Genomic DNA, 72,089 nt, shown 5'->3' with positions numbered 1-72,089 from the left:
AGTAAGTTTCTCCGATTTACGCTGGTTAAGATAATTGATATGATATCGAGCACTTTATATGTCATAATTTACCAGAAAAACAATGTTGCTTGATACAGGTATCAGGTCTTTTTACAGTTTCACACAAATATTACTTATTACAAATATTTCTTTACATGGAATCATTTAAAAAGAACAATAATTTCTTTGGGTAAATTCTTTTTAAGGTAATCCTAACTTTTCTTTAAGTCTTGTAAAAACCATTGACCTAGAATGTTTTCAGCAGGTCTATTATATAAGAAAAATTTACATTATATGGCAGTGCCAACATCCGAATATCAGCATTGATAATGTTTTTTTAACTCTGTTCGACAGAAAATTTACTTCTGAGAAACAAATTAGGTCGGCATTTCCTTCTATTGCACAAAAACTTGGTTTATTTAGAAAGTCTTAAGATTTTCGGTGATTAATCTGTTCTGAAGAAGTGTTTCAATACTTTCATTCTAACTTGTTTCGAGAATTGTTTTCCTGTCTGGCCCTCAGCTGTTAACTCTCATCTTAATGTGTTGGACAGGAAATTACGGTCTATTAAATTTCTTATTCATGATATTTATATTAATCACAGGCACCTTCGTTCAAATCGTTCATCACGCTTGTTGCATAAGATTTTTCATAATTCTGGTCATCCTTTACATTCAGATCTACCTGGACAGTTCCATCCTCTTCGTAATACTACGCATGCGTTCAATTCTAATACTCAGGCCTTCTCCATCATGAGGCTCAATACTATACAGTATTCTATAAATTTTATTCCAGCTGTGGCCAAGTTGTGGAATGATCTTCCTAATCGGGTAGTAGAATCAGTAAAACTTCAAGAGTTCAAATTTGCACCAAATGTTTTTATGTTGAGTCGGCTGACATAAGTCTTTTGTTTTATATATATGAAATATCTGTTTCGATGTTGTTACTGTTCTTAGAATATTTCATTTCAATTGTTTATTACTTCTCAGATCGTTTATTTACTTCCTTATTTACTTTCCACGCTGGGCTATTTTTCCCTGTTGAAGCCCTTGGGCTTATAGCATCTTGCTTTTCCATCTAGGGTTGTAGCTAAGCTAGTAATAATAATAATAATAATAATAATAATAATAATAATAATAATAATAATAATAATAATAATAATAATAATAATAATAATAATAATGAAAATAATAATAATAACTAGACTGCAACTGGCTAAAGCCAGTGGCTGAGGATTCCCCTGCAAAATAGGTGTGGAAATGCTTTCGTCAATCAGTAAAAGATATTGTGTAATGGTTTAAGGGCCTAATGACCCCTTTCAGTTATGTTAACCAACTATTCTAAAGCACTTTATCTGTATAATAGCAGGTATATGGAGGTAAAACATAGGCAAAAATGACAAATATAGAGAAATTGACCTTTGAACTTGAAGAAAGGGGGCACTTACAAGGTTATGTGAAGGTCACGGGTTAAATTTGACCCCATATCCTGAAAGAGCATGTGTGAATGGGGGGGGGGGGGGACTTTAAAACATCACTTTTAGCCCACGTCAAATTTTTTCCATGAAATAGCCAAATGACCTTGAAAATGAGAGTCGAGGTCAAATTTTACATTTGATTTGTAGGTTTTATGCATATGTTTGGGGTAGTTTACTAAAGCATGCTATAACCAAAAACCAGCATTTCATGGAAAAATTGCCAAAGTCACGATTTCTGCAATGTCAAAAATAGTTAAAAATCAATATCAAAAAAAGTAATTAAGGAGTCGCTACAAAGGTTAAGCTAACCTTATATAAATATATAGGGCATCCTATGCCACTAAGATCAAGGCTCTGGGCCTTCAGGATTTTGAGATCTCGGAAACAAACCTGCTTTGAGCCGGCTTGGCCATTAGCGACCTTGACCTTGACCTACTTGCATTAAAGTAGGGCAATATTAGGGGATTTACCTCTGTATCATTGTCCATAAGGCCCTTAGCCATACGGCTTATACTTTAGGCCTAATGGCAATTTCAAATTTTACAAATTTTGCCTTTAAAAGCCCCTGTGACCTTGAAAAGTAGGTCAAGGTCACTTAAACTGGGTGTATGGTATATTCTTACCATAGGCTACATATGATAATTATTTCAGATTTCTTGCGAAAAAAAAACGTGCGGAAAGAATAATAATAATAACTAGACTGCGACTGGCTAAACCAAGTGGTGGAGGATTTCCCTGCAAAATAGGTGTGGAAATGCTTTTGTGAATCAGTAAAAGATATTGTGTAATGGTTTATTGGCCTATTGACCCCTTAACTAAATTTTGAGTTATGTTAACAAACTATTCTAAAGCAATTTATCTGTATAATAGCAGGTATATGGAGGTAAAACATAGGCAAAAATGACAAAGATAGAGAAATTGATCTTTGAGCTAGAAGACATTGGGCACATACAAGGTCATGTGAGGGTCACGGGTTAAATATGACACCATATTCTGAAAGAGCAGGTGCGAATGGGACGTGGGGGTAGTGGGGGGGGGGGGGGTGTTGACAACAAAACATCACTTTTAGCCCACGTCAAATTTTTTCCAGGAAATAGCCATATGACCTTGAAAATGAGGGTCAAGGTCAAGCTGAGGGTCAAGGTCAAATTTGACATTTGATTTGGAGGTTTTTTGCATATGTTTGGGGTAGTTTACTATAGCATGCTATGACCAAAAAACTTGTATTTCATGGAGAAATTGCCAAAGACATGATTTCTGTAATGTCAAAAATAGTAAAAAATATATATTAAAAAAAGTAATTAAGTAGTGGCTACAAAAGCTAACCTTAGATAAATATATAGAGCTTCATATGTCACTAAGATAAGGGCTCTGGGCCTTCCGCTTTTTGAGATCTCGGAAACAAACCTGTTTTGACCCGGTTTGGCCATTAGCGACCTTGACCTTGACCTACTTGCGTTAAATTAGGGCAATATCTGCGGATTTACCTCTGTATAATTGTCCATAAGGCCATTACCCATACAGCTTATACTTTAGGCCTTATGTCAATTTCAAATTTTACAAATTTTGTCTTTAAAAGCCCCTGTGACCTTGAAAAGTAGGTCAAGGTCACTTAAACTGGGTCTATGGCATATTCTTACCATAGGATACCTATGATAGTTATTTCAGATTTCTTGCGGAAAAAAAAATGTGCGGAAAGAATAATAATAATAATAATAATAATAATAATAATAATAATAATAATAATAATAATAATAATATCAAAAAGAATAGTATTCCCCTAAAAGGGAATCCTAATAATAATACTAAAAACAATAGTAATCCCCTATGGGGAATCATCATCATCATAATAATAATAATAATAATAATAATAATAATAATTGGGCAAGGTTAGTAGTCGTACTAAAAGCATAGTGTGACGGCCGAGAGAAGGTTATGACTCAAAGACAGGTTGAAAGCAACTGAGTCAATTTATTATAGAACACTCTCCTTTACATACAAAAGCTCAAAGCAACAAGAAATTTCATGTTTAAAAAGCAGACACTGTTACAGAGGAGAAAATCAGACATGTTTATTCTGGTTCTTTATAGTGCGAGAGAAGAGCGAAGATACAAGCATAACATATACACAAAATGAACTATGTACGATCGTGTGACACACGGTTGGTACATGGCTTCCCCACTAAAAATTACATACTGTACATGTTAAATAGGGTGCCCTGATCTAGAGAGGCGAACTGTAGCCGGGTCATATGGCAGGAGATATGCAGGTTTTAGACGATCAATGGAGACCCAGTCTTCTTTGCCACGAATGTTTAGTAGGAATGCTTTCGGACTGCGTCAGATCACAAGGAAAGGGCCGTGTAAGGGGGCGTTAGCGGTGGCTTGCTAGTGTCGTTGCGCATGAAGACGTGCATTGCAGAGTGCAAGTCTGTTGTTATGTGATGCTTCGCTGGGGGCATGTAAGTCAGGCGCCATGGAGTAAATTTTCCCTGGAGATCGTCAGAGGAGGTTGTAAAAGAAAAACATTCAGCAGGGACGGCCAACGGGTCGCCATACACCATTTCAGCTGCCAAGACGTCAAGGGCGTCTTTAGGAGTGGTCCTTAGTCTCAGGAGGACCCAGGGAAGCTGACTAAACCAGTTGGAATCCTTGCAGCGGGACATCAAAACTGCTTTGAGGGTACGATGAAAACGTTCAACCATTCCATTGGCAGCGGGTATGTAGGCCGTTGTCTGATGCAGGGTGATGCCCAGGAGATTCGCTAATGATGTCCATAATTGAGAGGGGAAAGTGGTACCCCTGTCAGAAGTAATATGCTCAGGGATACCAAATCTTGCAATCCATCCTGAGATTAAGGCAGATGTACATGAGACGGATGCTACAGTTTCCATGGGAATGGCTTCAGGCCAACGACTGGAGCGGTCAGTGACGATAAGCAGGTAACGACGTCCTTGTGATGTGTTTAGGGGGCCTTCAACATCAACGTGAATGTGTGCAAAATGACGCTGAGGTTGAGGAAAGGTGCCCACTCCTGAATCCGTGTGTCGATGTGCTTTGGAAGTTTGGCAAGAAGTACAGGCGTAGACCCAATCCTTAGCACACTTAGAAATGATGTGTAAATGAACTTCGCCTTCAGCAGCTGTGCAGTAGAACGGCACGAGAGATGTGAAAGGCCATGAATGATATCGAACACCTGTCATCGCATGGTAGCAGGAATCCAATCGCGGTTTACCAGTACTGACGTCACAGAGGAGGGTGGTGTTGGAGTCTTCGAGGGGTAAGTCTTCCCAACGGAGGGACGTGCAGGATGTCATACATGCTTGATACTCTGGATCCTGTCGTTGGGCTTAAGCCAGGGCGTTGTAATCTAATCCCAGTTCAACGGCAGCCAACGTGTTTCTTGACAGGGAATCGGCAACGGGATTCATTTTCCCAGGGACGTATTGAAGGGTGTAATTGTATTCAGCCACGGCGGAGAGATGTTGGCGTTGATGGGAGGACCAGGTGTCAGACTGTCAAGTGAAGGCGTGCACCAGAGACATGTGGTTTGTGTGAATGACGAAGGGGGTACCTTCTAAGAAATGGCGAAAGTGACGGACAGCCAAGTGCACCACCAGCAATTCGCAATCGAAGATAGAATAACCCGATTCTGCCTTGGACAGTTTTCTGCTGAAGAAGGCTAATGGTTGGGGCGAGCCGGTTCGAGTACTGCACCAATAGCGACGTCGCTGGCATCGGTGGAGAGAAGGAGAGGGGCATGTGGGATAGGAAAAGTGAGAGCCGCAGCAGTTGATAGGGCCTTCTTTGCATTGCAGAAGGCCACTTCTTGAAGGGGACCCCACTCCAGGTCCTTTGGCTTGCCCTTGAGGGAGGCGTAGATGGGAGCAAGAGTGGCGGCAATGGCAGGCAGAAAACGATGATAGTAGTTGATCATGCCCAAGAATTCCTGCATAGCTTTGACGGTCGAGGGGGCGGGAAAGTCCTGAACGGCTTCTACCTTCTCAGAGAGTGTATGGACTCCTTCAGGAGTGATACGGTGCCCTAAGAACGATACTTCGTTGGCGCCAAAGGTACACTTATCGTACCGGACTACAAGGCCGTTTTGTTGCAGGTGGTCGGGCACGATACGCAGGTGACGGAGGTGTTCCTCTTTTGAGCAGAACACAAGTATGTCGTCCACATAACATACACAGAAAGGGAGGTCCCCTAAGATGCCATTCATGAGACGTTGAAACGTGGCCCCAGCATTACTAAGGCCAAAACAGGAGTAATTTAAGGTTTATGTACCAAACGGAGTGGTGATGGCAGTCTTGGGATGTCTTCTGGGTTCATAGGCACCTGATAATACCCCTTCAGGAGGTCGAGTATAGAGAAAACCTTTGCTTTGTACAGGTAGGAGGTCACGTCGGCAATGTTTGGGAGGGGGTAGTGATCTGGTTCTGTTTTCATGTTCAGGCGCCTGTAATCCCCGCACTGACGGAGGAACCATCTTTCTTCAGAACGATATGTAAGGGTGATGACCATGGGCTGGAGGCCTTTTAGCAAAGGCTCATTTCTTCCATTTCTGCGAACGTCTGTTTGGCGGCTGCCAATAGTTCCGGTGCCAGACGTCTGAATTTTACAAAGACTGGGGGTCTCGTCGTCTTGATATGGTAAGTAGAAAGAAATGAAGTCGGTAATTGGTCACTTCCTGAGTAATCCACACAGTCAAGCGCATAAATAACATTATTTTTGACCCCACATAGTAATTTATTGGCAACCTAAATGCGACTACTCAAGTCCAGTCTGTGTGTAGATTCCGTCTAGGAGCTTGACAAAGATTGTTTGGGGCCCTTTACCTCAAAATTTTTGGTGCTTATCAAGGAATAACGAAATTTCCTTTCAGACTACTCTGCAAGTTAGAAAGTGTCTTGTACGTAACCCCCAACAACTACTGTATAGTTGTAATCGACAGTATTTCACCTGAACCAATGAGTAACAAATAGTTTAAAAGTTTCATGGAATAGCCATTACTTATCAGACCTTTTAATAAAAATAGGCTGGCGTCCTCGCTTTTCATTGAACAGTAATAAATTCCCCTACACAACATTCCTGTTGATAGTCATTTTCAATACCCCATACTTTTTATTAACAAACAGGATATCCTGTGTTTAATTCTCAGTGAGCATTTTGCCGGTGCTGATGGAAGGGCCATACCTAAAGTCTTGAAGAGTATATGGCTTGTGCAGGTAATTTTTCTATGATTATTTTTTTACCTTTTTATTAATAAAATTTACAACAGGATCAATATAATGGCTTCATATACCTTCATATATACAATATACATGATAACAAATTGCAACCGTTACAAGTGACAAAGTATGTAAGCCTTATATCCTGTAGAGTAACTTATATGTTTCTATTCTTTATTTTACAATAGCATTACGTATATATTTTTTGGTAAAGAGCTTGTCTAATTTATTTACCTAGCCCTAACACAATATAAACTTCGTCTTTAACATTTTATTTCCTATAAAGGCAATCAGGTTAGGGTCGTCTGCCAAAAGACCCAAAGATCGACCCAGCCATAATCCTGCTTCAAAATCTGGTAGTAACACCATTGCTGTTTTCGTCTTTCTTCGATGGTGTCTTGAACTCACATTTAAGAATCTTTAGTAAAATCTCAGTTTCAATTTTACAATAGCCTTCTGGTATTGACGTTAACCGAATCAGAATGTTTTTTGACGAGGGACAAAAATAGAATATGGGCATGTTATTTTCAATATAGCCACAAAAGAGACATTTATCTTCACTCGAGATTTTCATCATGTGCAGCCTATCTTTAGTATTATGTATTTCATGAACATATTTATAAACTGCACCGCTGCTCTTCTTATCAATGTACTTATTATTTGTATACTTCAAAATCTGCGTCCAATAGAAAAGTGGGTACAATAACTCTACCTTTAGTTTTTAGTCTTTGTAGTTCATAAGTAACCAGTATATTTCTTTAACAGACACCTTAGGATAATTCTTTGAACGTTATACTTTCCTCAAAACACAAATCTTCTCACTATATTATAATGTGATAAAAATAGTGCAATCTCTATCATTTCTATCAGCTTCCATCAAAACACTAGCTTTTAATTTACAATAAAAATACATAATTTCAAAGCCAGAACACTTACTCATAGAAATCTTGTAAAAAGTTCTGAACATAATTTCTTGCGATTTAAGTAGAATATTCATCATTCCTAGCCCTCCTTCTGCCCTTGGTAAGATTACGGTATTTCATTGCAATTGGTTCACAGCTCCCATTCCAGAGTATCTAAATAAACTCCTCTGAATTTGTTTTGCACAATCTTGTGGAACTGCATATTCATGTGACACATACAACGTTTTTGCACAAAAAAATAACAATTAATTATAAAGCTTTTCCCAAATATACTTATCACTTTACTTATCTTACTCTCTAAATAACTCCAATTTAGATTAACCCTATCTTGATAATTATTACTATGATAAACATCTAGTATTTTACAGGAATTATGAAGATAATGACATCCATTTATTGCTCATGCTGACTTGTTTCTCCACTTACCAATGCCTATAATTAAAGTTTTATTTCTGTTCAGATTTGCACCACTTGCCTTTTCATAATCTGAGATTTTATTAAAATACTCTAATATTCCTTCATCACCAGCAACTATGATAGCAGCATCATCAGCATATCCTAGAACAGAAACCTTTAAATTATTTGTCAAACTCAGTGACACGTCTAAATGCTTCCATTTTCACCATCACGTAAAAAAGGTTCATGGTAGATAATAAACAAAATCATGGACAATAGATATCCCTGCTTTACCGATTTTTTATAGGGAATGGATCAAAGATATTCCCTTTTATACATAATACACTTTCAGAGTCTTTATATAACATTTGTGTTAGCCAAATGAAACTAGAGTCAAAGCCAAAGTTGCTCAAATATAGCATATAAAAGGTCATGATCCACACGGTCAACAGCTTCAGATCAGTCTAAATTTATTAACGCAGATTGTTTATCATTATCATTTCCATAAATCATGATATCTCTCATGATGGAATTCATGTTGACCAATCATCTACACAACTTAACTGCTCGCGGGAAATAATCAAATGTAACACATTCTTCAATCTATTAGTTATTATTTTTGCCATTATCTTAAAATCCACGTTTAGCATTGTTATTGGCCTCCAGCGTTATTATTCCTTTGTTCATTTTAGAGATGGTCTTATATATGAAAATAAACTTTCCTATACTTACAAAGTCGTTTTTATATCGTTCCAAAATTCAATAGTGAGACCATCTATTCCCGGGCTTTTGCCGTTCTTCATCCCCCTCAATGCTTTCCATACTTCAGACTCTGTCTCTTCTGGGGTTAAAATATCATTCTCATTCCCATCAGTAATTTTATCTACTAGATTCAAAAGAAGGTCTTGATAAGACTTATGACATTTCTCCTTTTTGAAAAGCTTTTGAAAATATTCCTTTATAATTGAAGCAATAGCTTTGGGTTTACTATTTTGCTACCATCATCCCTCTTTATCTTATTTACATACAATTTAGAGTTTTTCTCCCTCCCTAATAGGTACGCTGAAACTTGTTCTCCCTTGAATTTATCATCCACATTTGCTCTAATTTTGACTCCTTCACATACCTCATCTTGAATACTATTTATTCTTATTTTCAAAGAGTTCAATAATGAAAACTTGTCCTTATTTATTACACCTTTTCCTATTTCTTCTTTCAACTGGCAGTTCAGTAAATTCAATAAGCCATATTTTGCATGGTTAATTTGCTTTGAACACGTGATAAAGAAAGATTTCATCTGAGTTTTCGCATATTCCCACCAACTCAAAATATTTCCAACTCTATCTTTGCTTCTCTTAATATTATTCCAAGTCAAAAGAAAACTGTCTCTTAAACTATCTATATCTAGAATATTACTATTAAGTTTCCAGTACCCTTTCCCTGACAATGCTACATTTACTAATTTCAAAGCTAATACTATAATACAATGGTCAGTCTACGTAACAGGATTATTTTGAATATTTGCCACATGGTTATGTAAATCATTTAAACAAAACCTATCCAGCCTTGAACACCTAATTCTCCCTAACATAAGTATACTACACCTGGTGATGACATGAATCCCAAGCATCTATAAGTTTCAAGGTGCTTTTCAAGTTTACTAATGACTAAGATAGAAGTTCACTATCGGAACTAGAACAATCTCTCATATACTGTAGGTAATTGAATTCCAATCTCCACCCATTATGATATTACTTTATTGTTCCTTAAGAAATATAAAATATCTGTGTTAGATAATCTCTCCTTTCCTTTCTCTTACTATTCCCCACAGGAGCATACACATTTAATAATTGAATAGTAATATTTGAATAACGACAATTAACACTCATATCATAACCATCAATATCGTTTTCGAAATTAAAAAATTCCTCCATTAGATGTTTTATTTAAAAAGATAGCTATTCCACCCTTAAGTATTTGGTATAATTAATCAAAACAGTATTTTTCAACATATTTCAGTTTCCCTTTCCCTTTTATATTGTGCTGTTGGACGAAAATTATCTCTAGATTATAAAGAAACAAAAAGTTTATTATTTTGATTTGCTTATTCAAAGTATTCAGTCTATTTACGTTAACTGTAGCTACTTTTAATGTGGATGAAATGAATTTTGTATATTTTGTAAAATAAATTTTTACAATACAAGGTCAAATTGGTTTAAGCTTCTTCGTACACTTTCCTGTTTCATTATCTGATGATAAATTCTGGTTTGTCCTTTCCATGCTTTGCCACGGGTCTTTCTTCAGCATTATCTTAACTTTATTACCAGAGTCTGTTTTTGTATGTCCTGTTTCCATTTCCATATCAGTACTGTAAAGATTTCTTTAGGGCGTTGGCATTTCATATGTTTCCTCAAAGTCCATTTTTCCCTCCTATTTTCCTTTTATTATACTCGCTGCTTCATTTTCTTCAACCTCTTTATGAATCTCAACCTTTGTGTTTGATCTACGCAGTTCACTGACACCTATTTATTGGGAAACCCTAATTCCTTCATCATCATCCTGCTCGTAATCAAGGCAGTACTCATAAAGATCCCTTTCGTCCTCATAATTTGGACCACTGTCGATTACTCCTTTGTCCAGTTTTCCCTTAACATTTTCTTTCCTTATGTAGTCCACAGATTCTTCTGATACAGGTTCATCCTTCGTTTCTTTACCTAGCTCACTTCTCGCATTCCTTTTTGTTGTGCCTTCCCCAAGATTTATTGAGTCACCTTTATCCTTTTCTTTCTCAGAATAATTTCATGAGTTATTCTTAATAATTTCTTATGTTGTACAATCTATGCCCTATTCTTCTGTTAGATTAGGTCCTTCATGCTAGTCCATTCCTTCGGTCACTATATCAGTAGTTTGATAACGTTGGTTATCTCCGCTTTCTTCAACTATTGCCATTTCTACATTGTCTCTGTGTAACTCATTTGCTTTTACACTGGTCTGGTTCTTTCCTTCTGTAGGTAAGTGAGGGAAGTCTCCCTCTTTAAACTTATACTTTACATCTTCGTATTTGCAGTCTTTAGCTATATGGTCTATTTCCCCATACCGAGAGCATGTCCATGGGTGCCATTATATAAAATAGTCAAGGTAAATCCTAAAACTGTAATTGATGATGAGACATTCTCTTTTAGTCTCATGCGGGCTGTCCTGACTCCCGTCAATAATCCTTTGAATGGTCCGTTAGCATATATGTTTTTCCTGATTCCTTCCACTGTTCCATATTTCGATTAAACCTCGATCAGCTTTTCATCTGAGAATCGGAAAAAAATATTCCTTATTGAAACATACGTAATGGAGTTACTAAGATTCACTATCTTTACATTTCCTAACTGGTCTGAACAACCATCTTTGCCTTCATAATTTTCCATGAGATCATTAAACAAACCCGTTTCATGTTATCAAATAACATTTTACTAACAATATCCAAAGTAGGGTAAGCAGTAAAATACTGCCGAAAGGAGTCCTTTCCCCTAAACGGTGTTGAGTATGACGTCATACTGTTACACTGAAACTAGTCACTGAAATAGTCCATAAATAGTAGCAATATCACCACCGTCTAGCTCAGACTCCCCACCTAGGCTCTGCTAGGGGGAAGGGGCCACAACTCAAAATAAGAGAAGTTCATGAAGATTTCAATGTTTATAATTGCACTGTCACTTAACCCATCTTCACTACGCCTACTTCATTATTATTATTATTATTATTATTATTATTATTATTATTATTATTATTAGCCAAGCTACAACCCTAGTTGGAAAAGCAAGATGCTATAAGCACAAGGGCTCCAATAGGGAAAAATAGCCCAGTGAGGAAAGGAAATAAGGAAATAAATAGATGATGAGAATAAATTAACAGTAAATCTTTTTAAAAACAGTAACAACGTCAAAACAAATATGTCCTATATAAACTATTAACGTCAAAAACAGATATGTCATATATAAAGTATAAAAGACTCATGTCAGCCTGGTCAACATAAACACATTTGCTCCAACTTTGAACTTTTGAAGTTCTACTACAAGTGCTCAAAGCTCCTCTTCTTGCTAAATTGCGCAAAATAACAGATAACTTTGGAGATAATATATCTGCTGTCTGTATAAAAAACAAAGGGAAAATGCTATTTTAGTCTACACCACCATAAGCATCAAGGTCCACCAACAGAGCTTTAATATCACGAGATCGAAAAGCTAAACTAGTTAGTTTAGCCTCAGGAAAACAGGAATGAGGAAGTTCAAGTTTTTCATTACTATGTTTACTGTCAAAAACATTAGCCAACAGGGTTGCCTTTTTCTTTTGACAGTGAGTGACTGAGCCATCTGGTTTAAGTAAAGGAGGAACTGTTGCATCGACACCAAAGAGTGCAGATTTAAGGGTAGACCACCATTTATGTTCCGGAGTTGTACCAGAAAGGATTTTTTTATGGTTAAATTGTACTCCTTTTCAGTTGAGGCATAAACTCTCTGAGCAAAAGCTCGAAGCTGAGTATAGTTGTTCCAGGTTAAATCTGATTTGTTACCCTTCCAAAGATGATAGGCCTCCTGGTTCTCCAAATAAGCACGTCTACAATCATCATTGAACCACGGTTTGTCCTTCACTCGGTACCTTAGCAAACGAGAAGGGATACGCCTATCAATTATGTTGACTAGATTTTCATTCAAAGGGACAACAGGAACTACACTACTATATAATTGTGACCAATACAAGAACAAAAGATCATGCAAAATCACATTCCATTCTGCTTGGGATTTCATATAAATTTTACAAGAGTATGATATATCAGGGACAGCAATTACCAGACCTGTGAGTAGCTTCATTTATGATTTGCTCACAGCCTGATTCAGAGGCAAAGTCTAAAGCTCTTAAGCCATTGCGATCGGTAGGAGAGATAGAACTTAACCACTCCCCATGGTGAGCATTAAAATCACCAACAAAGAGAAAAGAAGCCTTTCTATCATCTTCTTGTATCTTAGCCATAATGGTAAGAAGACAATTGAAGATAGAATCATCCATGTCTGGATTCCGGTAGATCGAACACAAATAAAAGTTTTTATAGCTGCCACAAACTTTTATTACCTGAATCTCATGACATCCACATTGATAGCATGGCTTATGAGAAGCAGGGTACTCGGTCCTAATATACACCGCCATTCCCCTGGCCCTAGGGATGGCATCGCCTTTCAACATTATAGGCTTCTTAAAGCCAGTTATAAGGAGCTCAGATGAGTGCCTCATATTAGAAATCAAAGTTTCTGAGCACAAAAGGATATCATACTGTCTGGACGCAACTGTAAGGTCTTGGATATTGGCATGAAGACCACGAATATTGCAATACAAAAGACGACATTGACGAAATCTAGGACGTACTGGTGCCGGATTTCACTCAATGTCTTCAGATAGCATAAGAATTATTAGAAATAAAAAAGAGACATCATACTTAAAAACTAGACTAACAAGAATTATAACAAAAACAATATGTACAGAATTATAAATAAAGGGATTGATAAATTCCATAGACTATAGTAAAAAGTCGGAGAAACTGGTCAACATGGAGGAGATGATACACCATGCATGGCTAAATACCCTCCAGGATAACCACTTAAACTGAAGGGAGGACAGTAAGGATGGTTTTGAGAAGAAAAAGAATCGGAAAAGGAAAAGACAACCTCTTGATAAACCACCAGGCATCCATGGCCCTTCTATTAAGCCTGCCCAACACACCATTTCAAAAAATACAGGAGGAAGAAAAAAAAATAATAATAAGATAGAATAGTTTGTACCAGTGTACCCTCAAGCAAGAGAACTCTAACCCAAGACAGTGGAAGTGTATGGTACAGAGGCTATGGTAGTACCCAAGACTAGAGAACAATGGTTTAATTTTGGAGTTTCCTTCTCCTAGAAGAGCTGCCTATCATAGCCAAAGAGTCTCTTCAACCCTTACCAAGAGGAAAGTACACTGAGCAATTGCAGTAAAGTAATTAACCCCTTGGGTGAAGAAGTGTTTAGTAATCTCAATGTTGTCAGGGGTATGAGGAAACACAAGAATCTGTAAAGAATAGGACAGACTATTCGGTGTATGTTTAGGCAAAGAAAAAATAAGCCGTAACCAGAGAGAGGGATCCACTGCATTAGTGTCTGGCCATTCAAAGGATCCAATAATTCTCTAGTGATAGTATCTCAACGGGTGGCTGATGCCCTGGCCAACATTGGAGATATAACATGATGCCTCGAAAGTGGGAGACTACTCTTTGTCGTCTCCGCATTGGTGACACTTGGTTGATATACGAGATTCCGCTAAAGAGCCAACACCAACAGAATTGCGACAACTCTTTGGTACCTTTAATAGTGAGGCATTTGTTGACCAAATACCCCAATTATAGCAACTTATGGAATAGATATCTGAGGGTCGAGGTGAGGATGGCAGGTTCATCCTTGCCAAGATTCTTGGACTCGATGTGTCCTATAAGAGCTGCATTTTCAGATTTATTTCATAAAAAGGTCTTCTGAAAACTACTTAAATTTTATAATGATAGCTAAAATTTTGTGTTGTTAATTGAATAGTTTTTTATTTTCTATATATGATAAATGATATCGGGGTCAATGTCCTCAGGTGTCAGGATGCCAGAAAACTTTATATCAATCAATCACCTCTAGTTGCCATTCTTCTTGCATTTGTGTCCCTACGTACATTCCACTGCTCTTTTTTTTGCTACTGTCTATTTCTTTTTACCGAATTTACTTTATCTGATTTATAGAATGAGAACCTTTTTTGGATGGCATCATCTTGTAGAAAACCTAAAAAAAAAAAAATTACATAAGAATCAATCATTGAATATTATTTAAGATTTGTGTATATTTTATCACAAATCACCATGCATGGCTAAATACCTCCAGGATAGCCACTTCAACTGAAGGGAGGACAGTAAGGATGATTTTGAGAAGAAAAAGAATCAGAAAAGGAGAAGACAACCTCTTGATAAACCACCAGGCATCCATGGCCGTTTTATTAAGCCTGCCCAACACACCATTTGAAAAAAAAAAACAGGAGGAAGAAAACAAAATAGTAATAAGATAGAATAGTGTGCACGAGTGTATCCTCAAGCAAGAGAACTCTAACCCAAGACAGTGGAAGACCATGGTACAGAGGCTATGGCACTACCCAAGACTAGAGAACAATGGTTTAATTTTCGAGTGTCGTTCTCCTAGAAGAGCTGCTTACCATAACTAAGTAATCTCTTCTACCCTTACCAAGAGGAAAGTACACTAAACAAATTGTAGTACAGTAATTAACCCCTTGGGTGAAGAAGTTTTTAGTATCTCATTGTTGTCGGGGGTATGGGGAAAGACGAGAATATTTAAAGAATAGGCCAGACTATTCTGTGTACGTGTAGGCAAAGAAAAAATAAGCCGTAGCCAGAGAGAGGGATCCAATGCATTACTATCTGACCAGTCAAAGGATCTAATATCTCTTTAGTGGTAGTATCTCAACGGGCGGCTGGTGCCCTGGCCAAAATACTACCTTTAGCAGTGATTGCACATATTCACCGAAAACTCACAACATTTTCTCGGAGAAACTGCAGCTATAGCCCCAGATATAAGCAGAAATGAGGCATTGCCTATTTTGAACCTGAATTTTTTTTTTTTACATATATCTGAAATGAAAGATCTTATCTATATTTACCTCTCTGAATTTGTAACTTTAAACTTAAGTCCATTTCTTCATTGAGACGCTCCTCACTTGTACACTAAGTCTGCTTGATTTATCTTTGTGCTCTTGGGGATGCAAAAGGGTGGGGTGGGGGGTGGGTGAAGATGAAAGAAACTTTGCTGTATTATTAATATCATTGCTATTATTTGATAAGCTACAACCCTAGTTGCAAAAACAAGATGCTATAAGCCCAGGGCACCAATAGGAAAACTAGCCCAGTGAAAAAAGGAAACAACGAAATATAAAATATTTTAAGAACATAAACAACATTAAAATAGATATAGTCTATATAAACTATAAAATCTTTAACAAAACAAGAGGAAGAGAAATTAGATATAATAGTGTGCCCGAGTGTACCCTAAAGCAAGAGAACTCTAACCCAAGAAAGTGGAAGACCATGGTACAGAGGCTATGGCACTACCCAAAACTAGAGAACAATGGTTTGATTTTAGAGTTTCCTTTTTCTAGAAGAGCTGCTTACCATAGCTGAAGAGTCTGTTCTACCTTTACCAAGAGGGAAGTAACCACTGAACAATTTAAGTGCAGTAGTTAACCACTTAGGTGAAGAAGAATTGTTTGGTAATCTCAGTGTAGTTAGGTGTATGACGACAGAGGAGGATATGTAAAGAATAGGCCAGACAATTCATTGTATGTGTAGGCAAAGAGAAAGTGAACCGTAACCAGGGAGAAAGATCCAATGTAGTATTGTCCGGCTAGTCAAAGGACCCAATAACTCTCTAGTGGTAGTATTTCAACGAGTGGATGGTGCCCTGGCCAACCTACTACCTACCTGGTTATTAGGAATCACGAAATGTTATCAAATTAATACTACTATACTCAGGAGAAATTCGTTGCTATGGATAAGAACCTCAAATCCTTGATATAAAAAAATATAGAATTTAAATTTTCTTTAGACTGCATTGGTTTTATACCTGTTTGTTTATCTTTCGGGTTTTTTTCATCACAAGGATCATCTATTTATGATCTATATTTTCATCGTTAAACAATTTTAACCTATTTTGTATTTTCAGACTCATTTTTTGATGTCTTGAGTCTTATATCATCACTTTTTTTTATACATACATCATAGGTCCTATTCATACTCAAACGATTTTTTCTCTGAGACTGAATATTCTTTCACAGAAATATTGGCCTGAAAGGTTTTCCAACAATTTTGGTGTTTTATATCTCTTTATCTATCGGAGTTTGCTCTAAATTTGAGTTATATCAAAGATCGTCTGTTTTGGCGATTTTGTGATTTTTTAGTGTGTAAAAAAATAAAATGATTCTATACTTTTATCCAATTTAATATCACCTCATTGTCCGGAAACTTTCTTCCTTCATTTTTATTCCTTCAGGATGTTAATGGCATCCACTTTCGTAATAACCTTAAGCTCTGTTTTAATGATCCTTTTTTCTTACTTCCATTTATTTGAAATTCAGGATATATTTTATAGTTTTTTATGGTCATGTTTTGATAGCTGTGTGATTCTTATTTCTTTTTTTCACATCAACCTGCTTCAGCTATTCTTGGGTATATATAATTTTGAAAACAATACATTAATAATATTTTGACTGTTTTTTTTTTAACTAATATGTGTATTTGTGATATTAAACAACAGCGTTGCCGAGGTGACTATTTTTTATTGTTTTTTATTGAATATAACAAGAATCCTTAATCAGAAAAAAATTTAGGTTTTATGATTAATTGTACTGCAAACGAATGGAAGATGGATAACTAATAGAAATGTGAAGCAGATATCCTTCTTTTTATTTTCGTATGTTTATGCTATCAGCCGCACACTATGCTGTATCTATTAAATTTTTGGAAATAGCATAATGAACTCGCATTTTCTTAACTTTTGGATCTTGCATTAATGTAGAAAGATCTTGTACATTGGTTTTAGATACTTCATCATTACAGTTCTATAAGATGATTTAACTATTATTTGTGTATACGCTGTTCAAGTCTGAAGGATGAAGAAAATCATCTTTATTATTATTATTATTATTATTATTATTATTATTATTATTATTATTATTATTATTATTATTACAAGCTAAGCTATTACCCTAGATGGAACAGATAGATGCTATAAGCCCAAGGGCTCCAGCAGGGGAAAATAGCCCAGTGACGAAAGGATAAAAGAAGATAAACAAAGTAAGAGAGAAGTAATAAACAACCAAAAACAAATATTTTATCAACAGTAACAAAAAAAAAAAAAAAAAAAAAAAAAAAAAAAAAAAAAAACAGGAGGAAGAGAAGTAAGATAGAACAGCGTGCCCACCTTATACAAAACAATGGAAAGCCTAGATACAAAGGCTATGACACTACCCAAGACTAGAGAATAATGGTGTGATTTTAGAGTGACCTCATAGAAAAGCTGCTTATTATAGTTAAAGAGTCTCTTATACCTTTGCCAAGAAGAAAGTAGCCATTGAACAATTACATTAAAGTACTTAACCCCTTGTGGAAAGAATAATTCTTTGGTAATCTTAGTGTTGTAAGGTGTATAACAGGGAAGAATGTAGAAAGAATAGGCTAGACTATTCGGTGTATGTGTAGGCAAAGACATAATAAGCCGTAACCATAGATGTGGATCCAATGAAGTACTGTAGGGCCAGTCAAAGGACAAAATAACTTTCTAGCGGTAGTATCTCAACTGGTAGCTGGGGCCCTGGCCAACCTTCTACCTAAAAAGGTAGTAGGTTAGCCGACAAAGGAAATACTCTTTGTAGACACCAGAGAAATGGGTAACGCTTTATTCATAAGAAAATTTATCGAGTTAAGAATCCCACTCCAGTGATAAGCTTGTTATATAATTCTTCATTTGCGACATCTTTGGTGTTTTGCCCTCCAGTTATACAACCATTAATGATATCGGCGTTGTTGCTGTATTTTTTTTTTCTTTTTTTTTAACAAGAACTTACAGCAAAATTTATAACATCATATAAAATGCTTAGCATTAACAGTAGTATTCACAGCAGTAAGTATTGCAATCATAAATGTCGTAATAACAAGGTGTAAGATATTCGTAACTCTGATTTTTTACATCATTTTTTTGGTCGAAGGTAACTAATATTTGTTATTCAATTACTTATTCTTTATTGAATTCGGGTAATATGTCCCAAAGGTTATTTTGTGGGCGTGATGCAACTGAGGGAACCCTTTTAATTCAACATATATTAAAAAGTAAAAGAAATCTGAGAACAGATTGGAAGAAAAGAAGATGGAATGAAGTTAAAATAGAAGAATAAAACTGGATCTAGAAAATGGTCGAAGGGACGTTGTAAAGCTAGAGATTGCGAATGGCATTCAATATTAACAATGCGGAACATCAAGTTGTTATATAGTTATCCTTAATTGCTTTTTGGACACTGTGTTACTTCCAACTGACTGCCTAAAACCCCCCCCCCACCCCCACCCCCTTCTCGTTTCTCTCCCAATACTTGAGAGAATCATATGATTTCCGTATCCTGAAGTTCAGCGCAATCCGATTTACTGGAATCATACTTATTGTATAATTTAGAAATATATATATATATATATATATATATATATATATATATATATATATATATATATATATATATATATATATATATATATATATATATATATATATATATATATATATATATATATATATATATATATATATATATATATATATATATCATATGTGTGTGTGAGTTTGTGTGTGTGTGTGTGTACGTTTGTCAACGTCATCATCAGCCATTAATAGTCCACTGCAATAGAAAGGCCTCAGATATTTCCTTCCATACCTGTCTGTTTATAGTCTTTACATGCCAATTTAAACCAGGAACATTTCTTCATGTCAGTAATTTATTATCATCTCTTTCTACCCTAGTTTCCTTCGCAATCTTTAGGGATCCATTCTTAATGTCCGTCTCTTATATGCCATTTTCATTTTATGCCATTCTCACGTCCATTTCTTTTTCTTAACTTTTATTACTATTTCCTCTACTTTGGTTTTCACTCGTATCTATGTTGCTCTTTTCCTGTCTTTCAGTGTTATTCCCATCATCATTCTCTCCATAGCTCTTTGAGCGGTAACTAGCTTATGTTCTAGCGCTTAATAAGGCTCCAAGTTTCTGATTCATAAGAAAATACTGGTAGTACCATTTCATAAAATACTTTTATTTTTAGAGAAAAGGGCATTTTACAATTTATAATCTCGTTTTGTTTACTAAAATCTCTTTATCTCGTGCTTATCGTTCTTTTAATTTTGGTCTTGTGCTCCGGGGTATCACATACTGTTCATCCATAACCCTTGTTTGTTGCCTTTCTGCATTTTCATTGAGTATTACCTGAGTTTTACTTATATTCATAATCAGTTCTACGTTTTTGCTTTTCTGTTCAGATTTTCTTTCATCTTTTGCAATTACTCCCAGGAGTCACTAAACATATTTTTTTCATCTACAAATCTTAAGCTGTTAAGACATTCCCCATTAATTTTAGTTCCTACAATTTCCTAATTCAAATTTTATAAAACTCCTTATAGGCATGCTATGAACAATTTTTTATCAGCTGCTTGAGTGTATAAATATCATCAGTTGTTAAATAAGCATTTATAAAGACTGCCTGATCGCTTTGTTGATTAAAATCTTTCTATTATGCCTAATATGAACTTTGTAAGTATTTTACATATTACAAAAGGTAAAATTGTATATTATAGTATAACCACCCCGTCAAAAAAATAAAACTGCTAAATATTTAGATAAATATGCACACACAGGAACATGTAGCCCCCTGTCACCAGGGTATGCCTATTCCTTTACCCCTACACAAGGGATGGGGAGAGCTGAGCGTTTATCATATATGGAAAATGAATGTTTTATTTTTCTGCATATGTGTGTTTCCATGGCTCACACACAGATACACATAGACTTATGTATACCTACATATGTGTGTTTGGGTGTATGTTTATGAAATTTATTTTATCAAAAATGTCCTACAAGTAACCTATTAGTTTTAAAGCTTTTAAAATGGCTCTCTATTATTGGGCTCACAGGTATAACAGTTCAAATTTTCTGGGTTCCGCTACACGTAGCTGCCTGGAAATGAAACAGATAGCCAAGCAAAGAACACGGAATCTAATTGCTACTGAGAAGATATCCTATACTCTGTAATGCTCTTTTAGTAAGCATTAAGAGTTTGTTTTTAACATTTAACAGCCACATTGGGATAGCTCAGGTGGAAATAATAGTAGAGAACTCTCCTTATAAGTATAACATGTTGCCCTGAATGTGGGAGACTACTCTTTTTTTCATCTTCACATTAGTCACGCTTAAATGAAACATGGGTTCCTGATGACTGGCCAACACCAGCCATATTGCAATCACTGTATGGTATACCTGATTGCTGGGCCTTTGTTGACCAAATGCCAGACTTTTGGTACCTTAAAAAATAAATATCTTTTTGAGGGTCGTGGTGAGGATGGCGGATTCACCCTTGCCAACGTTTTTGGGTAGGTTGTGCTGTAGTAGGCTAGCGGTATTTCTAAATTTATTTCAGAAGCAGGTCTCCTGAAAGCTATTTAATCTTTATACGGACTTTTTTTGGCTTTTTATGGTTTCGAATTAGATTTCCATTTATCTCTCTTATTCATAAAAATATTATATCAACATCACTAACCATCGATGTCAGCTTATTATATAGCTTATGATTCCTTATGTCAAGACCGTAGGCTCCACGAAGGGCCACCTTGAATGGGTGCCAATCGTAAAAAATATTTCCCAAAAATACACTAATCAAGACACGCTAAAGAAATTTTCAGGCATTATTAGCACTATAATAAGGCATATCCTCTGTAAGTATTATCATCCTACAGGGAAAATAAAGGATTTTATGAATAAAAATGTGAAAATTGGAGCAAGCGACTTAATAGTTATTTGGTGACCAGTGAGAAACTACTGTCTTGAATTGAAATTCGCTCTGTTATTATGTTTGTTTATCCACCTGGAACAAGCACACAAAGTTTTATCAAAATCGAACAGTAAATAAGCACACAGCATGAAAAAAACGAGCAATAACTTTAGTGAAAGCCCGGCTGGTGATGGAGGGATACTTAGAAATAAATATTCACCAAAAATTAAAATCTCGATTTAGGGAAAAAAACTTCTGTTATTTTGTAGGTATTATGTCACTTGATAGCCTAAAACATCTAAATATTATATTACCTAAGGTATAAGAGCAGGACAAGCAAAGAAATACACCCCTCTCCCGAAAAAGAAAAAAGCGAGAAATTCCGATTACAAAATTACCTTACGATTTTTGTCTGATGACAAAAATATTGGATATAAAATCATAGTAGCCCCTAACCCCATTTTCTTTGATGTCACTGACATGAGAAAACGACTTTGAACAGTTTTTAAGGGGTAAACTATAAAAATTAGACAATTACGAATGATATTTCGTATTTTTACTATTAACATAATGGGGGCGTTGATGACCGGGGGGGGGGGGGGCATTATAGAGGCTGGAGATGAATTCTACACATATCACGGCCTTCTGATAGGCAAAAGGAAGACTTTTAGCAAAGAAAAAAAAATGGCAAAAATCACCCTTGTAAAGTGGAGACAACCCTTAATGGAGAGTGACTTACTTGAAGAAAAAATTTTCTTAACTGAAGCTAATTTTCTCCAAATGCATATTTCATAGGCATAATGCCTACAATACTTTGATTTATGTGATTGTATGCTTATGAATACCTATTTAGCTATGTTTTCACACTTTATCAGTATAGTAAACTAAAGAATATTATTGATATGATTCATGACTAACGTCGTATCTTTATCTAGCAACCATTTCATTTACTTATTTCAATTGTACAAAATGAAAAATATCTTCATTAGCCCTGCTATTTCAAACTTTGTCTTTATATATATGGAAAATTGACATATGTCAATTGCAGACTTCAGTCTTAATATAAGTGTAAGAAAGAAATTGATGAAATTAAAACAAACTTTATAAAGATAGTGAAAAGAATGAAAAGGCACAACAACCATTTTTATCAAAAAATATATTATGAATGGGTTTGCTAAGGTTTCGATAAGAAACTAATATCTCCACAATAAATGCTGATAATTGATATACAAGAGTATTTATCTTGCTTAATTTTTAATTTCATAATTTTTTGGAATTTGAAAAATCTATTAACATTTTTCCCGAACGGATTTCGATTTTATGTGGACCTTTCTTGAATCATCAAGTCAACTAACCCTTCAGCTTATATCTTCATCTCCTAGCTATAACTTCTCTCTCTCTCTCTCTCTCTCTCTCTCTATCTCTCTCTCTCTCTCTCTCTCTCTCTCTCTCTCTCTCTCTCTCTCTCTCTCTCTCTCTCTCTCTCTCAATCATCACCATTGTAAAAACAATTAGACAAAATCCCACGGTGTTCAATGGATATAAGAAATAAATTCCCAGAATGTTGTAAATTTTTAATCAGAAGAGTTGTGTGATGTCTTTTCATCAGTTTAATATCATTAGCGATATTGTCACCAAGAAAAGAGAGTCCATGTATGTGAGTGGAAGGAAAGTAGCCTATGTTTGTACAAGAGAGGAGAATCAGCAATAGGTAAATTTGGAGTAGGCACAAGCTATGACAAAGGAGACATGCTTGTAGAAAAAAACAATCTTACAATAATGAAAACCTTTTCTTATCTAAAGAAACCTAGAAAATGGATAAGGAAAAAGTTAAAAGTTAAATAAATCTAATTCTCTGAAAATATGATTAGGTTAAAAATACAAAAATGTAAACACGTTAAAGTTTAGCGACCATAAAATAGTGAGGAGGAAAATTTGTCTAGATCGAAAGATAATATATACAAAAAAGAGAAATGTCGTTACTATGTACAATCATGTGTCACACGACTGGTACATGGCTCCCCCCATAAAAATGTCATACTGTACATGTTAAATAGTGTGCCCTGATCTAGAACGGCAAACTATATAGTAGAGGGGCAAAACCTGAAAATTGCTTTTTCAAAATAATTTTCTGTTACAAGCCGGCCTCCACCATATTTTGTAAGAATATGATGTTCTGCATTCAGTAAGGGTGGATGACACTTGAGATTTTTCCAAAAAGGGCCAAAATTAACCTTTTTTTGGGAATACGCGATTTGAAAAAAACGACGAAAAAGCTGAAGCCTCGTTTAGGAAACACTCTGTAACTTAACCATCTTGTATGCTATACATGATTATGATACCTCATTTTGTAGCTTATGATAACACCTTTACAATGAAATAAACAAATATGAAGGATTTGGAAATTAAGGGTCCTGATAAGGTCAAATGTCACGTGATCACGTGATTACCTATTTTGAGGGGTATTCAATATTCTTGACCTCACATATCATACTTTGCCCGCATATATTTCTATAAAGATGGTTTCAATCTTAAGAGGACATCCTTAGGCAGTTTTTAAAAGTAAAAGGGTCTTTCAATTCCTTCTTACCTAAATTTTATGAGGGATTGAATTTTGACCCTTTTTTGGGAAATCACTGTTGAAAATCGTGTTCTGACTACTTTGTTGTGATAATAATTGCTGTTATTATATAGGCCTATATAAGAAGCTTTGTGTTAAAAATAAAGTCTTAGAGATGTAGAATAAAGGGTACATGCAGTTAAAAAAGGGGTCAAAGGTCATGTTCATCATGGATTACATAATTTCACGGTATACACCACATGTAGTGAAATTCCCCCTTAACCCTAACTTTAACTCTAACCCCAACCCCAACCCTAACCCTAATCTTGTCAGACATAATCCTGGTGGCCTAATGCTATGGACCACATGTTGCTCAATGTTTAGTAGTCTTGTTTGCACATAGATGGCAGCATTATGAAGTCTTTTGTTTTAAGATGGTGGATGACTTTCACTCTCTCAATTGTGACAAATTCATCTTTTCCCGTCTCAACGATCACTGATTAAGCAAGGCAAGTTTGATCTCATAATATAGTAAACCACAGTGCATAGTAGGGGTCGCTTGATGTAAGTGATGCATGTCTAATTCATGTGGCAATTAGAAACTAGTGAAATGTATTGCAACATGTGCTTCTTAGGGACCATCTCATAATCAATAACATGTTTCTATGTGCATGTTTTGTTTAAAGGATTAACACTTTCGTTAGTCATGTTTACTTAAATCATGTGACTGCTATAGATCTACTGATGGTACAGCCTATTAATATACCATATGGCTCTTGCAATTTGGGAGGGGGCATCGCAAAAGTTATATGTCATCTTTACTTTATCCCCACATCCCTAATGTGAGTTCTAAAGCTAAACTATATGATTTCAGACCATGGAGCCAGTTGCTGCAATAGAAAGTCTTAAACGCCAACGCATAGAGAACATATCGCTCGACAAATGTATTATCTGCCAACAAGGAAGTGTAGTTGCTTTACGTAAATCAACCCCTCGTGGTGTTGAATATATACAGCAGGCATTGAATATTCGAATCGCACATAACTGTTGTAAGTATCCAGATACAATAGACTGGTTGCAATCCGAAAGTTTGGATTTTGAAAAGGTTCACTGGCATAAGGACTGCTACTCAACTTTCACTAGTAAGCAACATTTAGAACGTCTGAAAAAGCGTCATGTTAATGCCTCGGTAGAGTCTCACAGTGGCACGGAAAAAACAGCAACAACAACAACAAGGATCGGTCGGAAAGCTATTGAATGGACTCGGTGTATATTTTGTCAAGCTGATGGTGAAACTCTTCGCCAAGTTCTAACCCTGGAGACGTCAAGTAAAATAGTGGAAGGAGCTAAAAAGGACTCCATACTTTCATATCGCCTCGGTGGCATATCCCATCTAGTCGCTGCAGAGGCCAAGTATCATTTAAAATGCTATATGCTATTTGTTCGGAACACTGAGAAGGTAACGGAAGAATGTGAGGAAAGGTCTACATTTGACCAGGCGTGTTTCACAAAAGTTGTCAAAGAACTAGAACTAGAAATCAAGGCTGGAAGCATAATTTCATTGAGTGGAGTTTGGAATAGGTACTGTGAACTGTTCGTTATTCATGTTGGTAAGTGTCTGCTAGAAGTGTCGTCTACTAGTAATGTGTTGAAACTGTTCAGAAATAGGCTGAAGAAACATTTCGGAGATGCAATAGAATTTATTGTCAATCAATGTAAGAAAGACTCAATGCTTATTGTCCCGCATGTATCAAAACAGAATTTGGTGAAGCATTTTGTTGATGTATGTGAAAACAAAGACGCCATGAATGTTCATAATGATTTAATAACCACATTTTGTTGTGTAAATGATGATACTAGCATGTATAGGTCTATTTACCATTTGAGTAGCAAGGTGAAATCAGATATTGAGGAAACTGAAGGTTGCACAGAATATGATGTTGTAGACAAAGGTCATGCTGAATCATTGGTACCACAATCACTGTTCCTGTTGCTAAGCATGTTGGTAGGAGAAAATGATGACCCAGATCACAGTAAACGTATACTTAGCATTGCACAGGACATTATATATGTTTCTTCTAAAGGTAGAAAACTAACCCCTAAGCATATTGGTCTCGGTATTTTAGTACATCATGCCACCAGAAGTAAATCTCTTGTCCAGCTTCTTCATGCTGCTGGCCATTGCGTTAGCTATGAGTGTGTGCAAAGGATTGACTCGAGCATAGAAAACTCTGAAATAGATTGGTATAAGGCCAATGATAATGTTGTTATTCCTCGAAATTTTAATCGGGGTAAGTTTGTCCAATTTGCAGGTGACAACATCAATATTTTAGAAGAAACCCTTGATGGTAAAGGACAATTCAATGCCACCCAGATGGTAGCATTTCAGGAGAAGAATAGCGAGGTCATGCCAAATGTGGACGATACCTGCATAGGTAAGGATAGATCTATTGTCAATTCGATTCCTTCAGACTTTCACGAAACTCTGTCAAGCGGCTATACTAAAAGCAGGCGACCTTCTCCAGTGTTACCAACAATTGATTTTGACTGGTACAGAATGACTGACGAAAATGAAGCTATCAAACATGCCAAGTGCCAGGATTTAGCTTGGATTCAATCACGCATTGCTGGTTGTTAAGACGGAGATCAAAGTGTTCCTGCATGGACTGGATTTAATCAGATCATCTCAAATGTACATTCAAATGTAGTCAACGTAGGGTACAAGCCAATAATTCCTGCACCTGCTGATGATCCTGACACCGTTTATACAGTACTGTCAAAGTGCAAATACATTGCCGAGTCCTTGGGACAAAAGTACACAGTAGTATCATTTGACCAGGCCCTCTATTGTAAAGCTAAAGAGATTGTATGGCAGAAAAAGGATGAACATGAAGATACGATAGTTCGATTGGGAGGTTTTCACATCATAATGAACTTCATGAATGTTATTGGGCAGCACCTTGAGGATTCCGGCTTGAAGGATGTCTGGGTTGAAAGTGGTGTTTTCGGTGAAAACACAGCCAACCACATGATGGATGGTAAAGCATACAATAAGGCTCTTCGTGGTCACAAATTGACGGTAGAAGCTCTTTGGCGAATTTTGTGGGACCACGTCAAAACATGGGCAGATGAAAATGGTAAAATGATCAATGAAGAGATCAAGGTATGTGCGAATGAGATTGCTTCTGCATTCAGCGAGCATAACACTGACAACTCTGAGAAGACATATGAAAGACTAGTTTCATTGAACATGGACGTCATAACACTTCTAAAGGAATTCCAAGGACATCATGCTGATGAACCAACATTTTAGTACTGGATAAACTATATGGAGATGGTCTCTATCCTCTTGAACTTCATCCGAGCTGAAAGAGAAAGTATATGGGAACTCCATCTAGCTTCATTTGCGAGGATGCTTCCTTGGTTCGCTTTGTACAACCATACAAATTACACAAGATGGGGACCAGTGTATTTGGCCGATATGAGACAACTACCTAGTTCTGCCCCTTATGTTCATGATCAGTTTGTTAGAGGGAAATTTTCAGTGAAAAGGACAAACAAGAAATTCTCACAGGTATCAATTGATCAGGCCCTCGAGCATGTAAATAAGGTGTCAAAGGTCAGCGGCGGAATCATTGGGATAACAAAGCGGAATGCTGCAAGAGATAAATGGTGTCTGGTGTACAATGAAAAGGCAAGATTGGCAGAGGCGACCTTTAAAATGTTTAACCTCCATGTAGATGATGATATCGATGATGAATGGTGTCACCTAGAGTCTGGCCCTACTCGCCTTAAAAGAGACGAAGATGATGTTCAGAAGATAATGGAAGAATTCAAAAGATTTGGTGTATTTAGCTTCAGTGAAGAACATCACGAGGACCTAGTTTGCCTGACAACAAAAGACGTTGTTACAGAAGAAATTACAAGGGATATAATGAAAGCCCCAATAATCGGAATGTCACTTCTGGAATCCTTTGTAGCCACCAGACTTCTTTTAAAGTCAAAGGACTTCTATGGAAAAATAGCCCGCACAAAAACTGCAGCTGTCAGCTCCATGTACAAAACTCAAGCTCCTTCAGTAGGTGGGAAACAGAAGGAAGTCAAAGCCGACCGTGATCTTATTCACAGATTGTTCGTTGCTTCACAAAGTGGGAGAGAGGTAGACTTAGTCAGTAACTTACAGCATGAACTATCCCCAGTCCCAAGGGCATTTGCTGGAACAAATCGTCAACTTCATACAACAGATAAAGCTCAGCTACAGGACTTGCTGGCAAAGGATATAGAGATCCCAGTTACACTTCCCTTGAGTGAAGCCTGCTTATCGATGGTCAAGCACTAATACAAGCTATTGGAAAGCCAGAAAATGTCAAAACCTTTGGTGACCTAGGTGAAGTGTTCTGCACAAACATCTTAAACCGCTTTGGTACAACATACTCACGGATTGATGTCTTGTTTGATCGGTACATTGACAATTCAATAAAATCAGGTACACGTAAGAAACGAGCTGGAAAAGCAAGACCAATTAGACGTGTCATCAGTTCAAAAGCTTTAAAAGTTCCACCCAACTGGAAATCATTTATGAGTTTGGCTGCAAATAAAGCTGATCTAGCTGCTTTTCTATCCAGATCCCGTGTTGAGAAAGCTGAAAGAGAGCTGTCATCTGTCAAATCGACACAAGAAGACCCCGATACTCGTCTCATACTTCACGCTGAAGATGCATGTATCAATGGGTATGCAAGAGTAGTATTGGAATGCAGAGACACAGATGTGCTAGTGTTGGCACTTGGTTTCAGAGACAGGCTACCAGCACAAATATGGATGTACACAGGTAAAACGGGTAAACGGCCATACTTCCCAGTACATGAGATAAAACTCCCCGAGGAGATTGTAAAGAACATTATAGCTTTTCATGCAATCACAGGATGCGATAGTGTCAGTCAATTTGCAGGAAAGGGAAAGATAACAGCGTGGAAAGTATTCATTCAGGAGCCTGAAAGTTTGGAACAGCTAGGGTCTGTGGAGCTGACTCCAGAAGCAATATCAGGTGCAGAAAGATTTGCTTGCAGGCTCTATGAAAAAGATTGCGATCTCATTAATGAAGCAAGAGTAAAGACCTTTGCCCAGGGAAAGAAAACCCTTGACGCCCTTCCACCAACTAAAGATGTGCTTGACAAACATATAAGGCGCGCTAACTACCAAGCCCTTGTCTGGAAGAAAGCCTTGACTCCATCTCCCGTGCTACCTAATGCGACAGACAGTGGTTGGATACTTGAAGATGGAATGATAAAGCCAGAACTAATGACATTAGCACCTATTCCGAAAGCTTGCACTGAGTTAGTGACCTGTTCATGCACAACTGGCTGTGGCAAGAGATGCGGTTGTGTGAGAGCGGGGCAGAAGAATTGCACAAATGCTTGTGCTTGTGAGGGCTTATGTAACAATAATACAAACACAGAGGATGATGATACAAACTAGCTAGTCAGTGAATATGTTAGAAGTTAAGTAGTTGAACTTAAATGACTGCCCATGTGTGCATACAAGTAACTCAGTGGAAAAGCAATTTTGACTTTTAAAGCAACTTGATAATATTGGATAATTATGTAATCATATTGGATAATTATGTAATCCTTGATGAACATGACCTTTGACCCTTTTCAACTAAAAATCCCCCTTATACACTGTACTATTCTAAACACAATGATTATAATAGAACAATAGCAATAAAATCACAACAAGTATTCAAAAAATGATTTTCAACGATTTTAGGGATTTTTCCAAAAAGGGTGGAAATTCGATACCTCATAAATATTAGGTAGAAAGGAGTTAAAAGACCCTTTTACTTTTAAAAACTGCCTAAGGACGTCCTCTTAAGATTAAAACCATCCTTATAAAAATATATGCAGGCAAAGTATGATATTTGAGGTCATAAATATTGAATATCCCCAAAATTGGTAATCACGTGATCACTTGACCTTTGACCTAATTAGGACCCTCAATTTACATAATCTTTCATATTTTTTTTTTGTAAAGGTGTTATCCTAAGCTTCAAAATGAGCTATCATAATCATGTATAGCATACAAGATGATCGAATTACAGAGTTTTTCATAAACAAGTCTTCAGTGTTTTCGTCGTTTTTTTCAAATTGCGTATTCGCTAAAAAGGGTTAATTTTGGCCCTTTTCGGAAAAATCTCAAGTGTCAACCACCCTTACTGAATGCAGGACATCATATACTAACAATATATGGTGGATGCTGGCTTGTAACAGAAAATTATTTTAAAACCTTAACAAGGCCTCTTTTCAGATTTCGCCCCTCTACTAATAGGCGGGTAATTCGATTTTATGAGGACCTTTCTTGAATCATCAAGTCAACTAACCCTTCAGCTTATATCTTCATCTCCTAGCTATAACTTCTCTCTCTCTCTCTCTCTCTCTCTCTCTCTCTCTCTCTCTCTCTCTCTCTCTCTCTCTCTCTCTCTCTCTCTCTCTCTCTCAATCTTCACCATTATACAAACAATTAGACAAAATCCCACGGTGTTCAATGGATATAACAAATAGATTCCCAGAATGTTGTAAATTTTTAATTAGAAGAGTTGTGTGAAGTCTTTTCATCAGTTTAATATCATTAGCGATATTGTCTCCAAGAAAAGAGAGTCCATGTATGTGAGTGGAAGGAAAGTAGCCTATGTTTGTACAAGAGAGGAGAATCAGCAATAGGTAAATTTGGAGTAGGCACAATCTATGACAAAGGAGACATGCTTGTAGAAAAAAACAATCTTACAATAATGAAAACCTTTTCTTATCTAAAGAAACCTAGAAAATGGATAAGGAAAAAGTTAAAAGTTAAATAAATCTAATTCTCTGAAAATATGATTAGGTTAAAAATACAAAAATGTAAACAAGTTAAAGTTTAGCGACCATAAAATAGTGAGGAGGAAAATATGTCTAGATCGAAAGATAATATATACAAAAAAGAGAAATGTCGTTACTATGTACAATCATGTGTCACACGACTGGTACATGGCTCCCCCCATAAAAATGACATACTGTACATGTTAAATAGTGTGCCCTGATCTAGAACGGCAAACTACAGGCAGGTAATCAGGCAGGAGATAATCAGGTTTTAGTTGATCAATTGAAACCCAGTCTTCTTTGCCACGAATGTTTAGTAGGAATGCTTTCGGATTGGGTCGGATCTGTTATGTATTATTGTAATGTACTATATTATTTCAAGTGTTGCAGGTATTGCGCAACATTGCATCATATTGCATGAATAAGACATGTTATGCTTTATACATAAGAGTAATGATTTGTTTTGGTATTAGGATTCAAACCTTTGTTGATTACCTCAAAGATAGGATGTGATTCTTTATGATTTGTACTGGAGTAGGATTTAAGTCTTTTCAGAGCGATGCTCTTTTGTTTAGCAATGTTTTGGTTTGTCAGATTGTGTAAGACGCTCCATATACACTTGGGAGTTAGCTCTCACAGAGTAAACACAGTACAATGTAGTTTTTTATACATTAAACGTATTTTTTAGAATAACAACATCTTATTACCCATCAAGCCAAAATTGACGACATCAGACGGGATCAGCTGAGAAATAATTACTAACAATTTTTCATCTATGTTCCAGGTAATTATTATGGTTAATAGAACTTCCTACCAAAGTACCAAATCCCACAGTGGCGACGTTTAGGACGACGGACAAGCAGGGAGAAGCATTGGACCCTATGCAAAAGGACGGCCAGCACAAGAGAAGGTCGTTTGTACATCAGGGGACAAGAGTAAAATCGCCCAATGAAGATTTTTCCAGCAGCAGAATAGGAATTTCATTAAATACACAAAAGGTTGAAATTTAAAGTTGGGTAGGTAGAAAGTACACTTGTGACTGCAGAACAGTAGCTTAACCTACCTCAGTTATTAAGGTAAGCACTCAAAATGCCTTTTAATATCGAACACCCACAAGGTTTCAGCATTACTGCTGAGCCCAATTCTGTTGCAACACGATGGCAACAGTGATATGAGGAATTTAAGATTTATTTAGAAGCATTAGGGAACATGAAGGATGCACAAAAGAAGGTATTATTACTTCATACAGCAGGTAGGGAAGTTCGGGAAGTGTTTAAGACTTTGCAGCCTACAGATGACACAAGTGAAGCTGCAATTAAGGCTCTTACCACATATTTTGCTCCTCAGGTCAATAAATTTTTGGAAAGATACCAGTTTTCAGCGCAAGCTTATCAGAAAGAAAAACGGATTTTGAGCGAAGCGAAAAATCTATTTATGGGTGAGATAGCCATGGCGTCCTGATGGAAGGTTCCTTTTTGGTAGCTTCCTTGGGTAAATAACTACTAAGATATTCCCAGAGAATTTAACCACAGGTTATCACAGAATTCTAACTTCTGGAGCGAGTATCCTAAAGATTTCCCTTTAAGACTTCGTATATCAACAGGGGACGCATGTATTAACGCGCCACATAGCTATCTACACCCCGAACAGAGATAATGCTTCGGTGTGTGAAGGCGGAGAATAGCTGGGAGCCGTTCCATAGCTAATCTCATCCGTGGCTACTTTTGGTACTCGAGACGTAAACAAATGGGCGCCATTGCTTAAATGACGTCACGTCCGTCTTCATCCTGAAGCCAGTTGCTTGCCGATCACCATGATACAGCAGAGCAGGGTGGGACCTAAAAACTGGACGAAGTAGCAGGGAGGGTCCATCAGGACACCATGGCTATCTCACCCAAAAATAGATTTTTCGCTTCGCTCAAAATCCGTTTTTTGGGCTCAAGCCATGGCGTCCTGATGAAAGAATACCAGAGAATTAATGTATCGTGGTAGATTTTCCCCTATTGGTAAGTGCCAAGGGCTTTGAACAAATAGCATAGTAATCTTAGTAAAGAACCGTAGGGAAGAATCTTCCTGCCCCCCTTGGCAGTGAAGTTCCCACGGGCCATGCCGACGTCAAAGTGGTTATTGAAGGGCTATTCACCCTGATAGAAGAACCTGAAGAACTTGGAGACGAGACTGAATGGTTGGCATTCGTATCGGAACATTCTGGAAGGCAGAACAGTGGTGGTTGGACACTGAGTGCTGAGAAGGTTGGTTTCGTCTCCAGGGTATGAAGAGTAAGTATTCGTATTGGAATATTACATTGTCAGAGTGGATATAAATAAAGGGTTAGTACCTTAATTTCTCCATGAACCATAAGGAAAGGGGATAATAAAACTATGACAGGCATGTATTTCATAGTAAGTAGGAGCTGATTGAGACGCACAAGTAATAAAATAGAAATTTTATTTCACAATTGCAGAAATTAAATGAATTGCAGTAATAAGTAAAGTTCATTTACAGTAATTACAATATACATAGTAATAAAGACTTGCTCTTGAATCTGAAAGGGAATTTCAAATTTATTAGTAGGCACTCGTTCTCGAGGAACGTTAGTCTTTGATTAAAACACATCATGCTCAGGGCATGCGGCACTTGTGTGACAACTATGACATTTCACCTGGGATAAGAACAGTTATAAAAGCACTAAGTGTTTTCGACATCACTATGTATCGCTCGAGGGTCAACATAGGCACCCGAAGAGTTAGAGTCCCAAGTAACTCACTGTTCTATGCAGAGTTAGGTGCAGGTTTCATAACACTACCTGCGGCTACCACAAAATGTTTGACTTCGTGCACTTGTTTCGCATAATGTTTAAAGAAAACGCGCAAGGACTTCCAGCCTGTGAAGCTTTTAAGGCTTTCAAAGTCCATACTCTGAAAGAAATTCAGAGACGATGCAACTTTCCTAGGATCGTGACCGGCGGGTGTACTGTCAAGATCCGCTCTGCCAATGAAGTAGGTGATTTTCGCTCTTAATTGTTTCAGTGACAGGTCGCTGCCCGATGTTTCTCCTTTGAAGAGTTGGCCTCCACCAAAGTTCGAAGTTCTGCAAAGATAGACCTTGAGGCTCTCTACTGGGCATAAAGAGGCATCTTCCTTCAGGGGGCATATTCTCCAGGGGCCCCATCTTTTGGTGGGTAATTCATTTTTGGCGAGAAACGTCGGATCAGGGGAGAGGGTAATGTCTCCTGTATCAGTAAACAGGATGTGACCCTCTTCTCTCGATAATGCCACTATTTCGCTGACTCGGGCTCCTGAGGCAAGAGCAAAGAGAAATATAACTTTCTGAGTCAGATCCTTGAGAGGGCATGAATTATTATCCAAGTTAGAGGCGAATTGGAGCACCTTGTCCAATGACCAGGAGATCGGTTTCGGTGGGGGTGCTGTGCGTAGACGAGCGCATGCTTTCGGTAGTTTATTGAAGATGTCGCTGGACAGAACAATTTGGAAGGCATACAGAATTGGTCTAGTCAAGGCCGATTTGCAAGTTGAAATCGTATTGGCTGCTAATCACTGTCCATGGAAGTGAATGAAGAAGGACATGCAGAAATCAATTGTGATTTCTTTAGGATTTTTTGTCTTGACGAAAGAGACCCATTTTCTCCAAGATGATTCGTATTGCCGTCTTGTGGATTCGGTCTTGTATTCCTCAAGGAAGTCTAGACTTTTCTTCGAGATCCCAAACCTCTTCTTTGCGGCTAGGGAGAGAAAATCATGAGATGAAGGTCCTTGATTTTCGATGATGAAGCGAAGACAGTCGACTTCTGTACTTGTTGGGAGAGAACTGGGCCCGGGAGAGGGATCAGCTTGGGCTGCAGCTCCAGGACCAGGGGGTACCAGTTGCTCCGGGGCCACTTGGGAGCCACTAGGGCCGCTGTCCCTTTGAAGGTTCTCAGCTTGGAGAGGACTTTCAGCAGAAGGTTGCTGGGAGGGAACAGGTAGATCTTGGACCATCTGTTCCAGTCCAGTGACATGGCATCCACTGCTTCGGCCTTGGGGTCCTCGTGCGGGGCCACATACCGAGGAAGTTGATTGTTGTCGCTCGTTGCGAAGAGATCTATCTGAAGTTCTGGGACTTGGTGAGAGATGAAGGAGAATGATCTTGCGTCTAGAGACCATTCCGACTCTATCGGGTTTGTTCGAGATAGAACATCCGCTGTCACATTGCTGAATCCTTGTAGGTGAACTGCAGACAGGTGCCATTTCTTCTTCTCTGCCAGACGGAAGATTGGGAGAAGCACCTGATTTATCTGGGGTGATCTTGAGCCTTGGCGATTGAGACATCGAACTACCACCGAGTTGTCTAGGGTTAGACGAATGTGGATCGAGGGAGGCGGGGATAGTTTCTTCAGAGTTAGAAGGACCGCCATGACCTCCAAGATGTTGATGTGGAACGTCTTGAACAGGGGAGACCAAGTGCCTTGAGCCTGTTTTTGGTGGGAGTGACCTCCCCAACCCTCCAGCGAAGCGTCCGTGTGGATGTTGAGTGATGGAGGTGGGTGTTGAAGAGGAATGGACCTTTTCAGGGCCTTTGCTTCCGACAACGGCTTGAGGAGAAGTCGAAGTCTGTTTGGGAGCCGTCTCTTGAGGTCTCTTCGAGCGATGGATGCAGAACGTCTCCAGACTCCCGGGGCATCCTTTAGCTGTGCACGAAGCACTGGGTTTGTTACTGAGGCGAACTGTAGAGAGCCTAGAACTTGTTCCTGCTGGCGTCTTGAGATCCGTTTGGATTTCAGTAGTCGCTTGACAGACCCAGCTATTTCCTTCCTTTTCTTCTGGGGGATGGAAAAGCGGTGTGACTGAAGGTTCCATTGGATTCCTAACCACTGGAACTTCTGAGCTGGAGAGAGGCGAGATTTCTTCTCGTTTATCTTGAATCCCAGGTGTTCTAGGTACTGGGTGACTTTGCTGCAGGATTTTACACAATCCTCGGGCGATGGAGCCCAAACTAGCCAATCGTCGAGGTAGGCCATCACCTGGACGTTTCGGAGGCGGAGCTGTTGTACTATGGCGTCCGCCAGCTTTGTGAAGATCCGAGGGGCCACATTGAGGCCGAAGGGCATGGCCCTGAAGGCGTAGCTTTTCCTTTGGAGTCGAAATCCTAGGTAGGAGGAAGCGTGATGGTTCATTGGAACGTGCCAGTAGGCATCCGCCAGGTCTATGGAGACCGTGTAAGAACCTCGAGGCAGAAGGGTCCTTATTTGTTGAAGAGTCAGCATCTTGAACTTGTCGTTCGCTATGAACTTGTTGAGGGGGGATAAGTCCAGAATGACTCTGAGTTTGTCGGAGTCTTTCTTGGGGACACAAAACAGTCTCCCTTGGAACCTGGTGGACTTTACCTTCCTTATCACCTTCTTGTTCAAGAGATCTAGGACATATTCTTCCAGAAGGAGGGTTGATTGTTGGAAGAACTGCTGGAATGTTGGGGGTGGTTGAGTCCAACTCCAACCTAGACCCTTCTTGGCGATGTTGTGTGTCCAGGGATCGAAGGTCCAACGATCCTGGAATTGGCGGAGTCTTCCTCCCACCGGAAGCACTTCATTGCTTCTGGTGTCCCGAGGGCTTGCTGCCTCGGCCGCTAGCTCCCTCTCCTCCTCTGCCTCTGGAGGGACGGCGAGACGCGTCTCTGCCTGCACCTCTGTTTGAGCCTCTACCTTTGGGACGAAAGGTAGTCGTCTGTTGCTCGAAAGCATGGGTGAAAACCGGTGACTGTGACAATACCGGTTGGGTGAAAGGTCTGTTGTGGCTGAGCTGCCACTTAGGAGGTAGCGGGTCCCGGAAACTGACGTCTTGGTTGACGTTGCTGGGGTTTCTGTTTTGAAGCTTTCCTCTTAGGTTGAGGTCCGTCGTCCTGAGAGGATTTTCTCTTCTTTGACATGCCCCACTTGTGGAGAAGGTTCCCATTCTCCGTGGCGGCTTTGTCAGTGATCTCCTTCACAAGGTCAGAAGGAAAGAGGTGTTTGCCCCAGATGTTGGAGGAAATCAGCCTCCGGGGTTCGTGTTTCACAATGGCACCTGCGAACACGAATTCACGACAGGCTCTCCGAGCCTTCATGAAGTGGTACATGTCCTTCATCAGGGTTGCCATGTGGGATTTGGCAAGTACCATGTAGTGGTCTGGTACTCTGGTGTCACAGGCCATAATTTCAAGCTGGACTTGGTGGGACATGGATGCTGCGAGCCTCTCCTTCGTATCTTGTTCTCGACGAAGGAGGTGATCGTTAAGTTTCGGGAGGTCTTCATTAAACTGACGTCCGGCGACGTCAGGATCTAGCTTTCCCTCGACGAAAGTATGCTGGATGTCCTTCCAGTGTCGGGCGTCGGGAGGAGTAACTATGGAGAAGGGTCTGCACTCCTCCAGTGCAGGGCAGGCTTTTCCCTCTTCCACAGCCTTGAGGCACGCAGCGAAGGCCTTTTCCATGAATGGAAGTACTGCATCCTCGGGTGCGATGTAGGTAGGGTGCTTCTTGCTCAGGGCCGGAAGCTTAGAGCAGGTAAAACCCCTATTTTTGAACGTGTTGGCTAGCATAGCCTGGGCCTTCGCGAGATCGAACACTATCTCTTCTTTCGGTTCGGTCTCTTCTTTAGAGGCAGGTTCAGAGCGAAGTCGGACGTAACAGTCCGGGTAGGCCTCAAAATTTGGGAAGAATTCCACGTCTTCCAGGGGGACCGAGCCGATCTTGTCACTGACAAAGATTCTGCCGGTCGCTATCACCATATGCTCAGCATACATCCATGAGTTGGCATGAGAGCAAGCGGGGAGATCCTTAACCGAGATCTTCTTCGGTTCTTTGGATCCTATCATGGACCTGATGAACTCCTGATTCTCCTTCAGCTTGTCGTCCATGACGGCTTTAATCAACCGGAGCATTTCTTGGGTGGATGATAAGGGTTCCGGGGTCGTGGAGGTAGACGGGAGAGACACTTCCGTCGGTGTAGGAGTAGGGGCGGTGATGGAAGGAGGAGCGACCTCTTGCTCCGACTCGGCGTATTCCACCTGGTCTTCATCATCTTCAGCTCCTTGAGCCATAAGGGTCTTCTCCGTACCCTCCGAGACATCCGACATGTGTTCATCATCATCGGAATCTAGGCGACACTCGTGCATGGACTGGGCCATGACTACATCAGGTTCCACCGTAATTTGGACAGTGGGGATCAAATCCTTGGGCACCACAGAATCAGGGGAGGCCTTTGGGAACAGAAGTGACCTCAATTCTTCAGTGGCCAGGTACGGTCCGGTGGCATTCTTCTGGAAGCCACGCACCCATTTACGTAGCTTCTCTCGAGCAATGTCCCTGACCTCCGCTGAGGGAGGGTTATGGAAGCCATCAGCTATGTGAGCCTGGCAGACCGTACAGTTCAGCGGGTCCCAGAATTTCAAATCCCCTTTCTTGTTAGCACAAGGGGCGTGAGTCCTGCAAGCCGTATGCCCGTAGAAGTGCGGGCGTTTCACAGCGCAGAAGTCGAAGTCACACTTCATCTGCTCCTCCTGTGGAAGAAAGAGAAAATGAGTATGGGGGGAGTCATAAGAATGGCTCTTAAGCTAAGTTAACATTAATCATTAATTTTAACTTGATAAAGGGTGTGATGCACAGAGATTGAAATAGTAAAGAAAACATACTCCATGCATCCCGCCCGGCTGGCTACCGCAAGCTTTATCCTTGGATAATCCGAGATGGCCGAAGGCACAGGATAGTATTGCTTAGAAGTCCATAGGGCAATAGAATTCCATGGAAATTGCCAAGGGTAAGTTTGGGACCGAGGCCACTCAGTCCTAAATTAGGGGGCTAAAGGGTCCCCTAGGGTAACTGCTTCCGGCAACCAGCCGCGCTAAGATACACGCAGCATGCTGGAAATCTGAAGAATGCAAAGGGACAGAATGATTACCAATAGAACAGTACCAAGGTACTGATCCAATAGCGTAAACAGGCCATCTGTTTGCAGTGTAGGGCTATCAGTATTCATATGATAGCTAGTGGAAGGGGGTGCAAGTAGTCTTGACGCCTCCGGGGGGTTACGGCAGACCTCCGGCACGCCGGCGGCCGCTCCAGCAGAGTTTCTGGCATTAGGACAGACAATATATAAGTCAAGAGTAATACCAGGCTGGCGGCCGCCGGCACAATGGCGGCACGCCGGCAGAGGGAGCGGCGGCTCCGGCAGTCGGAGGATGCCAGATTGGTGACAGGGACAAGGATGGTTATAGCGGAACCAGGTTGCCGGCAGTGGATGCCGCCACTCCGGTGGCCGACCGGCAGGCGGACGGCGAAGCTATGAGGAAGGAGGAGAGCCATCGGCAGGAAGCCGGCGGCAGTCGGCAGTCCCCCGGCACACGGGGGGCTGGCGGCCATGAGGGTATGGGGAGAGTGACCAAGGTAGGAGGTGGGTATCGCTGACAGTGGAGGCGGCAAGGGACCGGCACCCGGATAGTGAAAGAGACAGAGGGAGGGATGTAAGAAGTCCAGTCATGGACTCCCAGACATCCCCCCTGAGAGGGTGTACCCATGATAGAGGCTGGCTCTATCACCCAGAAGCAGAGGCCTCAGAGGACCGGGAGCTAGGGTAGCCCAAGGGAGGGCTAGGGGACACCCAAAAAGGGGGAGACCTCTACATACAGAACACATCCAGTGGCTAACCCCATAGGACACTATGAAGGGTATATGTACCATAGCGGACTGCACATAGAAGCTCAAGGTAGCCCTATCACTCCACCCTAAAGAGGAGTTGTAGGACAGGGGACAGATGGGTATAGCCTAACCTAAGTGTAGGCTAGGCCATACAAGAGATAGGTGGGGAGGGGAGAAGAGAAGAGTCTTCCATGGAAGGGGTTCTGTACCAGAGCGGCCACTAGGAAAGGGAGGACACTCCGTAACCTAAGATAAGGCAGCCTGGCTGAAACGGTGCATGGGTACAGTTTCAGCAGGGAACAGAATTACCCTTCCAAAACCTAACCTAGAGCAGGGCTAAGAGCCCTGAACTAGGAAGGATAGAAGACATATCGCTATCGCAGGACAGTCATAGACTAGTCCTAGCCATAGAGGAAGGGCTAGCCGTTCCTCTCTCTCAGGCGCAACCCTAAGGGGGGTTCATTCCCTTAGGGAGGACTGAGAGGCGATAATATACTCTGGTAGGCGCTTGAACCCTTTACGTAGAAAGGGAAGCAAGGCTATACAGAGGGATTGCCAAGGGCAGGGGGATGAAGGAAGCAAATAGGGGTCCTACAAGTAGGTTAGGTTAGGAAGGAACACTAACTAACATATCCCCTATATGGTCCCTGAAGGCGAAAACACTTGCATCACAGTCAATAGTATTGTAGAATAATGCCACTATCTTCATAACTTAGCCTAGGATCACTAATAAAATCATGCATGAACACTGATATATAGGCACTCTGGCCTGGGGGCTATAGTAGCCAACTGGTATGAGGTCAATCGATGACCGATAAAAAAGCGTCAAAACACGATATAAAAGTTCCTAGCTATGAAGACTAAATTAGTAAATGAGGCCGGAAGCATTGTTGTGGCTAACTAAACAAGGCATGCATAACAACAACGACGCCATAAAATGGCGGGTCCGGTAGAGGCACAGCTCTGCCACAAAACAACAAATATCTCGGAAAGTAATATTTACTTTACGGTCAGAGCTTAACTAAACAATACTGGAACCTTCTACTCAACTTTCCAGAAGAAGGCGAGGCCGAAGGTAGCGACATAATAGAGATGCAAAGCGATAAGTAAAGCACAGGGAAAATCCGTCTAAGTAGGGCGAGCTACTGAACAAAGGATGAAGACGGATGTGACGTCATTTAAGCAATGGCTCCCGTTTGTTTACGTCTCGAGTACCAAAAGTAGCCACGGATGAGATTAGCTATGGAACGGCTCCCAGCTATTCTCCGCCTTCACACACCGAAGCATTATCTCTGTTCGGGGTGTAGATAGCTATGTGGCGCGTTAATACATGCGTCCCCTGTTGATATACGATGTCTTAAAGGGAAACCTTTAGGATACTCGCTCCAGAAGTTAGAATTCTGTGATAACCTGTGGTTAAATTCTCTGGGAATATCTTAGTAGTTATTTACCCAAGGAAGCTACCAAAAAGGAACCTTCCATCAGGACGCCATGGCTATCTCACCCAAAAATGAAAGTTTAGATGCATTTGTGACTAGACTAAAGAATTTAGCCGTTTCATGTGAATTTCTAGAGTTAGAGAATGTTACCATAGATCAGGTAATTGCACATTGCACATCAGAAGAGCTAAGAAAGAAATTATTGCAAGATAAATATTTAACATTAGAGAAGGTATTGATAACAGGCAGAGCTTTAGAAACATCAAATAGGCAAAGTAACATAATAGGTAGTTCTACAAGCAATAGAATGGAAAATTCTAAAATTAATACAGTAGGTTCTAAGTGGAAAACCAATGAGAATCAGAGAAGGAATATGACAAAGCCTAGTCATAGAAAAGTGCCTAACACTAATGTTCATAAATATCAGAATCAGGCTTATACACAGAAACAACAGGAAAAACCCAAGTGTTTTAGGTGTGGGAAAACTGATCATCTTGCATACGAAGCAAAGAAATGCCCTGCTACTGGACAGACATGCCAGAATTGCAGAAAGATGGGTCATTTTGCAACTGCTTGTAGATTCCCTAAACAGTACGCAAAGAAAATAAATGCTACAGTTGATACTATGGGTCAAGAGAATAATGAGGAAAATGTTCATGATAATCAGGTTAGTTCAGAAACTAATTTTGCATTTCGCATAAATTCAGTCAACAAAGGTGCAAAGAAACATATCATGGTAGAAGTAATCATCAATGGTAAACCAATTTTGATGCAAGTTGACACAGCAGCCGATGTATCAATTATGTCTGAGAAAATGGCTAAAAGCATTCCTAATTGGTTATTAGAAGGTACAAATAGAGTTTTGAAAAGTTATAATGGTTTTGATATTCAGGTAATAGGTGCTTTGAACGTAGAAGTACAGTACAAAGAACAGAAATTAGAGAGAATGCCATTAACAGTAGTAAAAGGTAATGGACAAAAGATGAAAACAAAAATTAAATATCTATGGATAACATCATATCAGAGTTTCAAGACATATTTGAAGATAAAATAGGTACAGTAAAGAACGCAAAGGCAATTTTAGTTTTGAAACCTGACAGTTCTCCTAGATTTTTTGTTCCGAGACCAGTACCGTATGCATTGAAAAGTGCAGTTGAAACAGAAATCGATAGATTAGAAAGTGAAGGTTCTCGGGAAAAGGTTACATATTCAGATTGGGCTACACCATTAGTTCCTATTGTGAAGGAAAGTGGACAGGTTAGGTTATGTGGAGATTACAAAGTAACGTTAAATCCACAACTGCAAGTAGCTCAACATCCCTTACCAAATCCGAAAGACATGTTTGCAACTATGTCAGGATGCAGTGTTTTTTCTAAATTAGATTTAAGACAAGCATTTCAACAGCTTCCCATGGATGAAACTTCACAAGAATTATATACAGTAAATACATCCTTAGGTTTGTTTAGGCCAAAGAGATTACCTTATGGAGTTGCAAGTAGTCCAGCTATATGGCAACAAACTATGGATAAGATTTTTTCAGGGATGCAAGGAGTATATTTTTATAGATGATATTTTAATTGCGGGTAAAGACACAAGAGAACATAGAGAAAGATTGCGAACAGTTCTGAAGAAGTTGAAGGAACATAATATTAGAGTAAATAAGAACAAATGTATTTTAGAAGTTGATTCAGTGGAATACTTAGGTTTTGTAATAAATGGCAAGGGTATTCACAAAACTAAAGATAAGATTAAAGCTGTACAATCAACAAAAGTGCCAGAAAATGTTAAGGAATTACAATCTTTTCTAGGTTTAGTAACATTTTATGGGAATTTCATTCAGAATTTGTCTACAATTACACATCCATTGTATACTCTGTTGAATAAGGGTGTAACATGGAAGTGTACAAAAAAGGGTCAGGAATCTTTTGAAAGAATCAAGCCGGAAATAACATCACCTACATTCTTAGTACATTATCAAATGGATTTACCAGTTAAATTAGTATGTGATGCATCAAACATAGGTCTAGGTGCAGTATTATCTCATGTAATGCCAGATGGAACAGAAAAACCAATTGCATTCACTTCTAGAGTATTGAACAAGGCAGAAAGGAATGACTCTCAAATAGAAAAGGAAGGTTTAGCATTAGTTTATGGAGTTAAAAAATTCCATATGTATCTTTATGGTAGGAAAAAGTTCACACTTGTTACAGATCATAAACCTTTATTAGCAATATTGGGTCCAAAAGCAAGTTTACCTACGTTGGTAGCTGCTAGACTACAACGTTGGGCAGTTTCGTTAGCAGCGTACCACTATGATATAGAATACCGTCCAACATTAAACATGGGTAATGCAGATGCTTTATCCAGATTACCCGTAGACAAAGCTCCAGAAGAGTATGATGACAGTGTTCTGTTAATTTTTGTATATGATGTACCAATAGCTACGAAAGATGTAGCACACAGTACCAAGCAATACCCAGTACTTAGTAAGGTTTTGGAGAGTTTAATGACAGGTAGGGATTTATGTGGAAAGGAGGAAAATTGTAAACCGTATAAGGATATATGGTATGAACTGAGTGTAACACAAGGAATAGTGATGAGAGGTTCCAGGGTAGTTATTCCTAATTCACTGAGAAATAAGGTTTTGTCTGAAATACATGCTGATCACCAAGGTATTGTAAGATCAAAATCAATTGCGAGAACTTTTGTATGGTGGCCAGGTGTAGATAAAGATGTGGAATGTTATATAAAGAATTGTATGAATTGTGTTATGCAACAGAACAATCCTCAATTTGCTAGAATGCACCCGTGGGAGTTACCCAGGTATCCATGCCAAAGAGTGCATATAGATTTTGCAGGTCCTTTTTTGAATTATTTGTTTTTGATAATAGTAGATGCTTACACTAAGTGGCCAGAAATTATCCCAATGAAGACAACAACGTCTTACGCCACAACAAGCGAGTTAATACAAATTTTTTCAACGCATGGTATTCCAGAAAGAATTGTTACAGATAATGGTCCACAGTTTACCTCACATGAGTTTAAAGAATTTTGTAATGTCAATGGTATAAAGCATACATTTTCAGCTACATATCATCCATCTACTAATGGAGAGGCTGAAAGATTTGTCCAAACGTTTAAACACAATATGAAGTATAGAAAAGCAAATTCAGGTAATATATTTTTGCATGTGTCAAAATTTTTAATGTCTTATAGAACAATGCCGCACAGCACAACAGGCGTGGTACCCTCAAATTTGTTGATGGGGAGGAGGATAAGGTGTAAGTTAGATTTGTTGTATCAAAGTTTGCAAAGTGATTTAGAAGATAAAGGGTATAAACAAGTAGCAAAGCTTCCTAATGTAAAACATTTTTCACCTTTGTCTGATGTCATGGTAAGATCGTACAACACTCCAGAGAAGTGGGTACCAGGAGAGATTGTAAGAGAGATAGGAAATTTACATTATGATGTTCGTGTTGGTGATAATGTTTTAAAACGTCATGTTGATCAATTACAACCGTTAAACAGAAAGACAGTAGAGCATGTGAATGTTAGAGATGAGAAACTTAAAGAAGTAGTTAGATCAAATGAGTCAAATATTAACCAAGATGGTCCAACATCCAATGTAGATTCAGAACCAATTCATGTACCAGTACAAGATGAGGTTAACCCTGGATAGGTACGATGGGTCGTTTGCGACCCCGAGCGTCAAAAAAAAACAGGTTTTTCTCACGTGACTCACCCCCGTGACTGAATTTGTGGGTGATCGACCTGCAGGAGGTGTCTCCCCTACACGCTCTAGTAGTGTCCAGATGTGCATTGCTGTAGCTGTACTCCTTCCCCGATTTCTGAGACTCGTCGGGGTCGTTCGCGTCCGAGTTTACCCTTCTAAGGTAGTTTGCATAATTATCAAAGTTATTACGTATTATGAAATTGTCGTAGAATGGTGCAACTTGTATAGGTTATCAGTTGTGGAAAGTCTTGGTGGATTGTTTGGCTACCATGTGCATGTTTTTTTTTTTTAGTTAAAATGTCGTTCATCACCACGAGGACCATTTTACCGCGAGTGCCCCTTTTTCATTTTTTTTCATTTTTTTGCCAAGTCATTTTTCCGTAAGATATTGCCAAATAGTGTCGTAAAACATTTGCTTGTTTAGTGTTGGAAAGTGTGTCTAGATGATCTGGCTACCCATGCATGACTTTGTTTTTGTCAGATACGACGTAGTTATTGGTATATTGGGTATTTAACTGCGGTTACCAGTTTCTGTTTTTTTTTAAATATTTGTAAAAATTATTACGTAGTAAGGAATTGCCGTATATTATTCATTTTTTTTTCATGTTTATGTGTTAGAAAGTGTGCCTTGATGGTTGGGCTAACACGTGCATGCCTTTTTTTTTATCTGAGATGTCGTATATTAGAATGTCGGGCATTTTACCGCGAGTGTCCCTTTTTCATTTTTTTTCATTTTTTTGCCAAGTCATTTTTCCGTAAGATATTGCGAAATAGTGTCGTAAAACTTTTGCTTTTTTAATGTTGGAAAGTGTGTCTAGATTATCTGGCTACCCATGCGTGATTTTGTTTTTGTCAGATACGACGTAGTTATTGGTATATTGGGTATTTAACTGCGGTTGCCAATTTCTGTTTTTTTTTCAATATTTGTAAAAATTTACTACGTAGTAAGGAATTGCCGTATATTATTGATTTTTTTTTAATGTTTTTGTGTTAGAAAGTGTGCCTTGATGGTTGGGCTAACACGTGCATGTCTTTTTTTTTTTATCTGAGATGCCGTATATTAGAATGTTGGGCATTTTTCCGCGAGTGCCCCTTTTTATTTGTTTTGCATTTTTTTGCTTAGTCATGTTACCGTAAGGAATTGGCAAGTAGTGTCGCAAAACTTATATTTTTATAGTGTTGGAATGTGTTTCTAGATGATCTGGCTACCCATGCCTATTTTTTTTTTAGCCAGATATGGCGTATATATAAGTATGTGTTCGATTTTCCTGTGATTGCCATTTTTTCGTTTTTTCCCATTTCTTTCAAAATTACTACGTACTAAGGAACTATCACAGAGTAATATTTCATTTATATGTTTATTTGTCGGAAAATATGCCTTGATGGTTTGCCTAGCACGTGGCTGAATTTTTTTTTTCTGAAATGCCGTATATTAGAATGGCCATTTTTCCACGAGTGCCCCTTTTTATTTGTTTTGCATTTTTTTGCTTAGTCATGTTACCGTAAGGAATTGGCAAGTAGTGTCGCAAAACTTATAATTTTATAGTGTTGGAAAGTGTTTCTAGATGATCTGGCTACCCATGCCTATCTTCTTTTTTTAGCCAGAAATGGCGTATATATAGGTATGTGTTCGATTTTCCTGTGATTGCCATTTTTTCGTTTTTTCCCATTTCTTTCAAAATTACTACGTACTAAGGAACTATCACAGAGTAATTATTCATTTAGATGTTTATTTGTCGGAAAATGTTCCTTGATGGTTTGCCTAGCACGTGGCTGAATTTTTTTTTTTCTGAAATGCCGTATATGGGAATGTTAGCCATTTTTCCGCGAGTGCCCCTTTTTATTTGTTTTGCATTTTTTTGCTTAGTCATGTTACCGTAAGGAATTGGCAAGTAGTGTCGCGAAACTTATATTTTTATAGTGATGGAAAGTGTTTCTAGATGATCTGGCTACCCATGCCTATCTTTTTTTTAGCCAGATATGGCGTATATATAGGTATGTGTTCGATTTTCCGGTGATTGCCATTTTTTCATTTTTTCCCAATTCTTTCAAAATTACTACGTACTAAGGAACTATCACAGAGTAATGATTCCTCTAGATGTTTATTTGTCGGAAAATTTTGTTTACTTTTTTTTTGATTGAATATCATCAAATTTTTTTAGCTAAAATATTGTTTTACATTTTTTTTTTCGATTTTATTTCCCTTCAAAAAAATTTTTTTTGGGTCAGAATTTTAATTTTATAGTCGTAAAATAATCGACAATTATCCAGCAACCCACCATACAATTTTTATGCATATCCAATAATAATTAGATTAGTAAATAACAGCTTGAAATTGACATACCCTTCCTACATTTCAAGTGGCAGATTAGGGAGTCTGAGTCAGTGTGGTTGGCGGCCATTTTGTGAACATATCCGAAGCGTAAGCTGCCCTATCTATATATATTCTTGTTCCCTGTAGAATTTGTGATATTTTGGTATATTTTTACCTGCATAAATATCATATTATATATTAAATATATGTATTTTTTTACGAAATTTCTAAGTACTCAAAAAATTACCTTTAGATATGGCCCCTGATATAAATGTAATTTACAAAATAATGAAGATTTTTTTACATATTTCTATTTTAGGATAACATATGTTTATTCCCTAAAAAAATTAGCCACTTCCTATTTCATTTGGGTACCCAAAAAAATTCATGAAATTTGGACAAATTGTTTTGGCCAAAAAAAGTTACCCTTTTTTTCTCATTTCAGATCTTCACCTCCATGGGTCTGACTTCATCCAAAATACATCAAGATGTGTCCTAAACATTCAAGAATCAATTCCTAAAAGGATTTGTGTATATATGTATAAACTTTTTTTTTATGAATTTTTATATCAGGTCTTTTTTTTCTACTTAATTTTTTAAAATATTTATAATAAATAGTTTTTCTGCAGATGAGTAGTATTTATCTTTAGAGTTGTTTTAAGCATTCATTGAAGTTTTTTTTGGCAAAGGAAAAAAGGAGGTTACTGCAAAAACTGATTTTTCAAGAATTTTTTTTGGCGTCGGGGTCGTTCGCGTCCGAGTATACCCTTAAAGGGGTGTCCGAGGAGCGTACCTATCCAGGGTTAAAGTGCTTTCTAATAGGATTAACAGAGGAAAGGCCCCTGAGAGATTAGATTTATGAAGATTTTTACAATGTCAAGTTAAGGGGGAGGAGACTGTTATGTATTATTGTAATGTACTATATTATTTCAAGTGTTGCAGGTATTGCGCAACATTACATCATATTGCATGAATAAGACATGTTATGCTTTATACATAAGAGTAATGATTTGTTTTGGTATTAGGATTCAAACATTTGTTGATTACCTCAGAGATAGGATGTGATTCTTTATGATTTGTACTTGAGTAGGATTTAAGTCTTTTCAGAGTGATGCTCTTTTGTTTAGCAATGTTTTGGTTTGTCAGATTGTGTAAAACGCTCCATATACACTTGGGAGTTAGCTGTCACAGAGTAAAAACAGTACAATGTAGTCTTTTATACATTAAACGTATTTTTTAGAATACCAACGTCTTATTACCCATCAAGCCAAAATTGACGACATCAGTTGGGATCAGCTGAGAAATAATTACTAACAATTGTTCATCTATGTTCCAGGTAATTATTATGGTTAATAGAACTTCCTACCGAAGTATCAATTCCCACAGGATCACAAGGAAAGGGCCAGTGTAAGGGGGCGTTAGCGGTGGCTTGCTAGTGTCGTTGCATAGGAAGACATGAGTTGCAGACTGCAAGTCTGTTGGTATGTGATGCTTCACTGGGGGCTTGTAAGTCTGGCTGTATGGAGTAAATTTTCCCACAAAGTGACGTATGCGCTGGAGATTGTTAGAGTAGGTTGTAGGCGGAAAAAAATCGGCAGAAACGACCAATAGGTCGCCATACACGATTTCAGCTGCCGAGACATCCAGGGCGTCTTTAGGAGTGGTCTTTAGTCCCAGAAGGACCCAGGGAAGCTGAGAAAACGAGTTGGAGTCCTTGCAGCGGAACATCAAAGCTGCTTTTAGGGTGTGATAAAAACGTTCAACCATTCCGATGGTAGCGGAGTTGTAGGCAGTTGTCTGATGTAGGGTGATTCCCAGGAGATTTGCTAATGATTTCCATAATTGAGAGGTGAAAGTGGTACCCCTGTCATAAGTAATATGCTCAGGGATATGAAATCTTGCTATCAATCCTGAGAGTAAGGCAGATGTACACGAGGCGAATGTATCACTTTCCTTGGGAATGGCTTCTGACCACCGACTGGAGTGGTCGATGATGGTGAACAGGTAACGATGTCCTTGTGATGTGGGTAGGGGCCTAAAAGTCAAATGTGAATGTAGGCGAAATGATGCTGAGGTTGATTGAAGGTGCCCACACCTGAATCCGTGTGTCAATGTACTTTGGAAGTTTGGCAAGAAGTACAGGTGAGGACGCAATCCTTAGCATCCTTAGTAATGCCGTGCCAAATAAACTTCGTCTTCAGCAGCTGTGCAGTAGAACGGGGCGAGGGATGTGAAAGGCCTTGAATGAAATCAAACACCTGTCGGTGCATGGGAGCAGGAATCCACGGTCGCAGTCTACCAGTACTGACGTCAGAGAGGAGAGTGGTGTTGGAGTCATCGAGGGGGATGTTTTCCCAATAGATGGATGTGCAGGATGTCCTACATGCTTGATACTCTGGATCCGGTCGTCGGGTTCCAGCCAAGGCGTTGTAATCTAATCCCAGTTCAACGGCAGCCAACGTGTATCTTGACAGGGCATCGACAACGGAATTCATTTTCCTAAGGATGTGTTGAAGGGTGCAATTGTATTCAGCCACGGAGGAGAGATCTCGGCATTGACGGGCGGACCAGGCGTCAGACTGTCGAGTGAAGGTGTGAAGCAGAGACATGTGGTCTGTGCGAATGACGAAGGGGGTACCTTCTAAGAAATGGTGAAAGTGACGGACAGCCAAGTGCACCACCAGCAATTCGTGATTGAAGGTAGAATAATTGATTCTGCCTTGGACAGTTTTCTACTAAAGAAGGCCAATGGGCGGGGTGAGCCGTTGACCACCTCTTCGTGTACTTCACCAATAGCGACGTCGCTGGCATCAGTGGAGAGAAGGAGAGGGGCATGTGGAATGGGAAAAGTGAGAGCGGCAGTGGTTGACAGGGCATTTTTTGTGTTGCAGAAGGTCGTTTCTTGAATGGGACCCCACTTCAGGTCTTTTGGCTTGCCCTTGAGGGAGGCGTAGAGTGGAGCAAGAGTGGCAGCAATGACTAGCAGAAAACGGTGATAATAATTGATCATGCCCAAGAATTCCTACAGTGCTTTGACAGTCGAGGGCGTGGGGAAGCTCTGAACGGCTGCTACCTTCTCAAGGAGGGGATGGACTCCTTCAGGAGTGATGCGGTGCCCTACAAAACGACCCTTCGTTGGCGCCAAAGGTACACTTGTAAAGGACTACAAGGCTTTTTTGCTTTAGGCAGTAGAGCCTGATGTGATGGTAACGGAGGTGTTTCTCTTTTGAGGAAGAGAACACAAATATGTCTTCCACGTAACATACACAGAAGGGGAGGTCCCCTAAGATGCCATCCATAAGACGTTGAAAAGTGGCCCCAGCATTATGAAGGCCAAAACAGGACTAATTGAAGGTGTATGTACCGAAGAAGTGGTGATGGCGATCTTGGGGATGTCTTCTGAGTTCATAGGCAACTGATAATACCCCTGCAGGATGTCGAGCATGGAAAAACCTCCACTTTGTGCAGGTAGGAGGCCACGTCTGGGATGTTTTGGAGGGGGTAGTGATCTGGTTCTGTTTGCATGTTCAGGTGCCAGTAATCCCCACATGGACGGAGGTTGCCGTCTTGCTTCAGAAGGATGGGTAAGGGTGACGACCACGGGCTTGAGGCCTTTTGGCAAACACCCATTTCTTCCATTTCGGCGAACGTCTGTTTAGCGGCTGCCAATCGATCCTGTGCCAGACGTCTGACTTTGGGGAAGACTGGGGTCCAGTCATTTTGATATGGTGATATATACCGTGTTTGGCAGGAGCCGTGGGTGTTTGGCGAAGATGTGTATGGAAAACTTCAGGGTATGACGTGGGGAGGTGGGCGTAGGCATCTGTGGGTGGGCTGATGTGGAGAGCGAGGTTAGAGGGGGTAGATTGAAGAGGTGTTGACAAGTACGAGTCTGCGTTGACAAATTGTTGGTGGGCGACATCGACCAATAGGTGTAAATGAGAGAGGAAATCCGCACCGAGGATTGGCAATGTGACGTTACCAACGAGAATTTTCCAATTATATTTGCCGTTTCTAAACAATAATGTGAGGTTCTCATAATCGTAGATGGGTATCGCATATCCGTTGGCAGCTACCAGGCGGACGACGGCAGACTTAGACAGACTATGCCGTGTTCTTAAGAGTTCCCTTGTCAGAATAGAATGACAAACACCCATGTGTACCAAAAAAGATTAGAAACACGGGAGGCCACCGCCATGAGCGATGGCCTACTTACACGTTTTTTAGCCACTGATAATCCTTGGCACATTTCTTTGCGGTAGCCGCAAATTTGGAGTGGTAGTAGCTAAACTGTAGCCAATGGGTGGCAGTAAGTGGCTGTAGAAGTCCTTGGTTGGTGCTTGAGTGAGTGGTGGGTGATGGGTAGCTTTGTTGCCACTCTGGCACATCACAAGGTAGGGGTGTGTGTCCTACGCCATTCACGTCAGCTTCGGTTGACGTTGAATAGATATCCTTTTCGTCAGGAGTGGAGGCGATTGTGGAGGTCTTGAAGTTGTTGAATTGGCATCGCTCGCCTGCAACCTGCAGGCGAGCGATGCTGGTCATTTCACTGAGGGTGAGGGAAGCCCTTTGGTCCCCCAACGGTTGTTGAGAGAGCTGAAAAAGCTTTGCTATACGGGCGGCTGGCAACGGCCAGTACTGCAGCACTAGGTACGTTTTGAGGGCATCATTCGCTATTCGGTCGTCTCCTTGTTCACAAAGCCAGTTGGAGATTCCGGGAAGATGTCCTCGGTTATCACTGCGAGAACGTAATCTGTTTTGGTGGTTGAGCGAGTGATGCCCTTGATGTGGAACTGGACTTCTGTGCGCTGAAACCAAGCAAATGCCTCTCTTCTGGCGAACAACGAAAGTTTGAATGGTGCGGCGCCAACTTCAGTGGAGTCCATCATAGTAACAGTGAGTGGGGGGAAGGTGGGAGGAGCAAGTCGACCCCCGTGGTCACCAATGTGACGAGCCAAGAGAGGTTATGAACCAAAGTTGAGATGGATGCAACTTAGTACTTTATTATAGACACATCGGGTATATATACAAACTAGGTCCCGGCAAGAAGGTCAGAAAATACAAATATACTATTTCTTGTCCAACCAGCAACCGGTTCTGTTAACAGTTAACAATGAAATAGGAAGACATCTTATTACAAGTTGCTGTCAGTGCGAGGGGAGAACGAAGATTCAAAGGATAGTGTATACAAAAAAGAGAAATGTTGTTACTATGTACGATCGTGTGACACATGAGTGGTACAGAACTCTCCATGGTATTAACGGAAGGCTATTGTGCGAGACAATGAATGCAGAAGCTAATCTTCAAGTATTTAATACGATTTGACCAAAGGTCTCAGTGAATTGATCCGGTGAAGATGTGGCAATGTGTATGCTGTACCAACCGTGTTTCACACAATTGTACATAATTCCTTTTGTATATATTACGCTTGTATCTTCGCTCCTCCCTCGCACTAAAACGAACATGAAAATTCCTGTCTGGTTTTTCCTCTGTGATATTGTCTGTCTTGTGAGTTTGTCATGTCCTGTTGCCTTGAGGTTTTGTATATAAGGAGAGTGTTCCACAACAATATAACTCAGTAATTTCCAATCTGCCTTTGAGTTCACAACTCCTCTCTTGGTCCGTCACATTGGAAACCCCGGAAGTCGACTCGCTCCCACTGCCTTCCACCCCCACCTCCCTCGCCCCTCCATCGTTGGTAATATGACGGAGGCGGACACTACCCCAGCAGTTGCCACTGCGGCCGCTCCATTGAAACTTTCACCGTTCGCTAGCGGAGAAGCGTTCGCTTGGTTTCAACGCGCTGAAGTCCACTTTCGTATCAGGGGCGTGACTCGCTCAACCACCAAAGCGGATTATGTTCTCGCGGCGATACCCGAGGACACCTTCCCAGAAATATTGTGGCGGAATGTAAACAAAACAACCCCACACCCTTGAATCTTACTTACTTACAATGGTCTCCACAAAACAAACTTTCCCCTTACATTATCAGCAGCGGGACTCTTGGACGAAAGGACAAAAATCAAAACATAACATATCCTTAACACTATATTCTTACAAACTATAATAAATAAATCAATAACCATCCACAATCAAATTACCAACACTTAAAACTAATCAAAACTTAACACCAAATATTATGATATATAATAACCAAAAGCACCATTCATATAACCCGCAAAAACCCTAACAGACTTAAAATTACCCCACACACCAAAACCAATATTTGTTTATGTGTGGACGTCGTTGTCCACACAAGGGCTAACAGTCCTTTTATAGCCCAACCCCACAACTCGGTTGCAACGCCACAATATGGCAACAATTGACACTCAGTCAATACAAAATGTTTTAATTGATTTAGTCCGTGAGCGTAATCATCATCATCATCATCCTCATCGGTATCATCATCATCAACAGCAATCAAAAGTAAATTTGTTCCGGGTCGTCAACAATTAAATCAATCTGAGCAGTCCTATCAAGTTCTGTTACAGGCCAAGTCGTCAACAAACAATTTTACATTCAAGAAAACCTCTCCAAAGGAGGAATCACGGCCTGCCAAAATATAAAAGAAAAACACTTATGAACACTCCTAACTAACTAAACTATCGCACTATAATCAAAGATAAACAAACTTTCTATCATTCATGAACGCGCCTAACAAAAATAAATAAAAACAGTACTTACTCCGATACAAAAAAAAAACTTCACAGCCGGCTTCCGAAGAACAAAAAAATAGAACCGACTACTACTACAGTCCAAGATCCAATGCTTTCGCCCAAGACATTCATCACCGCCCTATCCTAGCTAAAAAAATGTAAACAAATAACCTCAAATATACCGACAGTCTTTCCAACAACAACCAATCATTCGCTAACTACCCTTGTTCTTCGGCGCGCACCGCGGACACACACAAACGCACATACACACATACTCTCTCGCGCACGCGCGATGTAGCAAAACTAAAGCAAATTAAATTCTCTCTCTCTCTCTTTCTCTCTCTCTCTCTCTCTCTCTCTCTCTCTCTCTCTCTCTCTGACGAAACTAAAGCAAATAAACACTCTCTCTCTCTCTCTCTCTCTCTCTCTCTCTCTCTCTCTCTCTCTCTCTCTCTCTCTCTCTCTCTCTCTCACAAAACTAAGCAAATAAACACTTCCTCTCTCTTGCGGTTTGACAAAACTTAAGTAAATAAACACTCTCTCTCTCTCTCTCTCTCTCTCTCTCTCTCTCTCTCTCTCTCTCTCATTGATGACAAAGCTAAAGCAAATAAAATGTCTCGATTTAACAATACTAAAACAACACACTCACTCTCTCTCTCTCTCTCTCTCTCTCTCTCTCTCTCTCTCTCTCTCTCTCTCTCTCTCTCTCTCTCTCTCTCGATTTGGCAAAACAAAAAAAATAAATTAAAATAAAATTAATCCTCCACATTCCTCCCCCCTTACTTTGCCAAATCCTCACACAACAGTTACCTATTTTCTCATTACCCAGTCGCAATCAGGAACAGGGCCTCGGCTTCGAGTAACTGGGCCTTCATATACCTGCACTCTCTCATTCACTTCTTCCATGTCGTTTTCATTCAACGTACTATTACGATTCCCGTCTTGCTCTGCTCGTCTAAGATATCATGCACTATTTCATCTACCTCAATTTCATCTGCCCCGAAAATCCCACTAATTTCTGTCAACAATTCATCCATTAAATCTAAACCATTTTCTACTTTTACAAAAGAATCATTCATACTGCTTATCATTCTCCTATCTTTCATTCTCGTGTTCGTCATACGTTCTCTTGCCTCATCTAACGAAAAACCACACACACTATAAGTATCTTTCATACTCATCCAAGTTTCATCTGTATTAATACATTTATCTTCCGTACTCACCTGTACATTTACACCCTTGTCCTGCTTATTCTGATTCCCGCCATACTCTACTAACACCAATTGCTTATCTTCTAAACCTAATGCCTCACACATACTCGGTTCATACTTGTTAGTTTTCAGCCATTTATTCATACCATTCTCCTGAATATATCTTGGTACCTCCTTCCATTTTCGCAACTGATTGTGGTGTGCCCTAACCTTTTCCACACTACCATCCACACTTATTTTACCTAAAACATAACTCAGCCTACTAGAACCAACATCTAACACCTCATATGGACCTTCAAACTTATTACATACCTTATTGACATTCATTCTTCCTTTTTCAATTACTTCTTTTAACCCTGGAACGGTACTGTGGGTCGTCAGCGACCACGAGCGTCAAAACAAAAGAGGTTTCTATCACGTGACTCACCCCCGTGATGGAATTTGTGGGTGATCGACCTGCAGTCGGTCACTTGCCCACACGCTCTGGTAGTGTACAGACGTTCTTCGCTCTAGCTCTACTCCTTCCCAGATTCTGAGACACGTCGGGGTCGTTCGCAACCGAGTTTACCCTTCTAAGGTAAGTTGCATAATTATCAAAGTTATTACGTATTATGAAATTGTCGTAGGATGGTGCAACTTGTATAGGTTATCAGATGTGGAAATTCTTGGTGGATGATTTAGCTACTACGTGCATGATTTTTTTTTTTAGTTGAAATGCCGTTCATCACCACGAGGACCATTTTACCGCGGGTGCCCCTTTTTCAGTTTTTTGCATTTTTTGGCCAAGTCAATTTTCCGTAAGAAATTTCTAAATAGTGTCGCAAAACTTTTGCTTTTTCAGTGCTGGAAAGTGTGTATAAATGATCTGGCTACCCATGCATGACTTTGTTTTTGTCAGGTACGCCGTAGATATTGGTATGTGGGGCATTTAACTGCGGTTACCAATTTCTGTTTTTTTTTTCAATATTTGTAAAAATTTACTGCGGCGTAAGGAATTGCCATATAGTATTGATTTTTTTTCATGTTTATTTGTTCGAAAGTGTGCCTTGATGATTGGACTAACACGTGCATGTCTTTTTTTTTTATCTGAGATGTCGTATATTGGAAGGTTGGTCATTTTTCCGCGAGTGCCCCTTTTTCAGTTTTTTTCATTTCTTGGCTAAGTCATTTTTTCCGTGAGAAATTAGCAAATAGTATCGCAAAACTTTTATTTTTATAGCACTGGAAAGTGTGTATAGATGATCTGGCTACCCATGCGTGACTTTGTTATTGTCAGGTACGCCGTAGATGCTATCGTTGTGTGGCGTGTCCTCCTGCGGTTGCCAATTTCTGTTTTTTTCAATATTTGTGAAAATTTACTACGGCGTAAGGAATTGCCATATAGTATTGATTTTTTTCATGTTTATTTGTTCGAAATTGTGCATTGATGGTTGGGCTAACACGTGCATGTCTTTTTTTTTTATCTGAGATGCCATATATTAGAATGTTGGCCATTTTTTCGCGAGTGCCCCTTTTTATTTGCTTTGCATTTTTTGGCTTAGTCATGTTACCAGTAAGGAAATGGCAAGTTTTGTCGTAAAACTTATATTTTTATTGTGTTGGAAAGTGTTTCTAGATGATCTGGCTACCCATGCATACCTTTTTTTTTAGCCAGATATGGCGTATATAGGTATGTGTTCAATTTTCCTGTGTTTGCTATTTTTTCGTTTTTTCCCATTTCTTTCGGAATTACTACGTACTAAGTAACTATCACAGAGTAATGATTCATTTAGATGTTCATTTGTCGGAAAATGTGCCTTGATGGTTTTCCTAGCACGTGGCTGAAATTTTTTTTTTTTCTGAATGGACCACCATTAGCACGTTGCTATTTTTCATCGAGTGCCCTTTTTTATTTGTTTTGCATTTTTTTGCTTAGTCATGTTGCCGTAATGAATTGGCAAGTTTTGTCGTAAAACTTATATTTTATTGTGTTGGAAAGTGTTTCCAGATGATCTGGCTACCCATGCATACCTTATTTTTTAGCCAGATATGGCGTATATAGGTATGTGTTCAATTTTCCTGTGTTTGCTATTTTTTCGTTTTTTCCCATTTCTTTCGGAATTACTACGTACTAAGTAACTATCACAGAGTAATGATTCATTTAGATATTTATTTGTCGGAAAATGTGCCTTGATGGTTTTCCTAGCACGTGGCTAAAATTTTTTTTTTTTAATGGACCACCATTAGCACGTTGCTATTTTTCATCGAGTGTCCCTTTTTCAGTTTTTTTCATTTCTTGGCTAAGTCATTTTTCCGTGAGAAATTAGCAAATAGTATCGAAAAACTTTCATTTTTATAGCATTGGAAAGTGTGTATAGATGATCTGGCTACCCATGCGTGACTTTGTTATTATCAGGTACGCCGTAGATGCTATCGGTGTGTGGCGTGTTTTCCTGCGGTTGCCAATTTCTGTTTTTTTCAATATTTGTAAAAATTTACTACGGCGTAAGGAATTGCCATATAGTATTGATTTTTTTTTTCATGTGTATTTGTTACAAAGTGTGCCTTGATGGTTGGGCTAACACGTGCATGTCTTTTTTTTTATCTGAGATGCCGTATATTAGAATGTTCACCATTTTTTTCGCGAGTTCCCCTTTTTATTTGTTTTGCATTTTTTTGCTTAGTCATGTTGCCGTAATGAATTGGCAAGTTTTGTCATAAAACTTATATTTTTATTGTGTTGGAAAGTGTTTCTAGATGATCTGGCTACCCATGCATACCTTTTTTTTAGCCAGATATGGCGTATATAGGTATGTGTTCAATTTTCCTGTGTTTGCTATTTTTTCGTTTTTTCCCATTTCTTTCGGAATTACTACGTACTAAGTAACTATCACAGAGTAATGATTTATTTAGATGTTTAATTTTCGGAAAATGTGCCTTGATGGTTTTCCTAGCACGTGGCTGAAATTTTTTTTTTTTCTGAATGGACCACCATTAGCACGTTACTATTTTTCATCGAGTGTCCCTTTTTCAGTTTTTTCATTTCTTGGCTAAGTCATTTTTCCGTGAGAAATTAGCAAATAGTATAAAAAAAACTTTCATTTTTATAGCATTGGAAAGTGTGTATAGATGATCTGGCTACCCATGCGTGACTTTGTTATGGTCAGGTACGCCGTAGATGCTATCGGTGTGTGGCGTGTTTTCCTGCGGTTGCCAATTTCTGTTTTTCTTCAATATTTGTAAAAATTTACTACGGCGTAAGGAATTGCCATATAGTATTGATTTTTTTTTCATGTGTATTTGTTGGAAAGTGTGCCTTGATGGTTGGGCTAACACGTGCATGTCTTTTTTTTTTTTATCTGAGATGCCGTATATTAGAATGTTGGCCATTTTTTTGCGAGTTTCCCTTTTTATTTGTTTTGCATTTTTTTTGCTTAGTCATGTTACCGTAAGGAATTGGCAAGTTTTGTCGTAAAACTTATATTTTTATAGTGTTGGAAAGTGTTCCTAGATGATCTGGCTACCCATGCCTATCTTTTTTTTTTTTTTAGACAGATATGGCATACACTAAAAAATTAAGGGTATTAAAGGGGTAGAAAAAGGGTATTTCTAGTGGTTGAAATAGCATACCCTATCGGGGTATATAAGAACTATAATATACCCTTTACAATATACCCATATCAAGGGTATAACATATACTTGAGATACCCTTACTTAGGGGTGTATCGTAGGTAAAGAATACCCTTTTACAGGGTATTCTATATGACATAAATTTCCGTGTATATTAATTATGATTTTATAATTAATATCTATTCCACCAATATATAGATGTAGTTATAGCTTATAAGTATATAAAGTAATAAGGTCAATGATTTTAAAAGAGTGATGGCAGAAGCTGCAAAGCAAACCGTACGCAGAAATCTCTGAAAAGAAAATATTTGTTAGTGTGTGTGTGCCTAAATATATAAATATATATATATATATATATATATATATATATATATATATATATATATATATATATATATATATATATATATATATATATATATATATATATATATATATATATATATATATATATATATATATATATATATATATATATATATATATATATATATATAGAAAAGAAAGGAAAAAATATCATGCATAAATACCTAACTTTCAGCTACCTTAAGTCAAACTGATTAAGAAATCACTGGCGCCAGTGTTTGCTTACAGACTACTCGTAATCGTAATGTTATTAACGTTTAGCTGAATACGTTGTTTACGTTTTTTTTTCCTCCCAGATAGCTTGACGCTCTCTCTCTCTCTCTCTCTCTCTCTCTCTCTCTCTCTCTCTCTCTCTCTCTCTCTCTCTCTCTCTCTCTCTCATAATTAAGTACTAATGATAATTTCTTACTTATTTTCCCTGGTGTTAGTAATAATGATTTTTTAGACTATCACAGCCTGAATGCAAAACTAATGATGATGTCTGACAATTTTTATTCGTAACGTTGAAGTAGGAAATAATGTTAAGTATGGTAGTTTTGACTTTTAAAATACTGCAATAATAATGGGGATGAGTAACCTAAAATTTATTCAAGGCAGCATTTCAGATAATAAGAAACATACATACCACATTTTATCATACGTAAAATTATGGTAAAAACTGTTATAGGTCACATAAATACCAGAGTCAATGCAAAAACCATAATAATAAAAACAATATAATAATAATATAAGGAGTATAATTATAATAATAGTAATAATAGTAAAAAGAGTTAAGGAATAATAATAATCATAGAAATATTATTATTATCATTTTATATTGATATCAAAATTATAATAATAATAATAATAATAAGAATAATAATAACAATAATAATAATAATAATAATAATAATAATAATAATAATAATAATAATAATAATAATAATAATAATAACAGTAAAATCAAATGAGATTATGGAAAGTAGTCAGCGAGAGACAGAGGGGAGAAAGAAACCGCCTGGCGACGTCACATTAATAACGGCTATCCGAGAGAAAGCTGTACATGAGTTGACAAAGAGCAATTTCATATATATATATATATATATATATATATATATATATATATATATATATATATATATATATATATATATATATATATATATATATATATATATATATATATATATATATATATATATATATATATATATATATATATATATATATATATATATATATATATATATATAAGATTAATTGAATTATTATAACTAAAGAAGTTACTAAAGTCTACTAAGTAGTATGTCAAAAGGCTTCGTCTCTGTTTTAACCATCTTTCAGTGCAAACCACCACGTAGGTATATGCTATTTAGAATCATTGTCAAAACGAAATAAAATAATGTAAGTGTCATTCTCGAATAGTTGTGGTTCTTTCACCATAGTTATGACATGCAACAGAGACATACATAGTCGCATATTTGTATGGTAAACCGCCACCTTTTTATAAGCATCTACCGGCGTTTTTCTTTCACGTCAGAGTTGGCGGTATATATACATGTTGGGGACCACTGTCTATGCTTGCATAGATGGAAAGTTAGTGTTCTGACCTTGGTTAGCAGTTAACAGGTGAAATGCAGTGTAGATATTATAATCCCGATGACGCTAATTGGAGCAATTTATCTTCACTGCAGAGCACATAAGAGTCCAGACGCCACTGACATTTCCCGCCAAATTCTGGGCCTCTCGAATAATCTCCAGACGACAACAATACAAATTGCCAAGTACCGCATTTTGTAGGAACTTGCTTCAAAACTATCCATAACTCAAAACCAATATGTTGTTCGTAACTTTTCTGGTGCATTACACTATCAATGTAACAATATGGTGATTTAATACACAGTAAAAGTTAATTTCATGACATGATCACACAAACTTACCAAGCCCATTTTAAGACAAAGTACAATAGAGGGTATATTATTCACAAAAAATACCCTGCCTCCTGGTGTAGAGGGGTATTTTTGAGCCTTATGGTGTTTTACATGTATATAAACCCCAGCTCAATCCTTTCTGTACCTTGAACTTTTTACAGTGTATATATTTGTTACTAATTTTAGAATGATATATTGTTAATTTATTCTCATCATTAATTTATTTCCTTATTTCCTTTCCTCACTAGGCTATTTTTCCCTGTTGGAGCCCTTACTTGGAGCATCTTACTTTTCCAACTAGGCTTGAAGCTTGGCTAATAATAATATAGTTATGTGTTCGATTTTCCTGTGTTTGCCATTTTTTCGTTTTTTCCCATTTCTTTCAAAATTACTACGTACTAAGTAACTATCACAGAGTAATGATTCATTTAGATGTTTATTTGTCGGAAAATGTGCCTTGATGGTTTGCCTAGCACGTGGCTGAATTTTTTTTTTTTTCTGAATGGACCACCATTAGCACGTTGCTATTTTTCATAGAGTGCCCTTTTTTATTTATTTTGCATTGTTTTGCTTAGTCATGTTACTGTAATGAATTGGCAAGTTTTGTCGTAAAACTTATAATTTTATAGTGTTGGAAAGTGTTTTTAGATGATCTGGCTACCCATACCTTTTTTTTTTTTAGCCAGATATGGCGTATATATTTGTTACTGTTTTTAAAATGATATTTTGTTAATTTATCCTCATCATTAATTTATTCCCTTATTTCCTTTCCTCACTAGGCTATTTTTCCTTGTTGGAGCCCTTACTTGGAGCATCTTACTTTTCCAACTAGGCTTGAAGCTTGGCTAATAATAATATAGGTATGTGTTCGATTTTCCTGTGTTTGCCATTTTTTCGTTTTTTCCCATTTCTTTCGGAATTACTACGTACTAAGTAACTATCACAGAGTAATGATTCATTTAGATGTTTATTTGTCGGAAAATGTGCCTTGATGGTTTTCCTAGCACGTGGCTGAATTTTTTTTTTCTGAATGGACCACCATTAGCATGTTGCTATTTTTCATCGAGTGCCCTTTTTTATTTGTTTTGCATTTTTTTGCTTAGTCATGTTACCGTAATGAATTGGCAAGTTTTGTCGTAAAACTTATAATTTTATAGTGTTGGAAAGTGTTTCTAGATGATCTGGCTACCCATGCATGACATTGTTTTTTGCCTCAGATATATTGGTAGGGGATCCATTTTTCATCGAATGCGTATTTCTAATTTTTTCTCAATCTTTGCAGATATCAAAATGGCAAGCAGGAGGCAATCATTGGGCTTGGATGCCATAAATCAGCTCTTAGAGCAGTTCGATAGTGATGTCGATGATGCTTTGGAGATTGATGACATCAGTGACGACGAATTTATCAATATCGATGAGTTGGAGCAAGAGGTCAGGGAGGAACAGGAGGTGACCCAAAATCCTGAGATTATCGCCTTAGGGAATGGTGATGGAGAAGCCGACAACGATGTGGGGGAGGAAGAGGGGGTTGGGCTTCTGGTTCTCATGTTGTCCCAGTCAGCACGATAACAAGTCCTGTGCCATCGACTCCACGTGGTCCGCCCCCAGTAACGGTACCGGTACCTCAGCTCACGCCAGTGGAGGAGAGAAGCAGGAAGAGGAGAAGGGGGATCTACAGGCAGCCAGGGGGACGGCAATCACCCACATTGATGCTGAATCGGTGAAAGGTCGCAACGGTACTGTTTGGCATAGAGACCCAAATCCCACCCTCCCCCATATGTTCACACCAAGGATTGAGTCTGGGGGTCCCACTTCTCTCACGTTGGGAACGAGCAAAGTGTCCGACATTTTCTCGCTCTTTTTGAGCGACCGCATGCTAGCCGAGGCTGTTTTGTATTCTAATGAACGCCTTGCCCTATTGAGGAGTCATTATCATCATAAGGGCAACGTTGCCCTCAGGGACAATGACCTGAGGGAACTGAAGGCGTTTATTGGTATCCTAATAATGACGGCAGTGCGGGCAGACAACCAGACACCGACGTGGGACATGTGGAACCTTACAGAGAGAAATCCTTTGTACAGATGTACAATGAACGAGCGTCGTTTCACCCTGTTGGTGAGGGTAATTCGGTTCGATGATTCGGCCACCAGAGTAGAGAGGGTGAAAGTGGATCGCCTCGCACCCATTAGAAAACTCTTCGATCACGTGGTGACCAATTGTCGAAACAATTACACCCCAGGACCACATCTGACTGTGGATGAACAGCTTGTCCCTTTCCGGGGGCGCTGTCCATTCAAGATGTACATACCAAATAAACCTGCTAAGTAAGTAAAATTCTTTGTTTTTTATATTTGCACATGTTATTATGGTTTTGAAATTATAAAAAAATATTTTATATATATATATATATATATATATATATATATATATATATATATATATATATATATATATATATATATATATATATATATATATATATATATATATATATATATATATATATATATATATATATATATATATATATATATATATATATATATATATATATATATATATATATATATATATATATATATATATCTATCTATTTTGTGAAGTAAAGTACTCGCTATATGATTTATGTATCTAAATCATAATATATCATCTATTCTATCTCTATCTATGTATAACTTGTTCATTTATATAACTGATAATTTATCTTTCGTATTTGTAAATGTTTTTCTTATATATTTATTATTATTATTATTTTATTATTATTAATACTATATTGATTAGTAATATAATTGTATATTGTGTATTTTTTTTTTTATTTTTTTTTATCTTTTTACATTTATTAGTTACTAATTCTATTTCCCTTCTTCTAGATATGGTATCAAGATTGTATTGGCGTGTGATGCCGATACGCATTACATGCGTAATGCGATTGCGTACTTGGGGAAGGACACTGTCCAGAAACCTAGAGGATCGACGCTTGGAGAAGTTTTTACGTCAGATCTTGTGGCACCTTTTCAGAGAAGTGGCCGCACAGTGACGACGGATAACTTTTTCACGACGCTACCGCTTGCTTTGTCACTCTTGGATAAGGACATGCATTTGTGTGGCACCATTCGCCAAAAGCCTTATATTCCTAAGGAACTTACGGAGAAGGTGCTTCCCCCAAAGGACTCAGTGGCAGTGTTCAATTACGAAAACAATCTAACTCTACAGTGTCAGCAAATTAGTAGAACTAAGAAGGTGATGCTGTTGAGTTCCCTGCATCATGATCCGTCTGAAGTCGAAAAAAGGAAGACCGACATTCAGATAATTTATAATGCGACCAAGGGAGGTGCAGACACATTCGACCAGATGTGTTCTACATCTAGTTGTATTCGTAAGTCACGACGCTGGCCTCTGACTCTCTTTTATGGGATATTGAATATAATAATGGTCAATTCTTATATTCTCTATACGTCCATGCCTTTTGCCAAGCCAGTGCCAAAGCGATCGTTCCTCAGAGATATGGCCTACGAGTTGTGTGCTCCCCAGGCAATACATCGGTATCTAACGTCACACAGTTTGTCGAAAGGACTCCGTCAAATCATGGTGGATACTTTCAAGATACCTGAGCAGGTCCCACCAAGACATCGAATTCCCGTTGGCCACAGAAAACTCCCTAAAAGGATTCGCTGTCACAGCTGCCCGCCTAGGGACGACCGCAAGACAAACATTGCCTGTCTCCTGCGCAAGAGTCCTGTTTGTATGGTCCACCAGAGTGTCCTCTGTCCAAACTGTAGCATCTGTCCAAACTGTAACGCAGCGTTATTTGTAAGTTACAACATGAAAATTTTGTTTACTTCTTTTTTGATTGAATATCATCAAATTTTATTACCGAAAATATTATTATTGATTTACAATTTTCTTTTTTTTCGATTTTATTTCCCTTCAAAAATTTTTTTTTTGGGTCAGCATTCTAATTTTATATTCGTAAAATAATCGACATTCATCCAGCAACCCACCATACAATTTTTATGTATATCCAAGAATAATTAGATTAGTAAATAACACCTTGAAATTGACATACCCCTCCTACATTTCAGGAGGCAGAACAGGGAGTCTGAGTCAGTGTGGTTGGCGGCCATTTTGTGGACATATCCGAAGCGTAAGTTGCCCTATCTATATATATTCTTGTTCCCTATAGAATTTGTGATATTTTGGTATATTTTTACCTGCATAAAATCATATTATATATTATATATAGGTATTTTTTTACGAAATTTCTAAGTACTCAAAAAATGACCTTTAGATATGGCCCCTGATATAAATGTAATTTAGAAAATAATGAAGATTTTTTTACATATTTCTATTCTAGGATAACATGCGTTTATTCCATAAAAAAATAGCCAATTCGGATTTCATTTGGGTACCTAAAAAAATTCATGAAATTTGGACACATTTTTTTGGCCAAAAAAAGTTACCCTTTTTTACTCATTTCAGATCTTCACCTCTATGGGTCTGATTTCATCCAAAATATAGCAAGATGTGTCCCAGACATTCAAGATTCAATCCCTAAAATTATTTTTGTAAATAGGAGACAAATTATTTTTTTATGAATTTTTATGTAAGGTCTTTTTTTTCTACTTATTTTTTTAAAAATATTTATAATAAATAGTTTTTCTGCAGATGAGTAGTTTTTATCTTTACAGTAGTTTTAAGGATTCATTGAAGTTTTTTTTTGGTAAAAAAAAATGAGGTTACTGCAAAAAGAGATTTTTCAAGAATTTTTTTCGGAGTCGGGGTCGCGCGACCGAGTATACCCTTAAAGGGGTGTCCGAGGAGCGTACCTATCCAGGGTTAACACTTTCTCTCCCACTTTGTAGCTTTCAAATATCTCATTTGCTTTCTTCCAAACATCTCTATCATTCTCGGACACACTCAATCTCGGTCTTACTATCTTTTCAAAGTTCAACACAAACTTACACGGAGACATACCAGTACTCTTGTGCACCGTCGCATTATACGCCCACAACGCATGCCAAACATATAAATCCCAATCATTATCACATGTACTCATCATCAGCCAAACCATTCGCACTTGGCATATACGGAGTCGAATACACATGTTCAATGCTCCATTCTCTTAACATCTGCTCAAACTCCCATCCAACAAACTCCGGACCATTGTCACTTAACATTTTCGCAGGCTTACACACACTCATCGGCAACATCACTTGACTTACCATTCTCGCAAAAGTCTCACTTCTTTTATTCTTGATGGGTACTGCATACGCAAACTTGCTCATATGATCGACCATGACAATCATTCCCACATGTCTCCTCGCAGTCACAGGCAACGAAACACAATCAATCACAATCATCTCAAATGGCTATTTCATACGTAACCTCAGAACAGGCGGACTTGCATGCATGCTCTGATACTATCCCTTCTGACAATCCTCACAAATAGTCGCTACATCCCTACAAATTTGACTCAACCCAGGCGTAAACAACCTCTCTCGCATGCATTTCCACAATTTATTCTTCCCCATATGCCCATACCTGTCATGCACTACCATACACATACTTACAGCTGCATGCATTGGAAACAGAGGAACATATATATCTTCATCCATTCCCCTATGCAAAAATTACACAATATTCTTACAAACAATAAATCTTTTAACAACTTTCTTATACGCTTCCAAATCACACGGCCATTCTTCTACCCTAATACCATTTAAAATACATTCACGTAACCTATTTATTTCGAAATATTCACCTTGCATTTCTTCCACCTCTTCTTTGCTCAACAAATCATCTTCACTCTTTGCAATATCAATCATCCCAACAAAATTCGCCATGAATACACTATTACCCTCAATTACTATTACACAGCCATTCTTTGAAAGCAAACCCTTACCAACATCAACTGACACATGGTGCAACCTCAAAAAATCTATTCCCATCAAAAAACAACTAGGCATTTCATTCTCTCCTATTACAATAAAATTATGTTCAACTTCCATACTCCCTAGTTTTACCTTCAACCTCACTTCTTCCCAAACAAGTAAACTTCCCTGACCTATTCCATGGATTCTCACACTCGTACACTGTCTTTTCACTTCCCAATTGTACCTCTCAATTTCCCTGATAACCGACTCATTTACTAATGACACTTGAGCACCCGTATCAATTAAACTACAATATTCATTCTCATTTATATTCACATATGTCATCATCCTTCCTTTTACACCATGCATGCATACATTTACTCTCCTTTCAATTCTGTCGCTCACTTCACCAATATGTTCATCATATTCACTGTCCTCTATACAGTCATATCTTAGATTAAGGTCACTTGCACCATTATCCTTCTCACTCAATAATTTGAAACATTCCTCATTACATTGCATCCTAAAGATATATTCCCTATCATTCTCCTTACATGCCCTATATTCCATAGGTCGATTCCATCCAAAATACAAATACACAGTTACACCATACAACATACTTACCACCATTAATATCTTTGATAATACTTCCCCTTCTAGTACACTGCTCTCCTCTTCATATACCATTTCTTTTGACACTTCATTCATCACCCTTCTTTTAAGCTCGCTTACGCTACCTGGTATTTCCGTATCTAACCCCTCTTGTATTAACTTACTTGAACCCATTACGATACACTTATATACCATATCTTCCCCTTCACAACTCTGCTCCACAACTAAACCTTCAGGCAACCTTTCAGAATTCTGATTACTCTCTCTATCTTCCATCCTCCCATGCATCCTCGACATCGCATCTGCTATCACATTCTTATTTCCCGGTACATATTCTAACCTAAAATCAAATTCATTCAAATCCTCTATGGTCCTAGCAACCCTTGCATTCACACACTCTTTCCTTATCATATACACTAAGGGCTGATGGTCAGTACGCACAATGAATTTTACACCATACAAAAATACTTTCAATGCTTTCACACAAAATCGTATTGCAGCCAATTCCCTGTCAATCGTCGAATACTTCCGCTCAGCTTTATTAAATGCTTTACTAACATACGCTATTACTCTCAATTGCTCTTCTCCATTTACTCTCTGCATTTGAACCAAACAACCACCCATACTAACCCCACTCGCATCCGTATACAACTCTAGCATATTCGCATTTTCACTGTAGTCTGGAAATGCCAAAGTGACGTCTTTCGCGGCCTCTTCCTTCAACCTTTCAAACGCTTCTATCATCCGATCATCCCATTTTAATTTTGCACTATTCCTTTTACCCGTCCATTCATTCAAAGGCTTCCCTATACCTGAACAATCTCTAACAAACTAGCGCCCAAACTCAACCAAACCAAGAAAACCTCGCAACTCACGCACAGTCCGGGGACGTGGAAATTCTCGCACCTTATTCACAAACTTGTCACTCTTCCTTATACCAGATTCACCCACTACATGCCCAAGAAATTCCACCTCCCTGGACAACCATGTACACTTCTCAAGCTTAATTTTCACACCAACTTCAATTAACCGCCTCAACACTGCCTCAAGCAACCGCATATGTTCCTCAACAGTCTCGCTCGCAATCAGAATATCATCTATAAAAACAGTCAGCTTCTGTTGATCGAAACCAGCCAATACAACATTCATCGCTCTTTGGAAGGCAGCAGGCGCATTAGCAAGACCAAAACTCAACCTTTTAAATTGAAAGTGACAATTTGTATTTAAAAATGCGGTAATGGGCCTGCTCCCCTCTGACAGAGGCATCTGGTAATAGCCGCGCACCAAATCTAATTTAGTAAAAACTTTCATTCCATGCATCTTATAAACACAATCAGACACCACATTCATTGGAAAACGTTCTTTAACAGTCACTTCATTCACCTTCCTATAATCAATACACATGAGTAAACTTCCATCAGGCTTTCGTACAGGGACAATAGGGCTATTCCAGTCACTCTCACTCCTTTCTATTACACCCATACGCTCTAATTCCTGACACTGCTCCTCTATCTCTTTGGCAATAGGCGGAGAAAAATGCCTGGGACGCTGATATATGGGGGTATCATCACTGAGAACTATTTTAAATTCTGGCAGGTCTGACCCCCACAATCATCGTCGCCGAGACTCATAACTCTCCGCTTATCCCATAACATCTTAAGCAATCGTTCCTTTTCGACCTCACTTATACTCTCATCTAACTTAATTCTTCCTTTCAACGTATCGTAATCCCAATTTGTCATCGTTCTTTACCTTACCAGCCATTACCTGTCTCGCCTTTACATATCTTCCATCCTCTACATTGATCAGTGTATACATACATCCCATGCAATCGCACTCACGTATTCCACGTACTCTCTTCCTCCTAACACTCGGCAACAACCTTACATACACCTGAGGTTCTTGCATATTCATAACACCATCATATATATACGCACTCGTTTTCACCAAATTACCTGCTTCCATACCTTCCACTACATATTCACCCTTGTCACTATTTGAAATTCCCAGACTGCTCGGCCATGCAACTTTTACAATAATAACCTTTCTTACCCGATAACTTTACACTTTCCTTTGCTACCAACGGCACTCCCTTCCACACCTTCGTACTCACTCTGCCGTCTTCCTTTAAATAAAATTCCACACAAATATTACCTTTAACCTTTATTTCTATCATATTCACACTTGGATGTACAATCATACCACATTTTTTCAGAAATTTATACCCAAGCAGTACGTCATATTTCTCATTCGCTCCCTCGACCACGTAAAAATCATTATCCTCCATCATCAGCCCCCCCATCATAACATTTTCCCGCATCTTCCCTTGCACAGGCATACGCAAATTACCAATATCTTTTACTTCACCCTTACATCCCTTAAATTCACAAACCTCTTTTACCTTATCATATGCATTCATAAACATTAAATTGACACCACAACCAGTATCAATCAAACCAACCAACTCTACACCATTAAAAATCCTTTTCACACTCATGCAATCATGTGCTCTTTCTCCCATCACATCTTCATGCAATAAACCCTCACGAACATGCATCACATTCACTCCCCACACACACGAGGACTCACCCAGCTGAACCCTCTGATTAATTAGTTTCCCCCAACATCCTGGCTAACTTGATCCCTTCTTTCTACAAACCCTAACTACATGCCCATCTGCACCACATTCAGTACACTTACCCCGTGGCTCCTTGCACATTCTAGCATAATGACCATCCTTACCACAATTACCACAAATTACATTCATACGATTACTACGGCATCCACTCGCTATGTGCCCAGTCATACCACACCGATAACACTTAACCACTTTCTCTTTCTTACAGTCGCTAATACGATGCCCTGTCTCTCCACACCCGAAACATGCTCCTAATGCCCATCTACACTCGTTCTTTTTATGTCCTACCTTCCCACACCTATAACACCTCTCTTCACGGATACCACTACCTAACCTAACTTGCTGCGTACTAGCACTTCTATCTCTCCAAACTTTATTTCCCTGTCAAAACCCGTCATTTCTCGTGGGTATTCCTACATTACTCACCCTAACACTTCTATCTACTACACTATCAGCTACCCTCATTGGCCCTCTCATAACAGCATCTCTAAAACTACCAAATTCTGGCATACTTTCCTCCATTCCAGTTTGTACACTCACAGATTTACTTTCTTTCATATACCTATCCAACTCGTAATCCTCAACTATCTCTAAAATATCATCCCAAGTCAATCTCTCTCTAATCCTTCTCATTTTATCCTTCCGTTTCAAATTAATAAACTCACACACACTCTCTGGTACTGTATCCAAAAACTTCTTCATTAGTTCCTTATTTTCATTTATTCCTTCGTCCCCATACTTCTTTCTAGCCAATGTTTCTAACCGACATACATACATCGAGATTGCTTCAACCACCTTCATTCGTGCTTCATCAAAATCATTTTTTCGCTTATACCTAACACTACCTTTCATACGTTTTACCTGTTCAATTATCCTCTTCTTTACACTTTCATACTCAACCTCTCCTACACTCATTATCACCCCATACATCGTCAACAAATATCCTGACAAAAATTCTCCCAACTCCCTAGCCCAAACTCTCTTACTATCCCCATACTTAGCCTGACAAAACTTTTCATATTCCCTAAAGAAGTCATATACATCCCTACTGCTATGTTCATTAAACCTTTCACACCTAGGAACCTCTCTCATAAACACCGTCTTACAAACTTCCTCTACTTCATTCTCACTACTATCTTCACTGTCTACTCCCTTCTTGTTGCCTTTTTCATTTGAATACAATGAATCTAATTCTACACTCAAAGTCCTATCTTTAACTATTCCCTTCTTACCCTTTTTCTTACTTACCACCTTCACCCATTCATGACCATCCTCACTCACACCCTGACCTTTCTTCTTTTCTTTCTTCACATTATCTTTACCATTTTTCTCATTCTTCCTATCACCCTTCGTTCCAATCTTACTATGTCTAGTCCCTTTATTTTCAATATCACTATCACTACCTTCCCCATTATCACTTACCCTATTCTCTTCCACCATCAACCCGTTACCAGAAGCAGAAGCCACTCCTCCGACTGCACCTTCACCCATGACAGTTTTCATCCCCATGACTTGCCCCAGCATAGCTTCCAATCGGTTCTCCATCCGTTCCTCATTCTCTTTCATCCTCATCTCAACACATTCTTCCACTCTCTCTACAGTTCCCTTTAACTCCCTAAGCTCCTTCTGCATCGACGCATTCTCCCAGTTCAACCTCTCATTCTCTACTAGCAACCTCTCTTTCTTAACTATCCACATCTGCTCCCGTTCTTTATAATGCCGCAATTCCTCCTCCAAAGCCTCGTATTTACCTTCCATTTTTCTTCAACCTTAATCCTAATTCCGTCCTTCGTCAAAGAGTTCAGCTTCAATCCCACCTCTATTGTCCCTGTTCGGGCGCCAAATTTATGTGGCGGGATGTAAACAAAACAACCCCACACCCTTGAATCTTACTTACTTACAATGGTCTCCACAAAACAAACTTTCCCCTTACATTATCAGCAGCGGGACTCTTGGACGAAAGGACAAAAATCAAA

The sequence above is a fragment of the Palaemon carinicauda genome, chromosome 26 (genome assembly GCF_036898095.1).
Source record: "Palaemon carinicauda isolate YSFRI2023 chromosome 26, ASM3689809v2, whole genome shotgun sequence".
Taxonomy (NCBI): Eukaryota; Metazoa; Arthropoda; class Malacostraca; order Decapoda; family Palaemonidae; genus Palaemon; species Palaemon carinicauda.
Note: the sequence above shows the minus strand (reverse complement) of the source record.